This window comes from Onychomys torridus, chromosome 18, assembly GCF_903995425.1.
Source record: "Onychomys torridus chromosome 18, mOncTor1.1, whole genome shotgun sequence".
NCBI lineage: Eukaryota > Metazoa > Chordata > Mammalia > Rodentia > Cricetidae > Onychomys > Onychomys torridus.
The window spans coordinates 1,893,789-1,965,877 of NC_050460.1; positions in this window are offsets into that span (position 1 = coordinate 1,893,789).

Here is a 72,089-nt window from a genome sequence, read left to right on the forward strand (position 1 = left end):
ATACTATTCTACAATGCTACCATTCCACAATAAACTAAATAAAATTTAATAAAAATAAACAAAATAAATAAAATAAGTTATCTTGGCTCTCATCTTGGAGCAGAAAATATGTGGATAATCCAAGTGATACTTGTTATGTGGCTCAACTTAGCTAATATCTTTAGATCAGTCAGTTGTATTATACTGTAATTTCTCTGAAAGTTTTGATTAATATAAAAAGTAAGATAGAGAGAAAAGAAAAAAGAAACAAACATTAAGGCACTTTCCATTACATCAATAGTAGGGAAGGGTATAAGGGGATTTATTTGGTATTCTAGAGTCATGTGTTTAAAATTAAAAAAAAAAAAGAATTCCTATAAATAAGTTAATAACAATAACATTAACTAGAAAAAATATTAGCTTTTTTTTCAAAAGGGAGATGTAAGGATAAGATAAATGCAACAATTAGAAAAGTAGGGAAATAGGGACCAAAATATAGATTGTGAATCAATGAAAACATCTCTGAATAAAATAAACACAGTTTTGAAATGTTTGATTCAAAAGAAAGTGATTGTACAGGCCACAAGTGAGGGTCATTACTATGGATACAGGCACACAATAGCAACATGTTTGAACATTCATCTGAAGTTGATGATGTAATAAGAAAATATAAGTTCACACAAGAAAATGAAGAAAATCTGAATGCTATAAGCACACACATCCTCTAATATACCTAAACACTGTGATAGCACATAGTGGGGAAGAAAAACATCAGGATATTGGGAAGAATCAACATAGAAAAATGTCAGTTATCCCCAACAGAATAATAAATTTAATCTCCTCTTAATCAAAATTCCATTATAGTCTTTCACATGTATTACAAATATAATTCTAAGTTTAAATGAAAGAGAATGTTGACAAATATAACAAAGATCTCTTGGAAAATAGGAAATAATAAGGTACCATGTCTATCTGACTACTGTATATAAAGTGACAATTCAGCAAAGAATATGAATGCGTCATAACATTCATCTGTGAAGAGTGATGGAGATTTCAGACATGAATCAATGGATACAAAATGCTGTGTGTTTCATGCATACTGTGAAAGATGGTGTTATGACAGTTTATTTATTTTCTAATTTTTAAATCATACTCAGGTGTATGAGTCTGCATGTGGATGTTCATGTGAGTACAGATGCCATGGAGGCCAGAAGAGGGCACCAGCTCCCCTGGGGTTAATTGTGAGCTTCCAGAAGGGGGACCTCTGCAAGAGCAGTGTGTGTTCTGAACTTCTGAGCCACCTTTCCATCCCCATTGGCTTTCTCTTAGGAAAGAAAAATTTAAACATCTACCTCTTAATATTAACAAAAATACAACAAAATCCCAGATATAATTAAGCTCTAAAATTTCTTTGAAAAGTGTATGTTTATTCAGGGTACTTGGGGAAAGTATTTCTGGAATCCTAGAGTAGATCTACTCACATATGACACAAATTGAAAATACTACATGAAAAAGACTTTCTGATGAAAGAAAATGTTAGCAAAACAAAGATATAAAAAAAAAATCACCCAACTACAATCAAATCACACAGAAAGTTGTAACTGGGGTACATCTTTATACTTATATCTGAGAGGAATTAAAAATAAAATTCATGCAAAAGAATCTCTCAATCCCACTGAAGAATGGACAGACACACCATCCACAGTACAGGTACTAAGGTATGGAATAAACACGAGTCTGACAGAAAAGTCAACATTAAGAGGTGAGAGTTGGGGAAAGAGCTCTCTTTTAGAATAATTGGTGAAAAATTGGTTCCCTTCCAGGCAGTGATGGCACACACCTTTAATCCCAACCCTCAGGAGGCAAGCTGATCTCTGCCAGTTAGAGGACAGCCTGGTCTACAGAGTGAGTTTCAAGACAGCCAGGGCTGTTACACAGAGAAACCTTGTTTCAAGAAAAGAAAGAAAGGAAGAAAAAGAAAGGAAGGAAGGAAGGAAACGGAAAGAAAGGAAAAGGAAAATGGGTTCTCATAGCTGCTTTGACAAAGAAGGCATTTTAGTCTTGCTAACCTAAAGCAAAAAGTTCTTTTTGGCTTAAAAAGTACAGCTCCTTTCACTTAATATGGGATATGACACAGATATGTGAGCAGAGATATGTGCTTGTTGTGACCTAGGAAGAATATTTAGTGTGAAGACATTCATCAGAATGCACAGAAAAACAGTACATATGATAGACTCAGATGAGATCCATTTGTGTAATTGGTCTGAAAGAACTGTCAGAATACAATGTTGGATGGCAAAAGTCAGCTCACAGGGAATATATGTAGTATTTATGCTGGTCAGTTTTTGTCAACTTAACTCTTAAGATCACAAGGTGAAGAGGGACCTGAATTTAAGAACTGCTTCCATCAGATTGTCCCATGGGCACACTATGGAGTATTTTCTTACTTAGTAGTTGATGTCAGAGGGTCCATCCCACTGTGGTAGTGCCATCCCAAGGCAAGTGGGCCAGAGCTGAATAAGAGAAGCGGCTGACTCAGTAAGCAGTGTTTCTCCACAGTCTGCTTTAGTTCCCGATTGCAGGTGCCTGCCTTGAGTTTCTGCCCTGACTTCCCCACTAATGGAGGGTGCTGGGAGTTTAAACAGAAAATAAGCCATTTCCTCCCCAAGTTGTTTCTGGCCCTGGTGCTTATCTTAGCAACAGAAAATCTAACTAGAACAGAATTGTACTATTAAAATAAATGGGCCAGTTAGATGGCTCAACAGGTAAAGGTGCTTGCCGTCAAATCGGAGAACTTGAATTTTATCCATGGAACCCAAATATTAGAATAAGAGACTCTGGCAAGTGTCATGTTCATGCCTCACACCCGCATAAATGCATTTTTATTTAAAAATAAACTAAACTTTCACAAGAACTTGGTAGATCACTCCATGATTAAAGGGTTCTTCCCCAGAGCCCCCTTAAATGCCAGATGGGCATTGCAGACCACCTGTAATTCCAGTGCTTGGAAGGCAGAAACAAGAGCTCCCTGTGGCAGGGTGGCTGGTCATGCTAGCCTTATTGGTGGTGCTGGGTTCAACTGAAAGAGCCTGCCTCAGGGAATAAAGGGAAGAGTGATAGGAGACTTCCCAAGTTAACTTTGAGTCTCCTCACAAACATGTACAATACGTGCTTGCACACGCATTCCCACACTCCTGTGAGCACGCACACAGACATATATGCACACCACACACATGTACATCTGGAAGAAAGATAAAGAACTTGCACAAAACATTGGACTACTTGCTATACTCAACCAATGTAAGCAAAAGATGGACTATCTATACCTAACCAATTCAATGAACAACAACAAAAAGGTCATTTCGTCCTTAGAGGATGAAGAAGATCAAAGATTATCATTAAGGGTGACAGATAACTCTATTTTTACCATTCAATTTTTTTACATCAACTCAAGTGACACTGTTGTACATGAAAACATTTTTAACTTTTTACAAAGAAAAATAGCAGTTATTTGTTCTACAGAAATAAGTAATATATATTACATTCATATAAATTAAAGATTTCAAAGACTATTTTATCAATGAATAATAACATAAATATTGTCATTTCCACTTTTCTGTACATATGTATATCCTTATGTAGCTAGTTCTAAGAAAAATCACCATTTAATTATATATATTTAATTTTATGTAATATTGTATTCCTAAAGAGTTGAATTTAATTATTACCCTGAATTAAATAACATTATAAATGTACTCACAGAGTACAGTTATTTCATAAAATATCTTATAGTGAGTAATTTTTAAAGTAATATGGACTCCATAAAACTTGAGTTGTGGGTGAATTTTATGCAGTCATCATCACAGGATTGAAGACAGCTCAGCATGACAGTTTGTGTCCCTTCTCTCTGTTAGATGAGAAAAACAGTTAATATAGAGAGTATTTATTTATGTTCTTAGACCAATTCACTTTTTATAGGAAGTACTGTTAGGATGAAGTCCTTTCACTTAAATATCAAAATGTTCTTCTCAAATCATCAAAATCTACTTGGGAAACTGGGGCCGGGGAGAGCTATATTAGGTTTTATGTTTTAATTTTATTGCCAAACAATTGATTCTTTTTGATAAGTGCTGATACAAGATGAGGGTCTTAGGCTTGTGGTCAAGTTGATTAAACTAGCAGCCTCAGAGAAACTTCAAGACACTAAAGGACTACTTAGGCTGAATGACTTCTTAGAAGGCTTATGCAGATTCTGTGGAGGCCTTTCCTTAGCTGACCCACATGTCGCAGTTCATCTCCAGGTACATTATGCCATGGTTCAGCTGCAGCACCTAGTTAAGAATGATAGGTTTCAACTCTATATTCTATTGATTTTCTTTAGAAGAGGTACCTGAAGTAAAAGGTCCCAAGACGCATTCTCTGTTTTGGGCCTTTGTCAATCTTAGCTCAACCTCACTAGCTATGATCTATGTCAATTATATGTTTTGCCACCTTGTGGCAGTTGGAAGTAAGTCAGACATCATGAATTAGAGGGTTTTGGGATACAGGGGTGGGTATGCACTAAGTTCCTCATGCATTTGTATGAAAATATCCTTCTGAAACCTGCTACCATGTACAAAATTACATGCAATTAAAATATTATTAAATTTTAATGAATTAAAGATAGTATACATTGGCATAAAAGGCCATTGTATTCCAGCATGATGCCCAGATCCAGTTTTAGAAGCCAGCATGTCCTCTGTAGTTCATTGTTTCCTAACATTTTTATTAGTGTATATTAACTGTACAGTGGGGTTCACTGTGATGCTTCCACACATCTTCATGATGTACTTTGATCATATTTACACTTTGTCATTCTCTCTTATCTAATCTCCTATCTTTCCCTTTCCTTCCCTGTACCTGTTTTGTTCCCTGTTCAGTTTTACATCCATTTCCTCCATGGCTTCCATAGACAAAGTAAAATACAGAATAGTTGATCACTTTACTTAATCAACTCCAGTTCCCAGTATTTCCTGCAAAAAAATGACATAATTGTGTTGTTCATGAATAAATAAACTATGTCATGTACATACACCATACTCTAGGCACTCATCTGTGATGGACACGGACATGGATTCTCTACTTTGGATTCTTTAGCTGTAGAATCATACAACTGGGTTCATAGATATCTCTGCTGAAATCTAATTTTCATTCTGTTGGATACACACTATCATTCTTTTCAATCTCTAAGATCTGTCAACTGATCACAAGTGGGGAGCTAAGGTACAAGCTCCAATTTTGACAGGAGGAGGAGAAACAACCAAAACCAAATAGGATAAAAGTCCATAACCACAAAATCATATTCAGAATACACTAGCAAAGTTTGTGTTACTATTTGAAAGATGGAAGTATTGAACATAGAATAATATAGTGAAAAAGTTACAAAACTAATCATGTGACAAATAAAAAAGTATATTAGTATACTTTCAAAGCACAAGATAACTAGAACAAATAGTAGGTGTAGGCTGGAGGAGGCACTATCAAGATTAACAACCAGCCTCATAAGTAAATATTCTAAGGGCTGTGAATTTTGGTTAGGGCCTCAAGAGAAGTAGGAGTTGGTTGCTACAGGGTAAAATTTGGGAGGTTCTCTAATCTTTAATATTTTTCGAGAATTTCCTGGAGTACACTGTATTTACATCATTTCCACATTTCTCTCTCCCCTGTTCAACTTCTCCTGTGTCCCTTCCATGTTCCCTTAAATCCATACCCTCTTTTTTTCTAATTATTGATGTTGTATACGTACATATATACATGTTTATGTAAGCTCATAACCTATTGCATTCAATAGTATATTTAACCCATAACCATATGTAAATACACCACCTATTTCAGCCAATAGCGTTGCTCATATATGCATTATTTGTTCAGGGCAGTCCACTTAGGACTGAGAGCTAATCCTTGAAAAGAACTGGTTCCCCTTTCCTCATTGCCTGAAGTTCCTTGTTTAAGGGCAGGACATTTTGTGACTTTCCTCCATCCATGTTGGTATGACAATTGCAGGTCTTATTTAGTTAACCACATTGTTAGCAGCATACTTGTCATTTCTAAAAGACACCATTTCAGAGCACACATCCTGGTCCTCAGACTCTGACAATCTCTCTACTCTCTGTGGGGCTGGAAATCCCACAGTCACTCAGTATCTGCATTTTCACCACTTCTGGATCCTGTAATAGCCTCAGTCTACTTGATCAATAGTGTTGAATGCTCACTGGAAATTGATAAAAATATTTTCATATTTCATTTTACTCATTGAATAGAGTTATAATAGTAAAAAATTAAACCTTCTCACATATTGTTTTCCTTCACAATATGTGGGCAGCCAATTATAATTCCCCCCAACCATACAGTAAAAAGATTTGCACAGCGTTACAAAGTACAGAAAGGAGACAAGAAGTTTTCCATAAGCCAGGAAAAAAACAAAAACAGAAAATGGAGGTCACCAAATTACTCTGCCAGCTTTCTTTCTACAAAAAGACATACAGCTAAGGAAGGCTGTCACATAGTTTGTATATTTTCTCCAGTGTATCTGTTGCTTTTCAAGGCTCACTGTAGAAGCATATAAACAAACAAGCAGATTATATTTTTCAAAAGCTAAAAAGACACAGATTAGGTCAGGAGTCAGTTTTGAGCTTTCTTAGAATTATCCATTTTGCTAATATAGAAATTATTTATAAAGTTAGCCAGTGATACTATTACTTAGAATATCTTGAGCTCTGATAAAACTATGGAAATATAACCTCCCAATTGGCTATTTTTATCAATAGGGTGTCTTGAGGGGTTTTTTTTTGTGTGTGTGTGTGTGTTCAAACTCCTAATTAACTATTTTTTAAAAGGTTAATTTGTTTTCTTGTACATGTGCAAGCCTATGTAAGGCTTTTGTGTGCCACATGTGTGTTTCCGATATGTTCTGAAACAAGGAAACACACATTGAGCTAATATTGAGTGCTCAAGGGAGATAAGATAAAATACCAAGGTGTACAGGAGTGAACAGTAGAGCTAGAGATGAGCAAAGTTTTGAACAAGGTGATTTGCCTTCAACCCTTTTAGCCTATGGTAAAACTGGAATGCCACTACTTTGAAAATTATCAACCACTGGATGTGGTTTTAAAAATACAGAAAAAGTGGAACTGATTATTAATTTGCCATACTCATACTTCATCATCATGGTGGTTCTCATGTTCTTTGTCTGTATGTTGAGGATAATTGCCTTCCATAAAAAAATATGATATCCAAATTCTATCAAAATGAGCCAATCTGCATTCAAAAATTGAAGAAATGAACCATGAGCAACATCATGAACTGGAGTATGTCTTCCTTGGATTAAGATTTTTAACAACAAAAAGAATCAGTTTGGAGCTAATCACCTTAGTTCTCAAACAGAACCATGAATGGGCTTTTTATCATAAAAATGAAAGAAATTATGTTTAAGGCCAGAGTTTCCATTTCATGAGGAACAGTTTTTCAATGGTGGCAAACTCCCCTCCTCATGGATGGGGATGAACTGAGCATGTATTCTTCCTGTGCCATCGGGAGAGATAAAGCCAGTCAGAAAGCACAGGAATGTCCAAATACACATATGTAAACAAAGTATATACATGTGGAGCTTCAGGCAAATCCAGCAACTGCTGTGGTGGGCCAGCCACTCCAGGAACAAAGGAGAGCAGAGGGCTCCTCATCCCAGAAATCAGGAGCGCTGTCTGCTAGTGACTCATAAGTGAGTTCTCTCAGAAAAATCCCATCTGTCAAATGGAACAGCTTTACTCCAGATTAAGACTCATCTTCAAAGGCAGCTCAGAGCCAGGCCGGGTCAGAACAGGTGTTCAAATGCACAGTGCCCTTGTTTAATTAAGGACAACTGCCAAGGACCATTCTAGGTTCAGAGTTAAGGCTCTGCCCCATCTGCTTGTCTGGCACCCATATTGTGTACAATACTCCTGAGAACACATCCCAGCACAGAGCTCTTTCTAGGAATCTTTTCCAGGGAGCCCAGCCTAAAACAGGATACCAGAGACTGATATTAGGAACATTTTCTTTCTGTAGCTTGTGTACAGTAGAAAGTCAAGAGATATCTAAATTTAGCAAATCAGAGCACCAGCAGCAGAAAAGGATGATTTCACATTAGGAAAGAAATCTATAAATAAATATGGGAACTGATTTCAGAAACGATAGTGATTAGACTTCAGCCTGAAAGAACATACATTTCCCTATAGCACCTTTTGTGATTGTCAGTTAAATGTGTTCACAGCTTTGAATGGTTTAAGGAGAAGGATCTGCTTGAGTGTTCACATTTATCTCTTCAAATATAATACAATGTTCTATGACATGTAAAGAGCCAGCATTGAACCATTTAAAGTTGAAAATAAACAAGAGGTGAACAAATGCATCAAAGAAAAGAGGGACAAAACCATGGCTTTGAATATCAATCAGACAAGATGGGGTGGCAAAGCTCAGTGGTCAGCACATGCTTGTCATATATGAGAGCCTGGGCTCAATCCTCAGCAACTCCAATATGCAAATAAAGTATTAGTCAAGGACAGGGATACTGTAGATTGATATAGTTTAATGAGCTCTCCTAATCTGCTTCCTAACCCTTATGCTCACAAGTCCCATAAACATAAGAGAAGGAAGTAGATCTTTAAGAAATTCTGAACATTTCCTCTAAAGTTTCCCATCCGAATACAACTTCACCCAGTTTTTAAAAAGTAGCTCAAATGAGTCCATGAGGCTATGAAGAGACAACTCTTTCAAACAGAAGTTCTAACTGCCATGCTAATATCAAAAGAAGTCTGTGTTCACCACTTGTAAAGCCTTCCAGCTGACCTGAGAGAAAAGTCAAACAAAATCTCCATTTGCAAATAGGAAACTGAACTCTCAAAACAGCAGATGTGCACTCTGGGGAAGACCTGCCCAACTGGGCCCCAGGTTCTGGCCATAGGGCAGGACCCCCCATATCCACCGGGAAGGTTCCCCCTCTCCAAGACCCTCTGGTGAACCCTACAACCTCCACGTCCTGGCCGCACACCCATCTCCCGGAGAACCCAGCCACTTCCTGAGACTTAGAAAACAGCCCCCAGCTTCCATCCTGCCCCAGAACTCCCATCTGGACCAGAGGTGAATGCCTGGGGTTGTAGTCAGAGAGGCAACCACCTCTGGGTCCCACCCCTGGGCACCAGCCATCCAGGGAGGACCTGCTCAACTTGGCCCCAGTTTCCGGCCATTTCTCAGGCCCTTCGCGAAGGCTCCCCTTTTCCAAGACTGCAGGCAGACCCTGTCCTGGAACTCACATCTGGACAAGAGGAGCACCCATCTGGAAAAAGATAAGGAGACCCAAGGGACTTCCTGAGACTCAGAGTCCAGCCCCCCAGCTCCTATCCGGTCAGCACTCTCATCTGGACTAGAGCTCCCATACGGCCCAGAGCTTCCATCTGGACCAGAGAGAAGCTCCCTAAATCTGTCAGCTCTTTCTGGACCAAGTACACTGATAAGACCAAGAACAAACCCACGAGGAGATGGGCAGACATCAAGGCAGAAGTACACACAACAAAATAAAGAGCAATACAGAATCACCAGAACCTAGCCCTTCTCCAAAGCTAGACCTGAATATCACAGAATGGAAGAAGCAGAAGAAAACAACCTTATAAGTACCATCATGAAGAGGCTAGAGCCTTATATAGAAGAAATCAAAAATAAAGTAGAGGAACAGACAAACAAAAAATGGGAAGAACGCTATAAAAAACTAGAGGAAAGGACAATTAAAGCAGAATTAAACAATGAGTCCCTGAAAGAAAATCATGAAAAAGCAAGGGAAACAGTCCAAGACCTGAAGAGGGAAATAGAAAAAATGAAGAAGACACTCAGAAGGAATGCTGGAAATAGAAAATCTGAGTAAACAAACAGGAACTTCAGAGGCAAGTATAACGAACAGAATGCAAGAGATGGAAGAGAGGATCTCTGGTGTTGAAGATACGGCAGAAGAAATAGAATCATCAGACAAAAAAAAAAAAAAAAAACACTAAAACCAACAAAGTCATGACCCAAAATGCCCAAGAAATTTGGAACACCATGAAAAGACCAAACCTATGAATAATAGGGACAGAGGAAAGAGAAGAATACCAACTCGAGGCACAGAAAATATATTTAACAAGATCATAGAAGAAAACTTTCCCAACTTAAAGAAGGAAATGCCTATAAAGGTACAAGAAGCCTATAGAACACCAAACAGACTAGACCACCCCAAAAAAGCCCCCTTGCCACATAATAATTAAACAACTAAACGTACAGAATAAAGAAAGAATATTAAGGGCAGCAAAGGAAAAAGGCCAAGTGACTTATAAAGGCAAACCCATCAGAATAACACCCAATTTTTCAATGGAGACTCTGAAAGCCAGAAGGACCTGGACAGATATAATGGAGACACTAAGAGACCGAGGATGCCAGCCTAGACTAATATACCCAGCAAAACTTTCAATCATCATAGATGGAGCAAACAAGACCTTCCAAGACAAAACTAGATTTAAACATTACTTATCCACAAACCCAGCCCTACAGAAAGCACTAGAAGGAAAATTCCAACCTAAGGAAGGCAGATACACCCATGAAAACACAGGCAATTGATAACACTACAGCAGTAAACTCCAAAGAAGAGAATTACACACACACTACCACCAAAAAAATAAATATAATAACAGGAATGAACAATCACTGGTCATTAATATCCCTTAATATCAATGGAATTAATTTACCTATAAAAAGACACAGACTAACAGAATGGATACGAAAACAGGACCCATCTTTCTGCTGCATACAAAAAACATGCCTCAAATTCAAAGACAGACACCTCCTTAGAATAAAAGGCTGGGAAAAGACTTTCCAATCCAATGGTCTTAGGAAGCAAGCTGATGTAGCCATCCTACTATCCAGCAAAATAGACTTCAAACTAAAATCAATCAAAAAAGATGATGAAGGACATTACATTCATATCGCAGGAAAGATCCACCAAGTTGAAGTCTCAATTCTGAGCATTTATGCCCCAAACACAAGGGCACCCACATATGTAAAAGAAACATTACTAAAGCTTAAATCACATATAAAACCCCACACATTAATAGTGGGAGACTACAACACCCCACTTTCACCTCTAGACAGATCGGCCAAATTGAAACTTAACAGAGACATAATGGACTTAACTGATGTTATGGCTCAAATGGACTTAATCCATATCTACAGAACATTCCACCCAAACAAAAAAGAATATACCTTCTTCTCAGCACCCCATGGAACTTTCTCTAAAATCGACCACATACTTGGCCACAAAGCAAATTTCAACAGATACAAAACAATTGGAATAACCTCCTGTGTTGTGTCAGACCACCATGGTTTAAAATTAGATTTCAACAACAGAAAAAAACTACAGAAATCCTACAATCTCATGGAAACTGAATAATGCTCAACTGAATCACCAATGGGTTAAGGAAGAAATAAAGAAAGAAATTAAAGACTTCCTAGAGATCAATGAAAATGAATACACCACATACCCAAACTTAGGGGACACTATGAAAGCAGTGCTAACAGGGAAATTCATAGCATTAAATGCCCACATAAAGAAGCCGGAGAAATCTCATGCTAGTGACTTGACAGCACACCTGAAAGCCCTTGAACAGGAAGAAGCAAAGTCTCCCAGGAGTAACAGACGCCAGGAACTTATCAAATTGAGAGCTGAAATCAATAAAATAGAAATAAAGAGAACAATACAAAGGATTAATGAAACAAAGAGTTGGTTCTTTGAAAAGATCAACAAGATAGACAAGCCCTTATCCAAACTAACCAAAAGACAGAGAGAGAGCATCCAAATTAACAAAATCAGAAATGAAAAGGGGGACATAACAACAGGCAATGAGGAAATCCAGAGAATCATCAGGTCATACTTCAAAAACCTCTACTCCAAAAAAACTGGAAAATCTAAAAGAAATGGATAATTTTCTGGATAGGTACCACATACCAAAGTTAAATCAAGACCAGATAAACCATTCAAATAGTCCAATAACCCCTGAGGAATAGAATCAGTCATTAAAAGTCTCCCAACGAAAAACAGCCAAGGACCAGATGGTTTCAGTGCAGAATTCTACCAGATCGTCAAAGAAGACTTAATACCAATACTCTTTAAATTGTTGCACACAATAGAAGCAGGAGGAATATTATCAAACTCCTTCTATGATGCTACAATTACCCTGATTCCTAAACCAAACAAAGATGCAACAAAGAAAGAGAACTACCGACTGATCTTCCTCATGAACATTGATGCAAAAATACTCAATAAAATACTGGCAAACAGACTCCAAGAACACATCAAAACAATTATCCACCATGATCAAGTAGGCTTCATCCCAGGGATGCAAGGGTGGTTCAATGTATGAAAGTCAGTCAATGTAATACACCATATAAACAAACTCAAAGAAAAAAAACCACATGATCATCTCACTAGATGCAGAAAAGGCATTTGCCAAAATCCAACACCCCTTCATGATAAAGGTCTTGGAGCGATCAGGAATACAGGGAACATACCTAAACTAAACAAAATAAAGACAATCTAAAGCAAGCCAACAGCCAACATCAAATTAAATGGAGAGAAACTCAAAGCAATACCACTAAAATCAGGAACAAGGCAAGGCTGTGCCCTCTCCCCATACTTATTCAATATAGTACTTGAAGTTCTAGCCAGAGTTATAAGACTACATAAGGAGATTAAGGAGATAAAAATTGGAAAGGAAGAAGTTAAGCTCTCCCTATTTGCAGAGGACATGAGAGTATACATGTGTGACCCCAAAAATTCAACCAAAGTACTGATAAAGCTAATAAAAACCTTCAGCAACATAGCAGGATATAAGATTAACTAAAAAAAATCAGTAGCCCTCCTATATACAATAGACAAACAGGCTGAGAAGGAAATCAGAGATATATCACCCTTTACAATAGCCACAAATGATATAAAATACCTTGGGGTTACTCTAACTAAGCATGTGAAGGACCTATATGACAAGAACTTTAAGTCCCTGAAAAAAGAAATTGAAGAAGATGTCAGAAAATGGAAAGATCTCCCATCCTCATGGATAGGCAGGATTAACATAGTAAAAATGGTGATCTTACCAAAAGCAATCTACAGATTCAATGCAATCCCCATCAAATTACCAACACAATTCTTCACACATCTGGAAAGAATAATACTCAATTTCATATGGAAAAACAAAAAACCCAGGATAGCCAAAAGAATCCTGTACAATAAAACAACCTCAGGATGCATCACAATGCCCAACCTCAAGCTCTACTATAGGGATACTGTAATAAAAACAGCTTGGTACTGGCATAAAAACTGACATGTGGACCAATGGAATTGAATTGAAGACCCTGACATTAACCCGGACACCTATTAACATATAATTTTTGACAAAGAAGCCAAAAATGTACAATGGAAAAAAGAAAGCATCTTCAACAAATGGTGCTGGCATAAGTGGATGTCAATGTGTAGAAGGCTGCAAATAGATCCATATCTGTCACCGTGCACAAAACTTAAGTCCAAGTGGATCAAAGACCTCAACATAAATCCAGTTACTCTGAACCTGATAGAAGAGAAAGCAGGAAGTACTCTTGAACGCATTGGCACCAGAGATCACTTTCTAAATATAACACCAGTAGCACAGACACTGAGAGAAACAATCAATCAATGGGACCTGTTGAAACTGAGAAGCTTTTATAGCACAAAGGACATGGTCAACAAGACAAAGCGACAGCCTACAGAATGGGAAAAGGTCTTCACCAACCCCACATCTGACAGAGGGCTGATATCCAGAACATATAAAGAACTCAAGAAATTAGACATCAAAATGCCCAACAGTCCTATTAAGAAATGGGCTATAGAACTAAACAGAGAATTCTCAACAGAGGAAGTTCAAATGGCTGAAAGACATTTAAGGAATTGCTCAACATCCCTAATTATCTGGGAAATGCAAATCAAAATGACTCTGAGATACCACCTTACACCTGTCAGAATGGCTAAGATCAAAAACACAGAAGACAGCTTATGCTGGAGAGGATGTGGAGCAAGGTGAGCTCTCCTCCACTGCTGGTGGGAATGCAAGCTTGTACAGCCACTTTGGAAATCAGTATGGTGCTTCCTTAGAAAATTGGGAATCCATCTCCCCCAAGACCCAGCTGTAGCACTCTTGGGCATATACCCAAAGAATGCTCAAGCATACCACAAGGGCATTTGCTCAGCCATGTTCATATCAGCATTGTTTGTAATAGCCAGAACCTGGAAACAACCTAGATGCCCTTGAACTGAAGAATGGGTAAAGAAAATATGGTACATGTACACAATGGAATACTCCTCAGCAGAGAAAAACAATGACATCATGAGGTTTGCAGGCAAATGGATGGATCTAGAAAAAAATCATCCTGAGTGAGGTGACCCAGACTCAGAAGGACAAACACGGTATGTACTCACTCATAGGAGGATACTAGATGTATAACAAAGATGACTAGACTGCTACACAACTCCAGGGAGGCTACCTAGAAAACGGAACCCTAGGAAAGACCCAGGGATCACCCAATGACAGAGAAATGGATGAGATCTACATGAACAACCTGTCGGAGTAATGAAGAGCAAGGTTTGAGGGAAAGAAAGCTAAGGGGAGCAGGAGATGCCAGCTGGATCAAGAACAGAAAGGGAGAACAAGGAATAGCAGACCATGATAAATGAAGACCACATGACCAGATTGCTGGAGAGGTCCCCAGAAATCCACAATGATATATCCTCTGTAGACTGCTGGCAATGGTAGAGAGAAAGCTTCATCTGTCCTAGTCTGGTGATCAGATGCCCAAACACCCTAACAGTCGTCTTGGAACTCTCATCCAATAACTGATGGAACTAGATGCAGAGCTCCTCAGCCAGTGCCCAGGTGGAGCTCCAGGTGTCCAATTATCGAGAAAGAGGAGGGACTGTAAGAGCGTGAATTGTTGAGACCAAGATTGGAAAAAGCACAGGGACAAATAGCCAAATGAACAGAAGCACATGAATTATGAACCAAAGGCTGTGGAGCCCCCAGCTGGATCAAGCCCTCTGGATAAGTGAGACAATTGCATAGCTTGAACTGTTTGGGAGGCATCCAGGCTGTGGGACCGGGACCTGTCCTTAGTGCATGAGCTGGCTGTTTGGAACCTTGGGCTTACACAGGGACACTTTGCTCAGCCTGGAAGGAGGGGACTGGACCTGCCTGTACTGAATCCACCAGGTTTAAATGAATCCCCAGGGGAGTCTTGGCCCTGGAGGAGATGGGTATGGAGGGGATGGGGGAAGGTGGGGGTGGGGGCGGGAGGGGGGAGGATAGGGCAATCCATGGCTGATGTGTGAAATTACAAAACAAATATAATAATAATAATAAATTACATATATATATATATATATATATATATATATATATATATATATATATATACCAGTAGATGTGTATAACATGAAGGAGAGAGAGCATTGTTGGTATAGACACAACCCAGTTGAACCATCCCTGCCCCCAATCATAGTGTATACACATACATGCACACCCATTTAAGCACACGCACATATGCATGTGTATACATGTATGTACACACATTTTTTTTTTTTATTTTTTACTACAGTGACACAAAGATAGGGAAACCACTCAATGCTCAATCTTTGGACACAGAGGGTAAGAGAGCCAGATTTCTGAGGTAGGGATGGTAGCACATGGCTGGAATACTAGCATTCCAGAGGCTGAGGCAAGAGTTTTACAAGTTAAAGACAGAAGGGAGAAAGGAAAGAAGGAAGGAGATGGGGGAAAATAAAAGGAAGGAGGAAAAGAAAAAAGATGAGAAGGAGGGAGGGAAACATATCTCAGAAAATATGATATTGCGAAGAAAGCTCATCCAAATGTCTGAAAGAAAAAGAAAATATTCCAGAGAGATGCCACCCATGTAAGCAAGAAGCTGTATAGCAGGAGGAAGGGTGTGAGCAAACACAGGAGGAAGAAAAAAAGAAGGGATGAAGGAAGAAAAGAGGGAAAGGAAGGAGGTGAGATGAAAATAATGAGCAAGAGAGCTGTGGAGAACTCACTTTTTACTGATGGGTCAACATTCAAAATCAGTCAGTTTAAGTCATCACATTAATAAAACAAAAACTGAAAACGATTTGATCAGATTGTCCCAACAGAAGTAGGAATTCCACTCAAAATAACCCAACACTCACTCAAGACACACGCAATTTCTAAGGTGGTATTAGTAAAATGGGAAGATCTGGGGCACACAACCAAAGAAGAGACACAGGAGGAAGGAAGCTACCAAACCTGTGCACATCATCCTTCAACAGTACAAATAGACAGAGCAAGGCCTTGTGACAAAACACATCCTCATCTACCACCAAAGCCCAGTGGATTCATTTAGATGTGAAAGGCTTGGTCTGATGGGCACAAACAGTATGTTAAAAAAAAAAAAAATCACTCAACATCACAATGAATAGCTTACTTCATTCTTACAAAATTTTCTATAACCCCAGAACTCTGTCCATCTTCTTCTTCTAGTCCCTAACATTTTCTTTAATATTTGTTTTTCATTATGTGTGGTGCATGTGTTGTGTGAGGGAGTGTGCACTTCTGAGTGTAGGTACCACAGAGGCCAAAAGAGGGCATCAGATCCCTTGGAGCTGGGTTACAGACAGTCCAACATGGCTGCCGGGCACTTCTGGGCCATCTCTGCAGCCTCACCATTCATTTTTTTAAATCTCTTTCTGTTGTTATTTTCTGCCTTTTATACATATTGTTATTTGCTTTCTTTGGCTATAAACACCTGGAAACATCATCTTGGTCTTCCCCTGCAGAGATTCCCATGGCTGCTCCTCAGTAACAACTCACTAAATAAAATGGACCAAAAAGCCATTCTAAAGGGCAGAGTATGAGCCAGACTAGAGGTTTGTATTCTTAGCGGGCCTCAGTCTTTAATTTCATGTCTGCAAAAGTCTCCACTTCCTTCATTTTTGGTGTCCTTTCCTCTTAAATGAAGGAATTGGAATTCATTATAGGGTCTTAAGCTTCCTCCCAGCTGTGAAGTTGTATTTTGTTATGAACTTTCAAAGATTAACCTGATACAGACATGAACAATGCCATGGCTGTCACAGCCAGACATTGTTTTCGCCATCATGCTGCAGATGAAGAAGAAGCTACCCCCAGGTCCCCAGTAGAAACTGTGACAATGGCAGAAACAGGTGTGGAAAGTAGGGCATCTTACAGGACTTCCCACATCTGTGGTAATGCCAAAGAGCAGAGGAACAAAGAAATTTGGGTAAGATAAGAGTTTCGCAGGTGTGCCTGCAGTTAAAGGGTGCGGTGCTGTGGAACTCACACAGTTGGGAAGGGAGAAAACCGAGCTACGCCCCCCCTCCGCGCGCCCCCCCCCTCCGCGCGCGTGTGTACACACACACACACACACACACACACACACACACACACACACACACACATTCTTTTTAGAGACTGGATTTACATAGGAACTGTTTCCATTGTGGGACCAGCCTAATGATTTTATCTCATTCTCTAGCTGACTTCCCTCCAGTGAATCTTGTAAAGGAACCAGCTACCTGATCCTTTAATCCAGCTAACATTTTATAAAAGAAGATTCAAATTAGTTTTGCTTATTCCAGATGCTTTATATGCAAATGAGCCTCAGAGTTGGTGGCTGAGTCTAAGCAGACGCCATGATGTGTTGGAGGAAATACTCCCATCTGACAGCATTCCCCAAAACAATGGTAGCATTCTTCTTCTCCATGATGCTGGTGCCCCCCCTCCTCCCAAGGGAAGGTTTTGAGAATGCTCAGGTATCCACTGTGCAACTCTTTGATTCCCTAGGATGAACTCCAGATTCCTTGTCTGTGTAATTGTCTTCCACTTTCCCCAAACAACATGTGGATCACTACCCCCGCCTTCTATAAAAAGCATTACCTATGCAGTATTAATCAGAGTTTGCAAGTCAAATATTAAGATCATTCCTTGGGGTAATTCGATGGTACAACACTGCCATTTGATTTTCCCCTTTGCAACTCTAACTAGACAAGAGAGACTGAAAACGTTGAGCTAGAAATTATTTATTTAAAGCCACAAGCCAACACACGTAGACTCTAGCTAAAGATTGCTTAATCTCCTTCTAACAAAAGTGGCATCTTAATGCAGAATGGTGTGACACTCCAACCTTGCCTGTGGGCCAGCTCTTCCATTCTCCCATGTAGCCTGGCATTTGCCCTCCAGCATTCCCATGGTGCTCCATTCCAAATGGAAGTGCTCTTAATTTCAAATGATTTATTGGGGACAAGTGGGAGGCCCATCCAACCTATGTCTGTTTGTGTTTGGCTTCCCATGTATCTGGGGGTGATGACAAGAAGGTATCTTACATTGTGAAGTAGAAATGGGGGAAAGAGGACAGTTAAGTCCAAGGACAGCAACTAAATTGCCAACTGTCAGGGGAACAGTTACACAACACCCTTGGGATGATTTGTTGAGGTTGGCACAGTTGGTTTATTCAGAGTAGAGGACTATCCCTGGTGAGACAAGATAGTGACAACATGGTGGCACTGACTAGTGTTTCTGTGCAGTCCTCTCTCACAGCCATTGCTTGTGTTAACTACAGTTTCCACATGCCGTGGAGGTTACATCTTTCTGTGTCTCTAGCATTTGTCTATGAGCTACTCATAAGAAAGGTCTTAAGTTTAATATTCCGATGATTCTGCAGAATGTCAAACAAATAATAGATACTCAAGAAAAAGTTAAACATGTGGAAATTAGTTCCAACCATATTTCAGCTAAAGCAGGTGCAGCTTAATGAACAGGGTGCTATATTTAAATAGTGGAATCTGACTCAAGCACACTACCATCCTTGCACAGAATATCAGCTAGAAGTTGAAGCCTTCCACATTCCAACAGAACTTTCTACAGCAATGAAAACGTTCTATATCTGGGTTGTCTAATACAGTAACCACTCAGCAGTGTAGCCACTTGTCACTTGAATTTCAATACTACTTAATTTTGATAAATTAGTTTACACATTAGACTTAAAGTTACTTATGCAACAGCATAGGTTTGTAGATGTCCACAGGAACAACTCTTTGATGCTTCGCAGAGGAAAAAGTAGAGGTGCCCATGTGTGAGTGTGCACTTGCTGTGTTCTAAGGGGTCACCGCCCAGCTCATGGTCAGCATAGCAGGGATATTAGGAGTGTGTCTTCTGAGAAAGGCAGACCTCAGTTGGCGTCTTTGGCTTTTCACTCACTAGCTATGTGACCTTGAACAGCTTGATGTTATTCTTGGCATGCAGAGTTGCCCATCCTGCCAAGCATGTCAGGATGAAAACCTCAAATTTTTGGAGAAGATAGAATAAAATGTCAACATCATTCTAAAAATGAGTTGTTGATGGGTGGCATCCCCCTAGGAGAAAAAAATCTATATGATTTTAATCAATACACACTCACATACGCATGCAGACACACAAATACAATACATACTCAAGTATTCACACATGCAAGTACATAAACACATACATACTTGCACACAAGTGAACACACATATAAACTATGTACTGCAGGTATGATGCGAACTACACACTGCAGTTACAATTTTCCTTCCATTGTTAAAAAGTGCTTTGTTTGTGTACATGCCTCTGACCTAGTTCCTCTGACAAAATGGCCACTTCATCTTTTGATGAGAGGAGCTATCCTCTTTTTCCAGGCCTTTAAGACTTATAAAAGAGCCTGATGAAACTGAGCTGGTCAGAGAGTGGGATATTTTAGACTGTGATCAGTCCACTGGGCACTCAGACTGTTGCCCCAGCCAGCCTCACCATCCCAGACCTTTCTGTTATGGAGAAGGAACAGGAACATGTTCCCGTTTTTGCATGTACCTTCAGGTATACTGTTAGGAAAAAAAAAAAAACCCCTCTTGTGAGCTGCTTCTCTCCTGAACCAAAACAAAAGTTCCCACACCGCAACACCTGTGTATTTTAAGTATATCAACCAAAAGGGTTTGGTCCATTAATCAACTGACATTGACAAAAGTGTTAGCATTCTTCACATGCTAGCTGAAGAACACCAGAGATCACTATCTGCCTCTGACTTTCATCGCTGGAGGCACCAACAGAAACCAGCTCCTTTCACTGGTACCTCTGCAGCACAGCTTGGCTCCTCAGCACTAATAATCCATGATTCTGCTTCTTGGGCAGCACAGTTAAAAACAAAACATTTGGACAAGTTTGGGTCTGCTGTTTTAAATACTACCAGACAGTCAAAGTAAGTGACTGAGAACTTTTATTCAACAGATATATTCTTACATCTAGGGAAAGGTTGAAATTATCAAGAAATAAACAATACAAATTTCAGCACCTGCCTATGTTAAGATTTAGAGCTCAACCTTCAAAGGCTGGAACCAGTTATGGTTTGAATCTGAAATGTTCATTTTGAATGCTCATCCCCCGCCTTTTTTTTTAAAATTTATTTACCCTCCAGACTGTTACTACAGGTCAGGTTAGTTTTTGAGACTAAGAAATCCTAACTAATGATTCCTCTGGTAGGGCTCAACAATGAGTGGAGAGACAAGTGTAATATAAGGTTGGCATAGAAGTTTTTGGTGTTCAGTGAGGCTCAAAGAATGAAATAAAACAAGGAAACATCAGAGAAGTCTGAGAAACAATGGCAGAGATGGATATAATAGTGGCTTTTGTGGCCCAACATGGTAGTAGTAATCACAACAGTCAGGAGATAGCATCAGGAAGATCATGAGTTTGAAGACAACCTGGGCTTCATGGCAAGACAGTTTCCAGTAAATTAAAAAACATTAATAATAAATAATGATTCATGTGGAGATTGAAATATAGAATCTTTGTCAATAATCCTCATGGAACACATTCCAAGATTCAGTACTATACATGACAGGTACTATCCTCTCCCTAAATATACAAGTACATAAAATTGTTTTTCCTATACATATAAACTTATGACAGAGTCTAATTTATAAATTAGGTACAATATATATTAACAACTGCTATAATTAACAAAATAGGGTGTTTATAGCAATCTAGAAGAGCAAAAATTCTGTAAGTGTGATCTCTTTCTCTTTTTCTCTGTCTCTACAAATCACATTACATTTTTACACTCTCACTTTTGCATATTTGAATTTCCAGGACCTCCATTTTTGGATGTTGGGGTCTTACTGTACATATTAACTACAGGAAAGAAGTTCAACAGGGCACAGTGGAACCTTCACAAAGAATTTAATAACAGAGAACATCAATGGTTGGCGGTCAGATAACAAACAACAGCAGCAATTTGTATCTTGAGTTTGATGGCATGATAGATATTTCACCATAATACTCAGAATAATACACAATTTAAAAGTGCTTACTTTTTCTTCAATGTTCTTTTCAGATGGCAGGTTAAGAAAGCTTGAAAATAAATGGATGAGTGGGTGTCAAATGAAGTATACAGCATCAGGTCTTCTAAGGAAAATAAAAATCCAAGGGGAATGAGGTGAATTGCACTGGATCCCATGCTGAGGGAAAGGACTACAGGCCACTCTCACCTGCTTCTCTCTAGACACTTGCTTTTCAAGTCTGGCACTTTTGCATTAATTCTCACGTTTTATACATTTCTAGGGCCATGGATGTTCAAAAGGTGACTCAACATTTTAGGTTGTAAACTTTGGGCTCTCCAGTTAAGACCTTTACCGTGGATCAAATTCTGTCACAGCCTTACAAGAACTAAACATTGGCATCAGAACATCCCATAGCATTTTGCATCTCATTTTGGCTTGGTTTGAGTAGCCTCCTTTATGGTTAAAAAATTGTTGGGTAAAGTAATCTGTCTCTGTCCATATCTATTATGCCCTATTTATGTAACTGTAATACTTAATTTGATGTGTAGATGCTGGGCATGGGGAAGCATAGGCACAGCTTCCAGCGATAGACTTGGTGCCTCTGTGTCTGAGCACCTGGATCATCTGGGGACTGTTACAGAGCTAATTGTCAGGTGTAAGTGCACTGTAATTCAAGGCCCTCCCAAGCTTTGAGAATAACCACCTCTGCCCTTACAACAGGCTTAAACAGAAATGGTCATGGGCATTTCTCAGTGTGATTACTAGGTTGCTAAGGTGGCCTAAATTGGAGGATGCAGAGACAGATAGTGGATATGGACAAAATGCCTGGCCTACATCTACATCAAGAAAAGCTTACAGCTTTTGAGGTTGACTTGGGATGTTATATTCCTTAAACATGTATATTTGTGTGTATGTGTATCTGTATATATTATATTTAAATTTTCATGTGGCAGACTCATCTTTCTCCTCCCTGGAATAAAGTAACGCCCAGGTCTCCTAAGAGACAGACTAAGTTTGTGCATGTGACCGTGGGTATACTGAGGATGAAGGAAGAAGTTTGTGCATGTGACCGTGGGTGTACTGAGGATGAGGGAAGAAGTTAGGACCTGATTGCAGATTAGTAGGCAAAAGACCACAAGGAGACTCAGAAATCTCAAGTTTGAGGACAGCCTGGATTACACAGTGAGACTTTGACAGAACAATAGGGGTGGGGGCTGGAGAAGTACTCTACAGTGGCAGAGGGAGACAGAAGAAGGCCTCCCCAAGCACATGCATAATAACAACTAGAAACCAGATTCCTCCCTTGGGTTTTAAACTGGGAAGCTGTGTGATCAGACTGGTGCTGCACAGTCACTCACTTGGAGTTTGAAACATAGATTTGTCAGAGATATCAGCAGCAGGACCACTTGCTCCCCATTTCTACCAGCAGTGACAGCCTGAGTGTTACAAGTTAAGGGATGGGACAAGGTTTTGAATTAAGGTAACAGAAGCTTTTTGAATGGAAATGACAAAAAATAATTTCAGGGCACCCTGAAAACTAAATAAAAACTTAAGCATAAATTAGGACAATTAATTTTCAAAGTTCTCTTCTGGCTTTAGATATATAGCAAGCCTAGTTAAATAAGAAACAAGAAGGTTTGCGGGTAAGGCAGAGTAAAGTGGCTGTGCAGTGGTCTTTTGCTTTAACACTGGTTAATGTTAAACAGCCACTTGTTCTCAATGGTCCTGCTAACTCTGACATCTTTCATTTCTTCAGCCAGCTCTATGTCCTAAAACTTTACTTAGATGCTGATATTTACAAGTGAGAAAGCTAGCGCCATCAAGATGACTTAGCAAGTCAGAGGCTTGCCACCAAGCCTGATGACCTGAATTCGATCCCTGGGATCTGCACGTTGTAAGGAGAAAACTACTTCTGCAATTTGTCTTCTGACCTCCATATGGCTGTCCCCAGCACACATCCACCTCACCCTCACCCCAACACTTATGCACACAAAATAAATGAATAAATAAAATGTGTAATGTGTGAGAAGTGTTTCATAGAACATTCTGGATTTTAGACCAGTTCTGAAACACTGGAGCATCGGCTGGTACCCTCTGCTAAATTCAGCATTCCCTTAGGTTAGACACACACTCTTGAGTTTGACACACTCCAACCACTCTTATATTTCCTTTTATAGGTTTCTTATATGAATTATAAAATATTGGGTTTCATTATGACATGTTAGTGTATGTGAATAAAGTATTTTGATCATAATCTTTCCTAGTACTATTTCTGGTAACTCTTGCCTCCCGACTAGTCCCTCCCTCTTACCAATCACTCTCCTACTTTCACATTTATGACATAGACTTTCATATGAGAGAAAATATTCTGGGTCTAGATTATTTTACTAAGTAACTTGAAGAACTCCAGTTCCACCCACTTTCTTTAAAACATCACATTTTCATTTTTCTTTATGGATAAATAATACTCCATTATATATCACATTTGTCTTTATCCATTAATCTATCAGTGGGTACCTGGGATGTATCTGGAAACTGGCTATAGTCAGAATGCCATGGAGTGTGCATATGATGACTTTGATCCTATCTGGTATAAGCCTGAGCATAGTAAAGCCAGGCCTATGGTGGTTCTAGGTTTAGTTATAAGGTACAGCCATTCTGATTTCCCTTGTGGCTAAAGATTTACACCAGCAGTGTTTATTGTTTCTATTTCCCCGCATCCTCACCAGAAGTGTGTGTGTGTGTGTGTGTGTGTGTGTGTGTGTGTGTGTGTGTTTTAAACCTCTTGATGAGAGCCATTCCAACTGCAGTAAGATTTCATCTCAATGTGGTTTGGGTTTGCATTTCCATGGTGGCTGAGAAGGTTGACCTTGACTGTGTCCCATTATTGGACAGCTGTATTTCTTCTTTTTAGAAATGTTTCATCGGTTCCTTTGCTCATTCACTGCTGGATTCTTTATGGTTCTTTGACAGGCCTGTTTCTCTGGTTCTTGTTTCTAGTGCAGATCAGTTGCTGTAGACAGTTCCAGTGGCTTCTGGAAGCTTTCTCTCTGAGGCTGTTATTTTCCCAATGCACTTCAAATGGCACCTGAGTGGACCAGACTGGAGTAAAGAGCAGCTCCACCACTTTCTCCGCCAACCAATGAGATAGAAGAGCTGCTAAATGGGTGAACTGGTTCTGTGCCACCTTAGGGAGTTGTTGGTGTTTCCACTCAGCTTCTAGCAGGACTGACTCCAGTGCCTGCCTAGCCATCACTTTCTCAAGCTTTGTCAGCTGCCTGCACTCCACTGGCTCACTTCCCCTGTCCTTGGGTCTGTTTAGAGGAAACTCAAATGAAGACAAATTCCAATGAAATCTTTCCGTTCTAGGTTTCAACTGACTTCTGAATTGTAACTAGTCTTAGAGAGACACAGCCTCCATCTGTGAGAACTAGACATCCCACTCCAGGCAAAGGAAGCTTAGGGACCACACATGAATTGTCTGAGGTCACCTGACGTGATTGCTTCAAAGATGACTGAATTCTTCTCTTCTGAGCATAAGTCATTCATGCACAACCTCAATAGCAGGTAATCTGCAGCAACTCCTGTCAATCCAGCACATCTGCCTTAGAAATAGCATCTGACGGGAGTGCTGATGGGCCGGCCCTTGTCTCCTTTGCCTTCTCCCTCTTTGCCCAGCAGAGCAGAAGAATTGTGATAGGGACCATCCCACCCCTCACAGCCTGAAATCTTTACTCTCAGAAAGAGCCTGAGTCAACCTGCACACCTTTCTAGAGGTATAAGGCAGCCCACTCACCTGGGCTCACAGATAAAACAGAGAGCCATCTCTCACTCTCATCTGTACTCAGTGGAGTAAGCACAGCAGCTACCTCCCTTTCACGAAAGACGTTTGCGGCAGAGCCCAAGAACCAAGGCTGCAACTCTGACTTCTGGTAAATTAATATTATTTAAGCACATCTGCCTGTTTATTTAAAGAGGTGTAGTGGCCTCCGCTTGAGCACTTGTGTAAAACTAAACATCACACTGAGTTCTCAAGTGTAGCAGCAATTAGTCAAATGGGGAAAGACGCTGCTCCAGGATGTTCAGGGACACTGTACTTGATAATATTTAATTTACTCAATATTACAATTAGGTAACTTCAAGTGTGTTATAACCTTAATAATGTCAACATGTTTCCATTATCTTCAGTGTGTATATTATTTTTAACCTACTTCACACATAAGAAGATATTAATGCATTTTTTTTTTGGCTGCTGGTAAAGTAGCCCTCTAGCAAGCTTGTGAAGGACTTAATAACCTTGTGGAAATGTTTTACTGATGAATATCTTGAAATGATTGGAAAATCACTTAGTGAGGACTAAAGAAAGGTACTACATTATTACTACATGGAAGAGGGAGACTCAAGAAGACAGCCATGACTAACAGGAAGACTGACAACCCAAGATACCAGAATGACACAGGAGACAGCTGGGGGAAGCGCCTAAGTTCCAAGTCAGAAGACCTGGGTTAGCCCAAGCTGCATAGCCTGTTAGCAGTGTGAACACAGAAAAGTTACTGAACTTGTCAGAAAATTGATTTCCTTTCCAGTTATAAAGTCTTGGTCACTGTAGTAATAGTCACATGAAATGTAATTCATAAGTGGTTGGCCAACGAGGCAGATGAACGGTAAGGAACCATGTAGATACATGATTATTGTACAAAGCTGGAGCAAAAGGGGAGGATGAGTGTTGCTACTTCTTGTTGTCAATCATCACTGTGTCTCCATGGCATTTTATGGCAACTAAATAGAAAGAAGGAGAAATGCTGACAAGAAGGACAATTCGTTTCTTCCACCTAGAGCTGTGTAACCAGAAATGACAGCTGACCCTTGCTTGCCCTGTGTCCCAGACTCTGTTCATTGTGACAGTGGGCTCCATACTGGAGAGAAGTCACCACCAGGAAACAATTTATGTAAAAATCACAAGACATCATTCTGTGAGTGGCCAGTGAGCAGTAGCCAGATCCTATTTGCTTATTTGGGGAACAACTACTCCAGCCTTGGGCAGTCCCTTGTGCCCCCTCCTCTTTCACTGATCGCTCAGAGACAGGCATAACCCTGTGACTGGATTGGTAAACATTTATATAACTCCACCACTTGGCACTGGTGTGAAATTACTGATATGTTGGGATCCTCTGTTTTCCCTAATTAGACCAGTGAGTGAGGGATTTGCAGAAACCCTTCCAGAGACTCTCACTTTAATATTAACTAATGTGCACTTGGCCTACTTTTTGATTTTCCCACTGAACATATAGGGTCAGTTTCTCATCTTGCTCTGCACCCCTGTGGAGTAAGCTCAAAGCTCAGGACTGTAATGTTTCCAGAGGCAATGTCCTCTCTTTCTTTCTCCCTCTCTGTTCCCCAACCTTGTCCTTTGCCTCCTGCGGGGCTCTGTTCTCTGACCATGTGCGGACAGACAGAATTGTGCTTTCATGGGGGTGTGGAACCGTGTACAGGCTTGAATAGTGAATTCAGTTCAGGAACTAACCCTGTTCAGAGTTCTAGATATATGTCCACCTGTGTGGCTACTATGTGGTAGATGGCTATGTGTCTTTAAATATGTACTGATTTTCAGAACCTTACCATACTATTTATTCAGAATTATCAAAAATAAGCCAGTATCACACACACAAAAAAATTCTCCATGAAGACCTAAAGGAATTGGAGTGGAGACACTGACTTAAGAGTCAGATGGTGTTCAAATCCTGGGCCCTAAACTGACTTCTTCTGCAATCACCACCTCATCAATTAATGTGAGCTCTAGATTCCCCACCAATTAATGGGAATAAAATCTGTTATTCATTTGGTTGTGAGTTTATAATGAATGTAGAGCAAATTTCTCCCAAGATCCTAGCACCTAAAAGACACTGAACAAATTGCTATTTCCACAGAATTAGTAACATCCACCTAACCTGTCATTTTGCAGGGTCTCACAAGATCCCTATATGCATAGAAAATCAACCTTGTAAAATATAAAGAAACATACTGGCTTGGAGGTGAAGAGAGCATTGACACCTAAAGATGGAGGTGGAAAGGTGAGCATCAGTGACTAAAGATGGTGCTTAGAAGGGTATCAATGACTAAAGATGGTGGTTGGAAGGAGGGCATCAATGACTAAAGATGGAGGTGGAAAGGTGAGCATCAGTGACTAAAGATGGTGCTTAGAAGGGTATCAATGACTAAAGATGGTGGTTGGAAGGAGGGCATCAATGACTAAAGATGGTGGTGGGAAGGAGGGCATCAATGACTAAAGATGGTGGTGGGAAGGAGGGCATCAGTGACTAAAGATGGAGGTGGGAAGGAGGGCATCTGCACCTTCAGTTGCTGCTGAGATAAGAGTGCCTTCTGTCCTCCCTGCTTTTTGTTGACTCCTTTGTCTTTTGAGCATTAAGTTGCCTTATAATCTTTCTGGATGTTTCTTTAAAATTGTTGACTTCCAGCACCATGTGTGCCTTTAGGTCAAAGAAAGCCAAGAAGAGAAAAACAGAAGAGCGGGAGTACACTCTGAAGGCCTGGTTCCCAACAATATTTGGTTCCCTAGAAAGGCTTCATCTTCTAGAAAATATGGTATACCACTGTAGGAGGTCCCAGCTCCTTTCAACACTCACATTCTGCAGGGACAGAGTCACTTTTTTCAAACTTGTGGTCTGGCAGACTGTGAGGCTGCTTATGCCCCAGAAGCACATCAAAAGGGTTATTAAACAAAATTAAATGAGTAACTTTTTAAAAACTGTGAGTTCTACATTTAATTCTGGGTTTCCATTTACTCTGTAGAGATAGCCCTGCTTGTCTGTGGCTTTCTTTTTCCAATAGTCAACTCACTTCAGAGCTTTGCCCAGCTCTCTACTCTGGGCTCCATTATGGTCTGAATTGAAATGGCTCCCATAGGTTCTTATTTTGAATACATTTTCCCCAACTAGGGGTATCATTCAGGAAATTGTGAGAATATCAGGAGGTAGTGCTTAGCTATGGGAAGAAGGCCACTTGGACGCTGGACTTTAAAGGTTATTCCTGGTCCTGCTTCCTGTGGTCGTGTTTCCTGCTCTACTAGGAAGTGAATAGCCCTACCACATGCTCCTGCCACCATGACCTGAGCTGTTTTCCACTGTCTTCCTGACCACAGTGAAATGAAACCTTCTGAAATTACGAACTAAAACCTAATTGCCCCCTCATTTTGTCAGGCACTGTGGTCACAGTAATGAAAAGTAATTAATATAGCTTCCTGCTTGCTACAGTCCATTCTTCTGGTTAAGACAGAAAAGCCAATCCTTTTCCCTGGTGATGTCCATTCCAATAGCATGTGGCTCATGAGAAAAACCAAAGTATTTCATGCTGCTAATCTTTATTGCCCAGAGCCAGAATTATTTGGGAGAAATATTTGCCTTCAAGGTTGTCTCTCTTGGCTTAAATTCCAGCAACCACACCAGCTCCTGGTTTGCATAAAGCCAGCTGTGTTGTCTCTGCCATACTCATCAAAGATTAACTTTTTTCACATAGACTCAGACTTTTGTCCTGACTGCATAACTCCTTGACTTCTCTGTCTTACCCCATATACTAACTTCTCTACTGTGTGATGATTATCTTGATGTTGTAAAGATATGATGGTTTGGGGAATAAATAGCAGCTGAAACCAATTACATCTCTTAATAGCTATTATCACACCATGACCACCACCATCAACTTGTCATTCAACTCAGTACAAACCTCAAGACTCTATGTACTATCATACTTCTTTATTTGACTTAAATAAATTTACATTCTATTTTAGCTATAATTATTGCTCCAAAACATACACATACCAAAATCATATCATATACATACTCTCACACACCACACACTCACACATATCACACACACACACACACACACACACATACACATATATATATGTACACATACACACATCAAACACATCCATACATATACTCACATCAAACACACACACACATCCACAGTTTCCATAAAGGTCTCTGGATCTTTCCTGTACTAAGGCATTGGGGGAATATCTTCTGATATCTTCTGTTGTTGCTGGTTAATGATTACTGTTTGTATCAGTTTCCTTGGCAATTTGTGGGTTTTTTTTTTCTGAGAGTTCTTGTACATCTAGAAGATATAGAACTTATACGTATGTGTGTGTGTGTGTGTTATAAATATAGCTATATATGTCATATACAGGTTATAAGATATTTTTGTAGAAATGGGAGACCCTGTACCTGGAACCTATCTATTCTGGCACTGCTGTATACTCTGAGCCACAATGTCCACTCTGAGGGAAAACAATCATATTTCTCTTGGTCTTGTTAGTCCCTGACTTCTTACTCAGCTGGGGGAGAGTTTCACCTGGTCTTCCCCCACTCCACCTCTCCTTTCTCTTCCCTACTCTCACTTTCTTTCTCTTGTTTGCTTTTCCCGTCCCTTACCTTTTGCTCCTCTTTCTCCTTTCACTTCCCTTTCACACACACATACCTGCCCCAGCCTCTTTCTTCCTCTGCCCTCAAGTTTATGGCCAGCCTATTGTCCAATCTTGGAATACCAAGGACTTTGTAAGATGCTAGAGGAGTATATATAGCCCTTTATAGAAAGGAGAACAAGTGGATGAAATGTGTATGCACATTATGTTAATAATCCTCTACCATTAATTAACGTCACCGGCAGCAGTGGCATCATTGTCACCATCATTGTCTCCCTTGTCACCAATATCAGGAATCCATCCACAGTGACAATACTCTAATTCATACAAGGACGTGCAGATTAGTCAGATTTGCAGTAGCTTTGAAGCTTTTGTTATCACTGTGAAGACAAAGAAGCCTACAAGACAGCCACAATGCAAACCTCCAAAAGGCAGTATACAACTAAGCTAACAACAACAAGGCTCCAAAAGCATTCATTTCCACCCAGACCAAGAAGTCTCTTCTCTTTATGCAATTCTTTAGTAAGTCTAATGGTCTCCCAGTGCAGAACCATAAGCTGCATTGATACGTGGAGTCAAAAAGGATGTTCTGCCTTGAGATATGGAGAAGAAAGGATGCTCTGCCTTGATATACAGAGGCAGAAAGGATGCTCTGAATACTAGCGACACATCGGCTCTTTGCTGACTTTCACAAAGTTAGAATTGGTGGCAGCAAACACATTAAAGAGGTATCTCACTGATAGCTCTTTCTCTTATTTTCATGTAGTTGCTAACTTTATATAAGTCCCATTTAACTAATGAGAAGGAAAACACACTCAAAGGTAAAGGAAGTGCAGGTGTAAGGTGGCCCATTTAATAGGTAGAGGAATCCTCCCAAGAAATGGGCTTGCTGTCATTACTCCTACAGCTGCAGGATTCCAAATCTTCCATGCCTGGAGGCAGAACCCAAAATACATCTGATTGCATGGGAGCAGCTCCCCTGTACTGAGAGATAACTATGTGCTCACCCACAATAAGATGTTCACAAACAGCACACCTGATATTTCCCACATGAGCTTGTAGATGTATTTTCCTTCAACATGACTGCACTGCTTCTCAACATCAAATAACCATGAGGTCCTCAGTCACAATTCAACACCAGTCAAAGCCAGTGTTCATAGCCACTGCATCACACAGCCTCCCACTTCATGTCTGCTCTTACATAGTAGTGGTGTAGTGTTTGTAGAACAGTCTCTTGTTGCCCCAGTGTTGTTCAGAGTTCCTACTCCCATGACTTCTCACGGGATGTGGTCCAGTCAGTGGTGGAATACATTGCCTTCTCAAGTGCAGTACCATTCTTCAGTCCTACACATCACGTTCTCACACCCTACCAGTTGTCTAGTGCCCTCCTCCATATTAGGTTAGGGACTTAGCATTTGCTATATAGGGCTGCACTTGTTTATACTGACTTTTCTGTATCCAATTTTTCCTATCACTTCATCTGTGAAACACTGTGAAAGGGTTTAAAAATACCCACATACAAATAAGTCATGCTGGAAGCCTGTTTAGTAGTCTCCAAGGTTGTTTCTGTCTCTCACAATCTTTGGCCAATTGGCAACTACATAAATTATAGGTCACTAGTGGCAATACAAGTGGATCCACTCCACACAATCTGCATGGGAAAGGAATAATTTATCTCCTCTTTCTCCAAGCATGTATGGGGGAGCCAGTTTTATATCAGTTGTAAATTTATTTTGGTATTCATGACAGTTGTTTTTGTGTATTGCTTTGAATTCTTCTTTGAACCACTTACAGACTAGCTCATTAATTAATAAATTAAATAAAATCTTTGACATGTGTTCACAAAAGTGTGTTTGTATCTCTATGAGAGTCATGATTCTATCTTAAAAATCTTCAATATGTCTATTCATGACATTGTGATTGATCTTAATTTGGATTTCCCAGAAAGCAAAGACTAAAGTGCAAATTTGGTTGTGAATATTCATTGAATGAATGTAAGAGAACTTTCCATTACTATGACAAACATCTGAAATAATGAATTTATAAAAAGGAAAGGGAATATTCTCTTCAGAATTTCACAGGGTTTGGCCCATATGGGTTAACCCCATTGCTTGGGGTCCTTCATGACCTGGGTCATCTTGGCAAGTTCATGTGGTAGAAGCTACTCAGCCCATGGTGGACAGGAAGGAAGAGAAAGGAAGAAACGGGGACCCAATGAGCTAAAACCTCCCACTAAATCCCACTTCTTAAAGTTCCATCACCCTCAACAACATTGCACTGCTGGCCACATATTTAACATATGGGCTTTTGAGGGATATTACAACTCTGAATACAGCAGGAGGAGGCCCTAGAGGTGTGTATTAATGATGTAAGATGAAAGGTAAACCACCAGTGCTTACAGAAGTGATTATCCTGAGCACTGAAGCTCAGTTCCTATTAGGCCTCTGCAAAGAGCTATTCTAGAATGCACACTTCAGGATTGCTCGCACAGAAGATATAAGGATAGGCTGTTCCTCTGCCAAGTTCAATCTTCTTACCGGTTGAGGGTTACCTAGGTATGGCAATTCCTTGTAAATCCTAGTTGTATCTCCCATAGCTTTATTAACAGACGAGATTATGGGACAGGAAAGTGAAGAAATACTGTTCTGTGTAGCCGAGGTCTCACACTGACAGGCATGCTCAGAATCATTGTACTAAGCCCAAGCAGGCAGAGGCAGTGTGGAGTAGGGCCCCAAAAAACTGGATGACCAGCATGATCTGCTTAAGCTGACATCATTTTATCCCTCTTCAACTGAGAATCTTTTTTGCAATTTTCCTGGCTTTATGGTAAGATCTAAACACATGGCTCTGCATTGCTTTGGCTTGAGTCTTCATCTGTTATCTCTCTCCTTTTCACCTCCTCTTCCTCCATCTTTCCTCAAACATACATTATCTTCCATGATATTATTTTAACTCTTTGTGGCATTTCTTCATCCCATATAGCTAATTCACCTTTAACTAGCACCAGAAGTATTAAATGGCTACCCATCATTTCTTTTCCATTTGTTTCCAGTATATTACAGCTCCTGACTTATGTCGCTCTTCTACAATTTGTTTTTCTTTATCACAGCATAAACTATGCTGGGTTCCACTTGTGCATTTATCTTTTCTATTCCTCTCCTCTTGCATGATTTCTTGGGGGACAGAATACCTACTCATCTTCATAGCACCAGTGCTGAATAGCTTCTTAACCAAAGCAAGCACTCAAAATAAAAGTTTGTTGACTTAATTAAGTACCTGTTCTGCAGTGTAATGTGATGAATTTGCATTGGTCAGGATAAGCTAATCTGTTCTGAAGGAACACTCCAGACATTTTTAAATATTTGCCATTCACCCTATGTATTGCTCACATGTGAGCAGAGGGCTTCTGCTTATGACAGCTACTCAGGATCGCAGTTGATCTCCTATTCAATGTATTTCAGCAAGTGGTACATCTGGAGAGTGATTTCAGGAAGCAGTGTGAAGGAGCAGGAAAGTGACATAGGGGAATTAGAACAGAAGGAAGGATGCAAGCATGGAGGGAGGGAATAAAGAATGAAGGAAGAGTTCCCGTTAAAAGCAACCAAGGTTCAGTCACCAGGACTCCGTGAAGAAAAAGTTCAGCCCATGCTGTTCTAAGAAGGCAGGTATTACTCTAATGGGCTTGTATATACATGTGACATGAGTTTTCTCGTGTGTGTGTGTGTGTGTGTGTGTGTGTGTGTGTGTGTGTGTGTGTGCTATTCCTTTTTTAATTAAGGAAAATTTTTCATTCATCTTACACACCAATCAAAAATCCCTCTCTTCCCTCCTCCCGCCCCCCCTCAGCCTTCCCCCAACCCACCTACAAGAAGGCAAGGCCTCCCATGGGGAGGCACATCCAATAGAGGCAAGTCCAAGCCCTTCTTCCTGCCTCACAGCTGCATAAGGTGTCCCATTATTTGTAGTGGGCTCCAAAAAGCCCCCTCATGCACCAGGGATGGATTCTTATTCTACTGCCAGGGGATCTCCCAAGCAGATCAAGCTACACAATTGTCTAATCATGAAGAGGGCCTATTCCAGTCCCATGCAGGCTTCACAGCCATTGATCCATTTTTCATGAGTTCCCATTAGTTTGGTTTGGTCATCTCTGCAGATTTCTCCATCTTTATCCTGATGCACTTGCTCATAGAATCCCTCCTCTCTCTCTCTCCCATTGGACTCCTCGGAGCTCTGCCTGTGGACTCCACGGCTCTGTTTGGCTATGGATCTCTGCATCTGTTTCCATCAGTCATTGGAGAAAAGCTCTGTGATGACAGTTAGGGTATTCACCAATGTGATCACTGGGCAAGCCAGTTCAGTTCAGGAACCCACTCCAAAATTTCTAGTAGTCCAAGCTAGGGAAATCCTTGAGTATTCTTGGCAATTTCCCTAGCACTGGGTTTCTCTCCATCCCCATGATATCTCTTGCCATCATGGTATCTCTTTCATTGCTTTCCCACTCCATCTCTATTCCAGCTCAACCATCTCATTCCCTTATGCTTTCATCCCCCACCCCCTACCCTCCATTGCCCACCCCTCACCACAATTTATTCATGGAGAGCTCATCTATTTCCCATTCCCAGGGTAATTCAGGCATCCTTCTTTGGGTCTTCCTTGTTAGCTAGCTTCGCTGGAGTTGTTGGTTGTTGTATGGTTATCCTTTGCTTTACATCTAGTATCTACTTATGAGTGGCTACATACCATGTTTATCCTTCTGAGTCTGGGTTACTTAACTCAGGATGATATTTTCTAGTTTTATCCATTTGCTTGCAAATTCCATGATGTCATTGTTTTTCTCTGCTGAGTAGTACTCCATTGTGTATATGTACCACATTCTCTTAATCCATTCTTCAGTTGAGGGGAATCTAGGTTGTTTCCAGGTTCTGGCTATTACAAACAATGCTGATGTGAACATAGCTGAGCATGTGTCCCTGTGGTATGATTGAGCATTCCTTGAGTATATGCCCAAGAGTGGTATAGCTGGGACTTTAGGAAGATTGATTCCCAATTTTCTGAGAAACTGCCACATTGATTTCCAAAGTGGCTGTACAAGCGTGCACTCCCACCAACAGTGGAGGAGAGTTCCCTTTGCTCCATACCCTCTCCAGCATAAGCTGTTTGCAGTGCTTTTGTTCTTAGCCATTCTGACAAGTGTCAGATAGTATCTCGGAGTTGTTTTGATTTGTATCTCCCTGATGACTAAGGATGAGGAGCAATTCCTTAATTGTCTTTTGGCCATTTGAGAATTCTTTGTTCAGTTCTACAACCCATTTTTAATTGGATTGTTTGTTATTTTGATGTCTAGTTTCTTGAGTTCTTTATATATTTTGGAGATCATCCCTCTGTCAGATGTGGGGTTGGTGAAAATCTTTTCCCATTCTATAGGCTGTCTTTTTGTCCTATTTACTGTGTCCTTTGCCTTACAGAAGCTTCTCAGTTTCAGGAGGTCCCATTTATTAATTGTTGATCTCAGTGTCTGTGCTACTTGTGTTATATTTAGAAAGTGATTTCCTGTGCCAATGTGTTCAAGAGTACTTCCTACTTTCTCTTCTATCAGGTTCAGTGTAACGGGTTTTATATTGAGATCTTTGATCCACTTGGACTTGAGTTTTATGCATGGTGATAGATATGGCTCTATTTGTAGTCTTCTACATGTTGACACTCAGTTATGCCAGCATTGTTTGTTGAAGATGCTTTCTTTTTTCCATTGTACAGTTTTTGGCTTCTTTGTCAAATCAGGTGTTCATGAGCATGGGAGATCTTTCCCTTTTCTGATTTCTTCAATTTCTTTCTTCAGGGACTTAAAGTTCTTGACATACAGGTCTTTCATTTGCTTAGTTAGAGTTACCCCAAGGTATTTTATATTATTTATGACTATTATAAAGGGTGATGTTTCTCTGATTTCTTTCTCAGCCCGTTTATCATTTGTATATAGGAGGGCTACTGATTTTTTTTAGTTAATCTTGTATCCTGCCACATTACTGAAGGTGTTTATCAGCTGTAAGAGTTCCCTGGTAGAATTTTTGGGGTCACTTATGTATACTATCATATCATCTGCATACAGTGAAAATTTGACATCTTCCTTTCCAATTTGCATCTCTTTGATCTCCTTTTGTTGTCTTATTGCTCTAGCTAGAACTTCAAGTACTATATTGAATAAATATGGGGAGAGTGAACAGCCTTGACTTGTTCCCAATTTTAGTGGAATTGCTTTGAGTTTCTCTCCATTTAATTTGATGTTGGCTGTTGGCTTGCTGTAAATTGCTTTTGTTGTGTTTAGCTGTATTGCTTATATTCCTGATCTCTCCAAGACCTTTATCATGAAGGAGTGTTGGATTTTGTCAAAGGCCTTTTCAGCATCTAATGAAATTATCATGTGGGTTTTTTTTTCTTTCGGTTTGTTTATATGGTGTATTACATTGAAAAATTTTCATATGTTTAACCATCCTTGCATCTTTGGGACAAAGCCTACTTGATCATGGTGGATAATGTTTTGATATGTTCTTGACAATATTTTATTGAGTATTTTTGCACCAATGTTCATAAGGGAGATTGGTCTGTAACTCTCTTTTTTTGTTGCATCTTTGTGTGTCTTGGGAGTCAGAGCAACTGTAGCCTCATAAAAGGAGTTTGGTAATATTCCTTCTGTTTCTATTGTGTGGAACAATTTGAAGAGTATTGGTATTAACTCTTCTTTGAATATTTGGTAAAATTCTGCATTGAAACCATTTGGTCCTGGGTGTTATTGGTTGGGAGACATTTACTGACTGTTTCTATTTCCTTAGGAATTATTGGTCTATTTAACTTGTTTATCTGGTCTTGATTTAACTTAGGTCTATGATACCTATCCAGAAAATTGTCTATTTCTTTTAGATTTCCCAATTTTGTGGAGTACAGGCTTTTGAAGTATGACCTGATGGTTCTCTGGATTTCCTCTTTGTCTGTTGTTATGTCTCCCTTTTCATTTCTGATTTTGTTAATTTGGATGCTCTCTCTCTGACTTTTAGTTAGTTTGGATAAGGGCTTGTCTATCATGTCGATTTTCTCAAAGAACCAACTCTTTGTTTCATTGATTCTTTGTATTGTTCTCTTTGTTTCTATTCTATTGATTTCAGCTCTCAATTTGATTATTTCCTGGCATCAATTCCTCCTGGGTGGGTTTGCTTCTTTTTGTTCTAGAGCTTTTAGGTGTGCTGTTAAGTCATTAGTGTGAGATTTCTCCAGCTTCTTTATGTGGGCATTTAGTCCTATGAATTTTCCTCTTAGCATTGCTTTCATAGTGTCCCATAAGTTTGGGTATGTTGTACATTCATTTTCATTGAATTCTAAGAAATCTTTAATTTCTTTCTTTATTTCTTTCTTGATCCATTGGTGATTCAGTTGAGCATTATTCAGTTTCTGTGAGATTGTAGGCTTCCTTTAATTTTGTTGTTGTTGAAATCTAACTTTAAGTCACAGTGGTCCAATAGAATATAGGAGGTTATTCTAATTTTTTTGAATCTGTTGAGATTTTCTTTGTGACCAAGTATGGGGGTTGATTTTAGAGAACGTTTCATGGGGTGCTGAGAAGAAGGTATATTCTTTTTTGTTAGGGTGAAATTTTCTGTAGATTAAGTCCATTTGAGTTATAACATCTGTTATAGGTCCCTAATTTCTCTGTTAAGTTTCAAGCTGGCAGATGTTTCCAGTGGTGAGAATGGGATGTTGAAGTCTCCCACTATTAATGTGTGGGGTTTAAATGTGTGATTTAACCTTCAGTAACATTTCTTTTACATATATGGGTGCCCTTGTATTTGGGGTATAAATGTTCAGAATTGAAACTTCATCTTGTTGGAGCTTTCCTGTGATGAGTATGTAATGTCCTTCTTGATCTCTTTTGAGTGATTTTTGTTTGAAGTCTATTTTGTTATATATTAGGATGGCTATACCAGCTTGCTTCTTAAGTCCATTTGATTGGAAATTCTTTTCCCAGCTGTTTACTCTGAGGTAGTATCCGTTTTTGAAGTTCAGGTGTATTTCTTGTATGCAGCAGAAGGAAGGGTCCTGATTTTGTATCCATTCTGATAGCCTGTGTCTTTTTATAGGTGAATTAAGTCTATTGATATTAAGCAATATTAATGACCAGTGGTTGTTAATTCCTGTTATCTTTTGGTGGTAATGTGTGTGTATTTCCCTTTTTGGGGATTTACTGCTGTGAGGTTATCTTTGCCTGTGTTTTTGTGGGTGTATTTGACTTCCTTAGATTGGAATTTTACTTCTAGTGCTTTCTGTAGGGCTGGATTTGTGGATAGGTATTGTTTAAATCTGGTTTTGTCTTGGAATGTCTTGTTCACTCTGTCTATGGTGATTGAAAGTTTTGCTGGGTATATTGCTGTAGATGTCTTTCTGTATGCTGTGAATATGTGTTGCTCTGATTGATTGATAAATAAAGCCATTTGGCCTATGGTAAGGCAGCTTAGAGGCAGGTAGGAAATCCAAACAGACAGGAAGAGACAGGAGAGGTAAGGCAGATGCTGTCAGCCACTGCCAAGAGTAGCAAGATGTTAAGGTATTGGTAAGCCACAAGTCATGTGGCAAAGTAAAAATTTATATAGAAATGGGTTAATTTAAGATATAAGAGCTAGCTAGCAAGAGGCCTGCCATAGACCATACAGTTTGTAAGTAATATAAGCTTCTGTGTGTTTAATTGGGTTCAAGCAACTGAAGGACCTGGTGGGACACAGGAAAACTTCCAGCTATGGTAAATTAGTCTAGGCTACCATCCATGGTCTCTTAGTGTCTGCATTACATCTATCTGTCCAGGACTTTCTGGCTTTCAAAATCTCCATTGAGAAGTCAGGTGTTATTCTGATGGGTCTGCCTTTGTAAATCACTTGGCCTTTTTCCTTTACTTCTCTTAATATTGTTTCTTTATTCTGTATGTTTAAGGAGGTTTAGTTATTATATGGCAAGGGGACTTTTTTGAGGGGTCTCATCTATTTGGTGTTCTATAAACTTCTTGTATCTTCATAGGTATTTCCTTCTTTAAGTTGGGGAAGTTTTATTCTATGGTTTTGTGGAATATTTTTCTGTGCCTTTGAGTTGGCATGCTTCTTGTTAGTAAATTGCAAAAACTCTAGGTATGGTGTCCCGAGTTTTGGCACCAAAATGTTAGTAAATTGATGGCTGAAACTGCAAGGAGACAGTTCAGCCCTAGAGGGTGAGGTAGCCCGGACACCTCAACCTGCTCTGAACAAGATCTCTGCCCTGAAAGTGTCCCAGACACCTGGAGCTGTGTAGCACAGCTCTGACAGCTGGGACTGCAAAGAAACAGCCCAACCCTGGAAGGAAATTTTTCTGACTTCTCAGGAGAGTCAAGCCTGGAACTGCTTCAGCAGGGAAGGGTATCCTGACTCTTCAGGAAAGTCAAGGGATACCTGGTGTGATGGGGGATGGTCTCCCTGCAGAATACAGCAATCCTGCTCCTCTCCTGGGGAGCCTCTACAGCTGAGCTTTGCTCAGCCCCTCTTCAGGAGGCTTCCTAGCAGAGCTCTGCTTCTCCAGCCTAAGATGTTCCTTCTTTTGCTTCACTCTGTGAAAGGGGAAACCCCTGAAGAAATGTAGCAATCTCCTCCCATTCCTGAGAAAAGTGTTACTTACAGTTCTCTCTGTCCACTGAGGGACATCCCTGCAAAGATCTTCTGTTCAGCTCCTCCTTGCCATGCTCTTCTCTCTCTCTCTCTCTCTCTCTCTCTCTCTCTCTCTCTCTCTCTCTCTCTCTCTCTCTCGTTTTGTACACTGGGGGACATCTCAGCAAGGATCTTCTCTATGCCAGTGAATGAAGATCTTCATACCCAAAAATCTCTTTTGAGGAAGAGGTTTATTTGGGAAGGAGGAGTGCAGGAAAGTAGCTGCCTCTACCAGGGTGGAGAGAACAGCCTTCCTTTCTGACTAGTCAGGGTGGTTTACACAGGAAGTCTAGGGGGTGGAGTCAATCCTGGGCCCAGGGTTCTACTATCCTGCTCTGTGATTGGTTGGTTTCACAAGTCAGTTGGACAAGGGCAGAGATGGCTCTGATATGAGCTAAACCATGTTTCTTTCACTGGCCTTATCTGAGCCATCCTTCCCTAATTCTGGGCTCCAGGGTCAGGGTGAGTTTCTTTAGCCTGCCCCTTTTCCCTATACTTCTCCTTCTTCTATCCTTATTATTCTTAGGTTTGGCCTTTTCATGGTGTCCCAGATTTCCTGGACATTTGTGTTATGACTTTTTTGGCTTTGGTGTTTGACTGATCAAACTATTTCCTCTGTTGTATCCTCCACACCAGAGATTCTCTCTTCCATCTCTTGTATTCTGTTGGTTATGCTTATGTCTGTGTTTCCTGTTCATTTATTTAGATTTTCTATTTCCAGCATTCACTCTGGTTGTGTTTTTTCATTGTTTCTATATCAATTTTTTCCAAGTTTTTGTTTGTCTTTTCCTCAATTTCTTTAAGGGAATTTTTCATTTCCTCTTTAAAGACCTCTAGCATCTTCATGAAGCTATTTTTAAGGTCGCTTTCTTCTGTTTCTTCTACATTGTGATGTGCAGGTCTTGCTGTTGTAGAAGGGCTAGGTTCTGGTAATGCCATGTTGTTATGTGTATTTTTGCACTGTGTCTACCCATCTCTTCCTCCAATGGGTGCAAGAGATGCCCATGTATGAGTGATCTTCTATTGGTCCAATCTGTGCTTGCTGTGTCTATGTCTCAGGGAGCCCCTAAGAAGGACACATGGACACCTTGGGAAGGGGAAATAGATATTTCCATGAGTGAACTGGGGATGATGGGGGGGGGCAATAGAGGGGAAGGGATGAGGGATAAGAACATAAGGGAACAGGATGGTTGAGCTGGGGGAGGCACAGAGTGGGAGAGCAATGAAAGAAATACCATGATAAAGGGAGACAACACAGGGGTAGAGAGAAACCTGGTGCTAGGGAAGTTTCCAGGAATCTACAAGGATGATCCCAGATTAGACTACTAGCAATAGTGGTAAGGGTACCTGAACAGGCCTACCGTGGTAATCAGATTGGTGAATATCCTAATGCAATCTGTAAATAAAATAAAAATTTGTTTTAAAGTTAAGAACAAGATAGGGCTGTCTACTATCCCTATTCCTTTTCCATATAGTCCTTGAACCATAGTCTAAATCAGTAAGACAAAAGAAGGAAATTAAAGGCATAGAAATAGAAAAAGTCAGATTATCTTTATTTAATAGATGGTATGATATTATACAAAAATTATCCCTTTATTTTTCAATATCAAATGGTCAGCCCTAAACCCCTAAACACACATATACAAATAAGCAACAATAAATGGACTCAGTAGGATTCCATTAAAGACTCAATTAAAGAAACAGTCATGATATTCAATGACAATGAGGGGCATGGGAGGAGTTGGCGGTGAGAGAAGTGATACACATTCCACTGTGAAATACAGTACTCACGTAAAAATCTCAAAAAAAATCAAATTTAACACCAAAAAGGAAAACACTAGAACACGGTACCCATGAGCACTGCATCCCTATATTCAGACCTGTTCTGTGATGGTGCTTCTCATCCTATGAGGACCTGTGTACGAGTTTCCAGGTCAAAACTCCTGGTGCACTTGCTTCCTGATCCCTTTTTTTGAGATTAAGCAACTACAATGTCTGAAAAGATCCACATAGAATTACACTTGTTAGGGGGTTTGCTGACTTACTGAATAATTTAATTTCTTTATTGAAAAAACTCCTTATATTTAGCAGCATTAATTCTGCCTAGATGCAATCTTGAACCCCTTCCCCCTACAAAACAATTAGATGTGAAGTTTTGGCCCATATACACCCATACCTTAAGGTTGTCTTGCCGTTTTAGGGCCATGTAGTTTTCAAAGGTGGTGCTTATCTAAGTGGAAGATACTGTTGCTGGCAGATCATCCTGTTCTGTGCATTTCTGGTCTGCTCCTAAGGCTCTTTCTTGTCTTTCTCCAAGCTTTGCTTCATACTCACCATCCTATTTATCCCTCTTATCCAAGATTCATCATTTCTCTCTTCCCATCTCATTCTAGCTACACATAATTAATTTTACACAAAAGGAATCACATTCTATATATCCTGGGAGAAATATATGAAAAAATTCCATGATACATTGTACTATGTTTAAGTGGGGATATGTCAAACCTCAAAGCCAAGCAGGACTTTCAGGGATGTCAGTGATATGCACTGAATGCTTCCATTGATCAGTTTTAACCAGATACTCTTCATGATGTCTAGCTGAGATACAGACCATGTATTTTTCAAAAGGACTTCCTGCTTCTCAGATTGGAAACACCAACTCTTGGTCATGGTGGGACAATAGTGTCAACAATGAGTCATGCTTGTTCAGCATCACAAAGCTACAGAGAGTGGACACTTCACAAGCACTGGAGTCCGCTAGAGTTTGCCAGCTTCTTAGTAGATGCTATTGGTTTTTGGTTTTTGACATTTTTTCCAACTTTTTATTTTATATACTATTATGTTCCCCAAAATATACAAAATCCTTTCTGAGAGAGAGATTATTTTTATTTAAGATTTTTTCTTCATTTTACATAGATCCCCCTCTCATCCCTCCCCCTGCTTCCTCCAGCCTTCCCCTCTACCCACCCACCTCCCCATCCCCTCTGAAAGGGTAAGGCCTCCCATGGTGAGTCAGCAAAGCCTGGTACATTCAGTTGAGGCAGGACCAAGCCCCTCCCTGCTGCATCAAGGCTGAGCAAAGGAACCATCCATAGGTAATAGGCTCTCAAAAAATTAGACCCTGATCCCACTGCCAGGGGCTCATCAAATAGACCAAGCGACACACCCATCTCCCATATACAGAGGGCCTAGTCTGGTCCCATGCGGGCTCCACAGCTGTTGGTCAGTAGTTTGTGAGTTCCCACAAGCTTGATTCAGTTGTCTCTGTAGATTTGCCCATCATGATCTTGAACTCCTTTGCTCATATAATCCCTCTTCTCTCCCTTCGACTGGACTCCTGGAGCTCGGTCTGGTGCTTGGCTATGGATCTCTGAGATGCTATTCTATGTACATTTGAGGAATGGAAATTCTGAAGTCTAAATAGGCTTCTTTCTCTACTCTGGCATTTTCAATGAACCTAGTACTTCAGGACCTCAAAATAAGTTCATCCATATATTCATCAATTTGCCATTTTTATGTAATTTTTAACCTTATGAAATAGAAAGCAGGAGGAAACACTCAATAATAAAACAGGATGTTCATAAAGTAGAAGAAAAATGATTTTATAAGAAAATATTTCCATTTTATATTTTCTGGGGTCAATGTAAACAATAGTGAATTAACACCTTTAAAATTATTCACAGGCCACTTGCCAGTGCTGTGTTAATTATGCAAATGTAGAGCCTGCTCTCCTTCTTGCCACAGATCTATCAGTGTGCATCTGTACAGTAAATATGTCAGTAAGTACCCTTTGCCACCATCAGAAGGATCTTCTACAACTGCTAAATCCCTGAAATCAATGCTAGCATTGCAGACATGCATTCCTATATTCAGGAAAAAAACAAAAGAATGCAGAGTAGCTTACATGAGTGTGATGGGTCTTGATGTTGGTCACATGGGTCTGTGGTTTGGAAATAGAGGGAAAATAGTAGGAAATGAAACATTTATTGAGTAGCTACTAAAGAAATAATTGTCATTAATTATCCAATTTAATTTTCATGAATTAGGTATCTTTGAAGTGTCTGCTAAGATACTTTCATTTTTCAAAATAGCAAAGAATGGAGCTGGAGCAATGGCAAGTAAGAGTACATACTGCTCTTGTAGAAGATGGGGTTTGGTACTCAGATCCACACTGAGTAGCTCACATTGCCTGTACCTACAGCTGCAGAGGGTCTAATGCCCTTTTCCAGAGTCTGAACACCCATATTCACACCTACATTCACACACACACACACACACACACACACACACACACATACATACACACACTTAAAAATAAAAAATAATCTTGAAAATATCAGATGACAGTTAAGTAAAAAAAAATAAAAACAAGGATCATGAATTTGGGTGATATCACATGTGGAGACATCAGCCTCTTCTTCCATGATTAGCATATTTAATACTCCAGAAGGTTTCAAGAATTGGCCATCTTTTTTTTAGAATGAATAAAAAACAAAAGAGATTTTCTGTGTATTGAAAAATACCTCTCTCCATACACCATCAAAGATAAAGCTATGTCAACAACCTTGGCTTCCAAGCCTTAGTTTAGAACCATAAAAAGATTTGAGAGTCACTGGCAGTCCTGGGGGTGATTAAAATTGGGGGAAAAGAAGAGAGTTAGAGACAGGAGGAAGGAAGTCAGATGGAGAGAGGGGAATAAGAGAAACTCATTGTAGATGTGGATCTGGTAGAAATGGATCCAGTGGGCTTGTAGAAACTGGAGGAAGACAGATAATGGAAGTGATTTACAAAGCAGAAAGGGCGGTCAGGACACAAGCACTTGGAAATATGATGATAAACATTATAAACAGATTTCATTGCATTATAAGTTTATAGCCATATATCTCAGGTCTGAACTGAACTGGGGATTTATTCAGGTTGACTGGTTTCCTTTATCAATACCAATTACTTCCATACTTCTGTAGGGACAATGATACTGTACCTCTATCTCTGAATATTGCCTATCTTTCTCACTGGTCAATCTCAATTTTGTCCTTGAATATTTCATATCTTTGACTCTAATTACATATAGGTAAAACAAATAAGGAACAATTAAGTTTGCATTAAGAATTAGAAGACATGCAAAAACCTATTCTAAATCAGAATTTAGAGTGAGCTGACTGAATCCTTTGCTGAATTGGAATAGCTACAGTTAGCCTCAATGAAAGAGTCATCAGGGATGAACATTATTTTATCTTGTTTTGCTGTTATTTTCTTTTTTATTGTTATATAATACTAGAGATGGAACTATTAACAGGTAGTCTACCACTGAACCACATACCCAACCCTTGAAAGTCATTTTAAGAAGAAAAAAGAAAATATTGCCTCTCAACATTTTTCTAAAAGCATGCAAGAAATAGGAAAATTTTTTATTACAGAAATGTTATTGAACTACATCAAGTCTTCACTCCCTTTCTACATTAACCATAATGATTATGGTAGGAAAGAAATAAAACCACAGGGATCTGTGTCCCTAGCTCTCATTGTGAGTCTTTGTTCTCTTATCCTTAAGCTTCGGCTGAAAGAAGTTTATTCATGTCAGTCATGGCCCAGAGGTATAGAGAATGCCTTCTTCTACTCAGTCCTCACTGTTAGGGTGCAGGTTTTAGCCATCACACAGCAGCTCAGGGAGTAACACTAGACACCAACTGTTCCTTTTGTATCTTACTCACAGAGATCTGTCCTGAGCGCAATACCCACAAGCAGAGCAGAAGTAACCACTCTACAAGAAACTGGACACTCTCCAGGCCTGACCACTCTCCACGCCTGCTTTCATGAGCAATGGTATGCTTCTCTGTGCAGGGAAAGAATCAGCCATCTGAAGCCAAGACCTCCACAGCTCTCCACAAGGTGACTGGGCTTATTTTGTACACAAGGAAGTTCCAGTCTAAGTATGGTCTCAAAAATACTGGAGATTTTATAATAGGACAATACACACAGGCTAGTAGCTTCATGTTAACAGCAAATAAACTAGTAAACTACAGAGAAGTAAACAGACAGTACCATGGTGGGAGTTCCAAGAGGATCTGAACAACCCTCAAAGATAGGCCACAGAAAATAATCTTTCTAAGGAGTCCTAACTTAATCAACAAGACAAAGAGATAAGATACGCCCAAGGGCCTTATTGAAAACAATATTGCCCAAAGCTAGCAATCAGTAAGCACTAGCGGGTAATTGTAGTACAGATACAAGTAGACAAACCAGAAGCTTAACAGAGAAATCAGGAAGAGATGTGGTCAAGAGAGCCTAGCTGAGACCACTGTCATCTTTGCAGGTGACAGAGTGAAGAGAGAATCCAGGTGACCTTTTGAGAAACAATTCTTACTTAGGCTACATTCTGTACTAGGATGGACTTCATAAATTTAGTTCCTCTCTTACTAATAAGGGAACTAAAGATCAGACACAATATAATGTCTAGATCAGGGCAATTAGGAGCCAGAATATCTACAATGTTATCTACAATGTCTACTTTACATTAAAAAAGAGGCATAAAAAATAAAACTAGAAGTCAAATGTACATACATTCATATATACATATACATATATATGTATATATGTCAATAAAAACAGCTTTTGTGTTATATTTAAGAGACAAAAACATCAAAGTAGCCAGATAGTTATATTCAAAGAACTAAAGGAAATCACACTAAAAGAACAAAAGACAGATATATCTGATTATTCCTTAATGAAATGTCAACCAATAAAGAGAAAGAAATAATTTCCCATATATGGTAGAATGGAATTTTAATAGTTAAAATAATAGTAAAAATAGTCAAAATGGCTCAATTGTAGATTGGAGCTGGCCTAAGAAGGCATTAGAAATCCTCAAACCAAATGAACAGTATTACTCAACCTGAGGAACACAGAGGATGAAGAGCCTAAAAATGGCTATCTCCTAAGGGAAGTATGATCACTACTAAATGTGCTAGTATAGCAGGTATTAGTAGGACAGAACAGGAATGAAGCTGAGACATAAAGACTGAAATCTTCCCAAATTCCATTTTTAAAAAGTTAATCTGCACATCTACTAAGTTAAAGAAACCCCAAGTAGATACACACACACACACACACACACACACACACACACACACACACACCTCCACAACTATACACATCATATTTAAAACTGTAAAGCCAAAAATGAAAAGACTCTCTTGAGCAGAATTGGAGAAAAATGACATGTGAAATTGAAACCCAAAGACAGATGGCTGAGCTCCTATCTATCTGAATCAATGGATATCAAAAGGCAAATGAAACTTCTGACAATAAAAACCAACACAGCAAAATGGCCTTTCAAGAGCAACAATGAGAACACACATCATAGAAACAATTTCTATCAAGCCCATTTTACATTAAATACTAAAGAGTGTGTGCCTGTAGGGTCCTACCACTTGGAAAGCTGAGGTGGGAAGATCATGAGGGTGAAGTGAGTCTGGCCTATATAGCAAGTTCCAGGTTAGCTTGAGCTGTGTAGTAAGACCTTCTCTCAAGGAAACATGGGTGGAGAGATGGCTTGGAAGGTAAAGGCAGCTGCCATCAAACCTGATAACTGAGTTCAAACCCCAGTACTCACATGGTAGGAACTCCCACAAGTTTTTCTCTGACCTCCTCATGCATCCATGGCATACAGGCCAACACACACACACACACACACACACACACACACACACACACACACACACACACACACACACACACACACACGCACACACACACACACACACACACACACACACACACACACACACACACACACACACACACACACACACACACACACACACACACACACTTCTACAGGATGAAGACAAATGACCTCAAGTATTAATTCATACACGTTTCAAAAACAAGAGTGGCAGTATGGAGGAGTGCATGCCTTCACTCAGTGTGTATATAATTGTACTAGAAGGTAGGTCTGTTGGAGGAAGAAAATGGTACCAGATGATACCTACTGTTGCAGGAAAAATGAACAGACAAGGAGAGCTAAATAAGAAGCTTTATGTAACATTCTTCAGATATAGACTTGTTCTCCTTTCTCTTCTAAGCTTTTTAAAAAATGTAATTATAAATGCATTGGCTTGCAGTATATGATGATACAGTATGCACCATGAACACAAAAAAGAGAAAGAGAATGAAGCTGTACAGGGGTAAAGTTTCTGGATTTCACTGAAACCACATAATCTAAATAGATCCAAATAATGAAACAGAACTAAAATCCAGAAACGAATCCTCCTAAGCAACCTTCCTAAGTAACCCTCTCATGCAACCCTCCTACATAACCTCCTATGCAACCCTCCTACATAACCTCCTATGCAACCCTCTACATAACCCTCCTATGCAACCCTCCTACATAACCCTCCTATGCAACCCTCCTATATAACCCTCCTATGCAACCCTCCTACATAACCCTCCTATGCAACCCTCCTATATAACCTCCTATGCAACCCTCTACATAACCCTCCTATGCAACCCTCCTATATAACCCTCCTACCCTCCTATATAACCATCCTAAACAACACATCTACAAAACCCTCCTATCTAGCCCTCCTATGAAGCCCTCCTATGTACCTGTCCCAGGCAACCCTACTGTGTAACTCTTATAGGCAAGCCTTCTATGAAGCCCTCCCAGGCAATCCTTCTATGTAATCCATGTAGGCAAGCTTCCTCTGCAGCCCTCCTGGGCACCCCTCCTTTATAACCTTTGTAGGCAAGCTTTCCATGTAGCACTCATAGGCAACCCTCCTTTGTAATCTTCCCTCCTGTCTTAACCCGCACACAGCTCATGAAGCCCTCTTATAAAATGTTGTAGTAGGACAGGACCATAGGGTTAAGGAAATTGGCTCAGACCAGTAGCCAAGGCATGCACATGACACACTTTTTAAGAGCCAACCTGGAGTCTGCCCGAAGGCCTAGCAAGTCAGTGTCAGAGGTCCTAGTCTCTGTCAGAGTTCCTGATCATGCTGAGTCTGCCTGAGGACCTAGTAACAATCACTGTCAGAGTTCCTGATCATGACCAGCCAATGGGGGACAACCACACAGACTGGGCTCTGGGAGAAGGGTATATAAAGCCTTCCTTTTTATTGAATAAATGAGTTTGTTATTTACTTTCAATGGATTCCTGGTGTCTGAGTCCCTGATGCTGCACCTTCTCACCCCCTCCCCAGAGGGAGCCATTAGAATCCAAGCGACAATCTTCCTGTGGAATCTTACTTGGCAGCCCTCTGTGAAGTAGTTTCCTCCAAGACTAACATATTGGATCTCAGAGGAAAGGTCACTGAAATAAGATATTTCATAATAGGATGGTTTCAGGGATGAGAAACCTGATGGGAAGGTGAAACATTCCAACCATCAGAGAAGTTCTTTAAATTCAGGAAGTAAACAACTCTAAATAGCTTTAAGAAGTCCTTGAAACTGACAATATTCACCAGGTCTTTCCCTCTCCAAGAGTATATAAACATGTTAAGAATGCTGGGAGACACCCCAGTCAAGATGAACTATCTAGAAAAGGCTCAAACTAGCAGGGCAGCATGGAAGACGCAGGGAAAAAAAAAAAAAAAAAAAAGAACTGCCTAGAATAAACAAAGACCAGATGATCTACTTGGAAGACTCAGACCAACTACATCACCTGCCAAGGACACATTCCAACCTGCTCAGCTGTCTTCAGGTTGCGCAATGCACGACAGCTGTCCAGCTTGTATGAGTTGTCACTCATGTTGGGGTGACTCTCAGCAAGACAGCTGCCTGTGAACCTTCTGCTTCTTTGTGTAACCATCCACCCATATTTCTGTTGTAACAGATCCCTAGACCTTAGCACAACTGACGCCATGATGGAAGTGCTGTTCATGCCTTGGAACCCAGATTATAGGCAGCAACACCTGCCAAAAGGAGAACAAAGACATGATCCATCAAAATCCACAGTTCTGGGAAAGTGTGTAATGCACTAACCTTGCTTTTTGGCTTCTGTAGTTCCACTTCTGGCTAATTTTTCTTACTCATTGAGGTATTTCAACCCAAGATGTGGTTCTGTGCTTAAAAGGTCCCCTGAGAAAGGTCCAGGGCTGTACTGAAGTAGGTGCCAGCTGGCTAATAAAAACTTTCTATTGGCTTGAACCTGTGTCCAAGTTGTCTTGGCTGGTGGATACCTCATAACCCTCTAAGTAACACCACTAAAAACAAAAACAAAAACAGAAACAAAAAGCCTCATTGGTTCTCCAAGTTGGACTTTGGTCTGTTGTCAGTTGCCTGTCTGGATTGAGTAGGTATTTATTTGTTCTTGTCTCCCGGGAAGCACAGCACACAACTTGTGTGTGATCCCCATATGTATGCCCACCAGTTTCTGATGGAAGGCTGACAGTTCAATGGGGAAGAAAGTCTATCAATAAATCCTCTGTGTAACCCTCCTAAGTAAGGCCATGGGTTCCTCCTGGGATGCTGACATCTCAATAGGGAAAGTAAAATACTTACAACAAAGAGTGCTGAGACTCCTGGATGCTTACACGCAAAACTTTTAAGTTAAATCGGCCCGTTGTAAGAGCTAAAGCCTTACAACTCAAGAAAATAAAAGAAAAGGGAAAAGGAAACACTGTTGTTGTTTACATACTTGCTTTGTGAGCATGAAGATCTGAGTTTGAAAGAGAACCCCTGTGTGTGTGTGTGTGTGTGTGTGTGTGTGTGTGTGTGTGTGTAAGTCAGGCATGGTGATTAAATGCTAGTAATATCAACATTGGAGAGGCAGAAACAGGCAGCTCTTTGGAGCTCCTCTGCCGGAAGATTAGTCCACATGGTGATCTTCAGGCCAGTGAGAGACCGAGTCTCAAAAGACAAAAGAATAGACAGCAACTGAGGAAAGATGCCTGAGCTTGACCTCTGGCCTCCATATGCATACACAGTCATGTACACACACCCCAATAAACATGTGCACTTATGAACACATGTAAACACATACATACAAATAAATAAAATGAATGAAGGAATAAGTTTTAGTGATATTCATATTAGGTAAAGACTTTATGACATAATATTAAAAATAAAGGTGGCTAAGCACAACAGGTAAATTGGATTTAATCAAAATTGAAATCTTTCATAGCCAGGTATGGTCACACACACCTGTATTTGAAGCATTCAGAAGGCCAAAGCAGGAGTGTTGTTTGAATCTTAGATGGTCTTTGATATGGATATCGCTTTGTATAAATAAAATGCTGATTGGCCAGTAGCCAGGCAGGAAGTATAGGTGGGACAAGAGAGAAGAGAATTCTGGGAGGTGGAAGGCTGGGTGGGAGAGACACTGCTAGCCGCCACCATGACAAGGAAGATGTAAGTACCAGTAAGCCATGAGCCACATGGCAAAGTATAGGTTAACAGAAATTAGTTAAATGTAAGAGTAAGAGCTAGACTATGGTAGGCCTGAGCTAACAGCCAAACAGTTTAAATAATATAAGTGTCTATGTGTTTATTTTATAAGTGGGCTGTTTAATAGGGCTTGGGGGGGGGGAGCTGGAGAGAAGGTCTCCAGCTACAAATGGCACCCAACGGCTCGAGTTTCCACCTTAAACCTGAGAATATTTAATAATCAATTCAAAATGGAGCTAAAAACAGCTTCCTAGTTGTCTCTCTTAAGTTGGCAGGTTCCTGGCATGTGTGTTTGACCAGTCACGTGGCAGAAATGAGGCATCTGCAAGCTGCAGGTTACGCTGGTGGTAGATTTAGTCTTTGCTATTACAAAAAAAAAAAAAAAAAAAAAAAAAAAAGGTTTTTGTGATACACACTGCTTTGATAGAACTGCTTCTGATAGTTGATGGTACACATGGCTCCAGACCCAAAGCTGGAGGTAAACTGTACCACTACCATGTTGAAAAGCTGAGGTGGGTGGAGCCAGCAGCCACAGCGCAGTTTCAGTCTTAGAATGCTGCAGTTTAATACAATAGATTCACAATAAGACAGATTCAGATGGAACAAGACTTTAAATGCTTTACAATGTAAGTAAAAATGTATTTAGGCTTAAAAGAGAAAAAAAAAGAAATATATACAGTTATAAAAATAGTTTTTAAAGATAAAGTCTTTAAAGAGCACAATAAAGGTAGTATAAAAATAAGCCACGTCAAGATGGATATTACACAGAGAATCTGGATTATGTTGTCTTTGGGATTTTTAACTAGAGAGATATTTGATTATAAACCAATATGTATATTTTAAAGATACCTTAACTTCAAAATTTGGATCTAAAGATATGTTGTTTGGGAAAGGAGGCTCTGCTTTTGTTTCCACAGAAAGCACGAGGCTATGGATTTGTTCCAGATTAGGATACATCAGGTTTGACCAGCCAAGACCCCCTGAAAGGTCTCCAATGACACCATGGCCCAGATGATCCAACATCCAAAATGGTTTCAAGGCAACTGGCTCAGAAGATATACCCTCACAGACTACTCCATAATCCTAAAATTTTATGTCCCCATAAGCTACAGTGCCTCCCTCCAGCAGGAAGTAGTAAGAGAAACTACGCCCAAATTCCCAAATATATCAAGCTGGCTTTGGAGATGGAATTGGCTCACTCCTCTAAACCCAGACATATTGATTTTTAAAAAAAGGTTAAGAGATTCTTGTGTCCCAAATCAGAAGAGCCCTCTGATATGGGACAGAGAAAAACCAATATTTTTATTTAAATCAGGTTGATTATAAATGTGTTCTCTTTCTAAAGAAAGAAAAGGGGATATGATATAGATATTATAGGATAAAAGGGTAAATTGCTGAACTTACTTTTAAAGAGCAACAACTTGTTTAAAATGTTTTACATTGGTATAGCTTTTAGTTTATTGATACAAACTTAAAGTTAATTTTGTTATACTGTGTGTATATTTCTACTCTTGTTTAAGGTATTATGTTTGTACAGCTCATTTAAAATTGTAATTATTAATTACATTAATAATTAAAAATTAATTTAAAAATAGATTAATAAAAATTAGATTAGTTAATTAAAAATAGATTAATAATTAGTCATCTATGATAATCATACTCGTAGCCATGTTAGCTAAGTCTTCTAGGTATACATAGATATATTTCAGATTGATAGGTAATCTTCAAATACTTCAAAGACCTACTGTAGTTAGAGTTTTCCTGCCTGGCCCACAGTCAGGACAAATCTCTCTTATCTGCCAGTCCCACAGTCGCTCAGACCCAACCAAGTAAGCATATAGAAATTTACATTGTTTAGAAACTGTATGGCCGTGGCAGGCTTTTTGTTATCTACTTCTTCTATCTTAAATTAACCCATTTTTGTTAGTCTATACTTTGTCGCATGTCTTGTGGCTTACCAGTGTCTTTACATGTTGCTTTTTATGGCGGCGGCTGGCAGTGTCTCTCTCCAGCCTTCTATTTCCCAGAATTCTCTTTTCTCTTGTCCTGCCTATATTCTTGCCTGGCCACTGGCCAATCAGAACTTTATTTACACAGAGCAATATCCACAACCTACAGAATATGACATTTAAAATATTTTTAAAAATTTAGACTTTCTGGACAGTGAGACATGTTTGCTCCTGGCAGCACCGATTTACTTCAGAGAGAAGGATGGACATCAAAGACACTTTATATGGAGTTTATCTTCACCTTGGCAAAAATATCCATTTGGGAAAAAAACTGTTCTTGCCTGGACTGCTTGATCGAATGAACATGCAGGACCCATAAAAAGGTGACCACTGAAATTTGCTTGGCAAAATGGTCCTTCAGGTTCCTGCTTTGCAGAAGAAATGCCAGACATTCTACAGGACACTGAAAAAAGTGACCAAGAGACTCTAGACCTGTAGGCTGAAGGCAGATGCCCCAACTTTACAAAAGAACATTAGGTGACTGTCCAGACTGCCAGTTGTCTCTGTCTACCCTGCAATATTCCCGAAAGTTGTTTGCATCCTTTTCCCATTTCTCAGGTAATATTATATCCTTCTGAGGTCTTTGATGTAGTTGGAGACTAGATAGGTACATTTCCTTAGTTATGATAAAAGATAAGTTAGATATGAAACCCTAGACTCATAAATATAGGATAGATAGGATATTTTGTTTAATTTTGCCAAAACAAATAGACTAGATATTGTAACTGTAATTCTTGCTTGATAATTGTTTTGTTATATGTAATTTTACTATGTAAAAGTTAAAATCTTCCTTTTAAAAAAAAAAAAAAAAGAAAGAAAAGGGGAAGTGATATAGATATCGCTTTGTATAAATAAAATGCTGATTGGCCAGTAGCCAGGCAGGAAGTATAGGTGGGACAAGAGAGAAGAGAATTCTGGGAGATGGAAGCCTGGGTGGGAGAGACACTGCTAGCCGCCACCATGACAAGGAAGATGTAAGTACCAGTAAGCCTTGAGCCACATGGCAAAGTATAGATTAATAGAAATGAGCTAAATGTAATAGTAAGAGCTAGACTATGGTAGGCCTGAGCTAATGGCCAAACAGTTTAAATAATATAAGCATCTGTGTGTTAATTTTATAAGTGGGCTGTTTAATAGGGCTTGGCAGGGGTGCTGGAGAGTAGGTCTCCAGCTACAGGTCTTTCAATAAAAACCCAGATATTGAGGTAAAAGCTGAAAGGTCAGAGAAGCAGAGCAAGCCATGGCCACCACCTATTACCTCACCAACTCCATGAATCCTCTGACTGAAATCCTCTCAGTCTTCATCCAAAAGGGGCTCAGCTGAACTGCCATAGTTCCTGTTTCATCACACTTTATATAGCTTTCTCTGCCTTGCCATCAATTCCTGGGATTAAAGGTATATGTACTTCCCAGTACTGGGATTAAGGGTGTATGCCACCACTATCTGGCCTTTATGTCTAATCTAGTGGCTAGTTCTCTCCTCTGATTCTCAGGTAAGTTTATAAGGGTACACAATATATCACCACACAGGAGGATTGACATAAGTGTGAAGCCAGTCTGGTATACAAAGTGAGTAAAAAAAAAACAAAAACAAACCAATAACAGTTTACACTTCCAGGAGCACAATCAAAAACACACAAAGAAGCCAGGCACAGTGATAAGCAGCATAAATCCAGCACTCAGGATCCCAAGACAGGAGAATTATAAACTCTAGGCTAGCCTGAGCTATAGCCTGATACTAGTTTTTTGTTTTTGTTTTTTAAAGAACAGCCATAATTAGAAGAAATATTGAAAATCAAGCATCTGGTAAGAGAGAACACATTATAAATGACACTCACAACTCAATAGGAAAGGAACAAATAACCCTTCATTTTGAACATATAGTCCTCCTGCCTCAGCCTCCTGAGTCCTAGGATTACAGGTGTGAGACACCATATAAATGCAGTTTTTAAAAAGGAATAATGGTTATGAGCATAAATTTCTCAAAGAAAATCTAGGAAATACAAATCAAAACCCAATGGCATGCTCCTTCACAGCCACTGGGATGGATAACACAAATGTTGATGGTGATATGAAGAAATTGGGACATCCATGCATCTCATTTGAACACCTAGGTACACACATTGAGAGAAATGAAAACATGTCCACACCTGAATGTGATTGTTTATAGGATTATTGATAACAAAGAAATACAGAATCCATCCAAATGTAAATTAATGAATAAACAGAGAACAAAACATGGTACAGATGTAAATTGAATATTTTGCAGCAGTAGAAAGAAATAGAATTGGGAGAATACTACCATAGATGAGAACATTTGCTGCCTATCATACATAAAATCTTGGATTTGATCTTTGACACTACAAAAAATAACACAAGATAATACAACATGATTAGATACCTGTACATCTGCTTCAAGATTGTTTCTTCTTAAAATTAAATGAAGGGGGTAGAGATGATAAGGGTGCATTGTATGAAGTTCTCTAAGAATTACTACAACTATTTTATTATTATTTGTTTCAGGGTCCTGTGCTATTGTTTCCTTTGGGGGAGGGGGCCCAGTAGGCACAGAGTCAATGACACAGACTCTGGGAGGATGTGTAAACAACAAGCTCAGTTTATTCAGGAATAGGCAAGCCTTATATATCTTCCATTCCAACCTGGGGGAAGGTCTGATGAATATGCATCTGCTTGTATGACATGACTGCCTCTCATTGGTCCAGATCATCTCAGATCATGTCTCAGTTGCTGTTGCTAAGGCCCTTGGGCAGACCCAGGTTGGCTCCTGGGAACCTTATTACTGGTTTGGGCCAGCTACCCCTCAAGCCTGTTAAGGCTGAGTCATTCCACAATTACTTATTATTGTTTTTTGAGGTTATATTTTCTCCTTCCCTTTTCTCCCTCCAAATCACACATTTCTGATAGGTTTGTGGGTTAACTGGACAGTTCTCATAATTCTGTATACTTATAACAGAATTTTGATGGTCCTGTGGGTTGACCATATAGTTCTAGTGGTTCTGTGCATCTGTTAGACATCAAGCATTGTTTTAATTCACCTGTTATCTATGTTCATGTAGCAGGTAGACTGAACTGGATGATTCCCATAGACCACTCCACATGTCTGTAGCCATGGTTCCATTGTGATACTACACCTGTCCTACACATGGCCTTACTCCATGAAGTATTTTCCAACCTCTCTCTCTCTCTCTCTCTCTCTCTCTCTCTCTCTCTCTCTCTCTCCTTCCCACCCCCCTCTGGCTGAATGGCAGTCTAAACTTAAATCCAGCATGACAACTAGATTCCAAGAAAGAGAAAATGGAATCTTCTAGGCCTTTCAAGAGCCAGACCTGTGACTTGTATAATATCATCACCATTGCCCTTAACTGGTATAAACAAATGAGAGTGCAGATGTGAATCTAAGAGTAGGAAAATTAATTCCACCTATGATGGAAGACAAGGAAAGTAGATAAGAGAAAAGAAAGAATTGTGGCAGCCCAGTTGGGGAGAAGGTCCAAAACAGTCCTATATACCCAGTCACAGGTAAAGCTGAAAATATGAATCTTCCTGGCCCAGACAATGACTGCATGGTAAAGCATGAACAGAGCAGTTGTTGTCTATAGAAAATTAGATTAATGAGGAGGAGTAATTCCTGATTCTTTCTTCTTAACTTCCTGTCCTGGGAATCTATCCAGCCCTGGTATGAATGAGTAAAGTAGTACAGGAGGCTCTAAGCCAGTGTTTCTCATGGCCATATTATTAAAGAGTAGGTGGCTACATAGGACCAGGAAGAAGCCATATTCACCAAACAAAGCATCAGGAGGAATACTCATGACACACTTCCTGTTCCTCACTGGGGCTTGGGAAGAATGCAAGGATGTCACTAGTCAAGACAAAGAAGGAAAACATAAATACGTGGGATCTCATTTTCTATGATGGTACCAACTGTCTCCAACTCCATACAGAGTTATTTGTAATCTCTGCTATTCTTTATAGGCGTGATTTAAGTTTAAATACATACTTGTAAAACCTAAAGATGATGTACTATAATGAAAAGTGAGAGGAGGATCCATACTGGGAAGAAGCATAGGAATTTCAGATGCAGAAAGTCCCCAGAGCCACTGCCAGGTCAGGTTAGAATGCCAAGGCATGTCCCCTTCTGCATCGGAGGATGGGGGATGTCCATGATTCTGTTACCTAATTGAGGAGACAAATTCTGGATCACTGTTGATGTTTGCACCTAATGAATGCAGACAATAAGACAGGTTGCTTCCATTTAGATATACTAATGAATATGGTTTTAATTTTAATCCTTCTTCTCTCCAAAGCAATTGCATTTTACAACCTGGAAAAATGGTGGGAGTCTAGGAGCATCACAAATGGACTTTCTCTCTGAGGTAATTCACCTGAAGCAGAAATCTGCAGGTAAAGAATATGTGAATAAACAGAAATTAAAACCACCACTTGGTGCCTACTAGAAAAGTCTTCTTGTCCTCATTTTGGAATCCCACTGGGCCTAGAACATTCTGTATTCTGAGTTGTTCTTTTTGTTTGTTAGTCCTGGCTTTGAGGTTTTGTTTTTTTCTAAGTGAGTGTTGCTGTAAGAACCATGAATTTGAAAGCATGTCAGGAAGAAATGGGATATAGAACTGTGTTGAATTGCTGTCTTACATTGGAGATTACAAGAAAAGATAGGTTAAAGTGTAGGCACAGGCTTTGTGGAGTGCAAATCCTGGATAAACTGGATGGGATATTCTCATTTAGACAAACATCAATTTACAAATATAAAACCAGGTACTGGGTCTTATCAGTAGCCAATAAAATTTATGGATCTCAGAAAAAGCTTTTTTGGTTTCATGAAAAATCGGTCCCTGTTGAAGATGTAATCTTATTGAATACAGTATATAACTTGATCATTTCTTTATATTTCATGTAAAGATCAGTAAGACTTGTCTCATTATTGACATAAGTGCTTTGTATTGGAGAAAATGATTTGTGGCAGATAAGAGAATATGCTGTTGTTCTCTCAGTGATGTCCTGCTGTTCTACCCAGGGGTAATGAAGACCAACCTCAAGTCACACTCTGCTGCTTGCTCCCGCTCCACCACTGTTGCTGAACCAACTGAATCCCCACAACAGTTGAGGGCTCCGGTGGGAACTGAAGAAAGGTGGATGCATATGATCAATATACATTGTATACATATATAGAACTCTAAAAGAATATTATTTTAAGAAGAAAAGTGAATTCAAATTAATTTTTTCTGCTGTATGCCTGGCAAACACCCATAGAGCCTTCACAGTGCTTAGGCATTGCGTTCTCTATACTGGGTCTCTAGTCCACTGATCACACCTGTCTCTACAGGGCCTTCCTGATTGCTTCCTCTCATGAACTCCTGAGAGGACTAGTTTAATGGACTCTATCACCTGGGCTCCTGGCTCCAAGTTAGGCTCAGCCTGTGAGGACTTCTGGGAATAGGATGTACAGTAAAATGATGGGTAATATGACAGATATAAGACCTCCATCTTTCCTCTAACCTCATCTCTAGCTGTGTGTCTCAATTGAAGATCCCTTTCCCTCCCCTGGGATCTTCCTTTTTCTTTAGGAGTTAGAAAATTAAACAGTGACAGCACAAATTATTCCACACCCTGGATCAGGACTATTTCCTGTATTTCTTCTGTCCACACATATGAAAAACAAAGTTCCTTCCTGAACCATTCTATTTTAACTATCCCATCTGTTTGTATGGGACCCTGACTCATAGATTCCCCCAATTCCAAATTTAATCAGTCCTTCTTCTATCCTCCAGTGCATTGAACTTAATATCAAACCCCACAGACTTATTGCATTATGCCTATGTAATGGTATTTACCAGTCTGACTCTCCTACTAGGCCAACAGGAGCAGCCATCAAGTTGGGCTCTGAGATCTCCAGTCCTTCCAAATTTGGATCTGATTAAATTTGCCTCTTTTTTCTCTTTTCCTTTGTTTCTGGCAATTGGACTCCAAAAGCATCCAATCAAGCAATGTTTAAGCTAATTTAAGTATAATGAGTCTTCCTTATACTGTACAATATTTATCAAAATTAAGTGACTGAGAAATATTATTTTAGTAAGGAAACAGTACAATCTAGGAAGTGTTAATTTCAGTCCATACAGTTAGACCCACAAGAGATTCTACTCCTTTCTTTAAGTCATTTGTTAAGTTTAAAGAAAAGAGCACCTGAGTGCTCTCTTTCCCCCATCTCTCTCTCTCTCTCTCTCTCTCTCTCTCTCTCTCTCTCTCTCTCTCTCTCTCTCTCTTTCTCTCCCTCCCTTCCTCCCTCCCTCCCTCTCCCTCTCCCTCTTTCTCTCTGTGTATGTATATATGTATGTGTGCATGTGTTGTATGTGTTGGGATTGAATCTAAGGCACTGTGGATGCTATAAACACTCTACCATTGAGCTACAGCCCAGCACTTGGCTGGATTTTATTCTCTGTTTCTATAGTTCTAAAAAATAGCATGGCTTTTCAGTCAAGTATTGTGCTATTGTCCTTTGTCCTCTGATTTCCTTCCAAGGCCTCTCCTATCACAGAAGCATCTGCTCCTTCTACAACAGATGGGTAGGGTTCTTCTATGAGGCTCCATTTACTCCCATAAGTCTCAATACACATAAACCTTTTCCCTCTGAAGTCCTTCTTCACCAAGGATAGATGAAAATGTTACCCTAGTGCTCCCTTTTTAATCACTATCCACCTCCGTGTGTGTGTGTGTGTGTGTGTGTGTGTGTGTGTGTGTGTGTGTGCTTACCAGACGTCAATAGCTCTATCCTCCTTCAGCTGTTTGCACTATCTGCTATGATCCACTAGTGTCTTAAGATGATGGACTGAAAGAAGACATAGAGAAATAGAACTTCAGTTTTGAGTCTGTAGATAGAGGAATAAACTTGAAACAAACTTTGTTGGATGACTATTAATGCAAAAGATTATCTGACTGCGATGTCAAACATGGAGTTGTAAAGACAAGTATGTGTCTGGGGAGAAGACTCCGAGCAAGGTTCAGGAACTCGTGAGAGTGGGGCTGGATTAAGAAGTAGCTGTGGGCAGATGGAAGGAAGACATCCAAGAGTGTTGGCTCTAACAATAAAGCAGTTCTTTCTCAATCTTCTCACGATCCTACGGGGAAAACCGGACTCTCCTTTTACTAGTGAGGATCATGACTCATCTAAAGCTGTCACTTCACACAGTCAGCGACCCATCTTACTGTGAGCATGTGTGCTTCTGGGTACCAATGAGGAAAACATCTGCAACGCTGCTTGGTGACTCTTACAATGCATCTGCTTCTAAGAGGACTGGTCCCTGCTCCCTAATATGCCTCTAGTTCCTCCTGTGCCAACTATCCTGAAGTGGCCAAAGTCACTGTGCAGTTCCTTATATTAGTTTTACTAGCCAAACACACAGAATTGCCAATTGGTTATCTAAATCACCTCCTCTTCATTTCCATGTTCAAGACTCCAGCAACTTAATAAGTGATTCTTTAACTCCGGTGTCTGTCGGAGTCACCTAGAGGGGTTATTCAAATACACAGATCTGAACCCCACCTCAAGGACCTCTGATGCAGCAGAGCTCAAGGATGTCTCTTCTCGATCCTCAAGTGATTGTGGAGCTTCTATGTCCAGGTGTACAGGTCAACTGATACCAGAGGAGGAAGGGGTGTGCTTACTCTCTCCTAAAGCCAAAGCCTTTCAATAATGAATTTGCCCTATTTATCTATTCTCAGAAGATTACCCACTATCTTCTTGTGTACATTGATATAAGGTAGTCATTTGTGAGAATTTAAGAATTATATTAGATACAGTCACTTCCAGATCAAAAGATCAAGAATATCCAATAATGTGAATGATTTATTCAGTAAATATTTAGTAGACACTTGCTTTCTGTGATAAATATTGTACAATCTACAAACATGAGACAAGACTTCCATGAAAGAGGTAATTTTGTGTTGTTAAAAGCACACTTCTCCAGTTCTAAAGTCCAGCTGTGTGCCAGAGATACCACATATTCAAGGCCACACTGTATGAACCATTGCCATTGTGTCTTTTCACCTAAACTTGAGTCATGTTGTCAGGATTTCCATTCCTGTGTCATTCTGGATAGAGCTGGGCACTCATCTGGAAGCAGCATCCATTACATACAACATGGGCTGTAGCAGCTTTTGCACATTTACTGATCTTGCGGTTCAGCTTTCAGACAGGCAAGCAGATAGCTTCAGCCACTCAAGTCCCCACTGAATCTTCCAGGTGCTCTCATATGTAGTAAAAAGCAGCAGCACACACTGCTCATTTTATTTGGATCGAAGGCAGTTATATGTAGACCTTGGTTCTAATTTGTCCTTGTAAAGTCTGTTTTATTATTGGGTTTCTGGTCTGCTTTGCTTTTTTTTTTTTTTTTTTTTTTGCAATTTAGATGATCTTTTCTTAGTAGTTTTGTATCATATATAGTAACAACCATCCAACCTCAAATAGGTATTTCACTGAACCCTCAGTGAACTTTGTAATTATTTAAGACAAATCTCTATTCTATGTTGCTTATTCAAATTACTTTTAGTAGTTTTGCTGTTTATAAAAACAGAGACAGACATACTCACACAGCAATACATGTACTGCTGCTGGGATTCTTTCAACGCATGTTGTGAACTCATGTACACTGGTCAGTCTAGCCCTTATAGGCAACATAACCTTGATATAACCATAGAACTTCACTTTGTTTCTTGTGGAACTTGAAACCATCAGTTTGCTAGCAGACAAAATGCCAAGGTCACTCCAACATTGTGTAACCACTTTTGTTGGTCTCTGTATTCACTCTTTTCTATTTTCTCCACATTATTAATCATTCTATAAACTTTATTTATTCCTTTGTTGATGCATTTATTTTGTTTTCCTCCACTTGGTTGTAAATCCTATGAAAAGATATGTTTTGTTTATCATATACTGATGTGTCACCAATTATTAACCCTAGAACATGCTTTGATGCTCACTAGATATAATGAATGACTGAATTTCAGTCATCAAGTTTAAACAGTCAAAGATATCCCAACATGGATAAATACCTGAGTTGATACATGAAGAAAATTTCTAGAATAATGAGCTAATTAATAGTAAGACTCCACATCCAATAACAAATTTCTAAAAATGTATAAACTGGGAGTGTAATTCAGTGATAAAGTATGTACAAAGCCCTGGACTGAATTCCCAATGGTCCCTAATTCTTCAGTAAACTAGTCAAGAAAATGTAGGCACTATTAGTTACAATTTTGAACAGATTATAATACATGCCTAGCAATGCTGTAGAAATTAAGAATCCAAGGATATTGTATATATTAAATAGTAAGTCAAGGTTTCATGGATAAGAACACATTCCTTGTGGATTTTAAATCATGGGTAACAGTTTACCTGGGCCTATTAACATTTCATCATGGGTTTGGGAGGGGTCCTTGAGGCTCTGTCCCTCCTTAAGTGACTATTGGCAGTTAATGGTTACAGGGAAGGGGTGCCATTTTCTTCAGTAGTGTAGCCACTGATAAGTTGTCCATACTTTAATAAAAATCCTCCTACCCACATTGATGAAAATAACCCTAATTAAACTCCTTGAGTTTATTTACAAAAAGTAAATATAAAAAGACAAGGTGGACTTTTTGGCAAGAAAGGGGTTTAGCAGAGAGGGAAGGAGAATAAGAGAAGAGAATGGAGGGTGAAACTGAAAATTTGTTAATATGTGTGTGTGTGTGTGTGTGTGTGTGTGTGTGTATACAAAACTGTCAAGACTTAAAAAAATAAAAATAAAATAAAATAACAACAATCATTTGTTATATGGCATGTTCTTCCATATTGTGACATTTCCTCCAAACTGAAGCATTTGCCCCAGGAAGGAGAGAGAGCCTGGCAAGCCTTGGGTGGTAAGCAGGAGAGAGACAGAGGTCACTTATCTATGAAGAAAAGAAGCTTAGAAGGTTCTTTAGGACCCCTATTGTCAATATTAAAGGACCAAGCAGTTTCTGAAGGGAATAGGGGAGAGAGATACTGGAGGGGACAACTTTGACAAGCCAAACTACAGAAAGGGATAAAGGTTCAGACTGCAAGCTGCCTGCAAGCTTCATAGAGAGCTCCAGGCTTTCAGCTTTCAGGGGACATCACCTATGTTGGGTGGGCTTTTGAATTATGCAGCTGCTTTTGTAAGTAACTCATCATCCAAACTCCCATGATTAATCCCAGTAAAAAACATTCATTCAACATCAGTTGTTACTTTGGTCTATGATGGGCTCTTTCTCTGTGGTGAGTAGATGTGTATTATGTCTCCCCAGAAAAAGTCTGTCACATCATCCATTTAACACTTAAAATGCTAAGGGCAGCATTTTGAGAAACTTGGGAGTGGGAGGGTGATGGCAGATATTTAGCAAGGCCTAGATTAGGATGAAATAAGAAATGTCCATTTTTTTCCCAGAATGTGAAATTGGCTACTAGAAATTATGAGAAGCCACATCAGCTAAACTAGGAAGGGATATAAGGGCCAAGTCATGGAAGTTTGTGCTTACCATCTATGTTCTCAGTATATCATTTTGTTAAGTAGCATTTCACTAAATATATGCCCCCAGGTTAGCAACAGCAGTTTCTCAAAAGTCTCTCTAGAGGAACAAAATGATTTTCATGGTCAAGTATCACAGCCTCATTCTTCCTAAAATAGGTCAAGCACACACATAAAGTGAAGGCCGGGGAAAGCCAAGACATAGAGCGAACTATTCTTTCTTATTCAGCTGGTGACTCCCAAATGCTGATGGAAGGTTCTCCATGCATGATTCACACCCACATAAAGCAACATTAGCATCAATCAGATAGATTTTAACAAGCCTTCTCTATCTTGGTAGCCTGTGGTGGCTGTCCAGAAAAGCATAAGAAGGAGTATTACATATTGTTCATCACAAGGAGGGTGGTCCTGTGCCCTGAAACAGTTTATTGTATGATACAGAACTGGAAAAATAACACAATCAAAGCAAGTCTGAGGTTATGTTCTTCCTGAAGGGGCACACAATATTGAGTGCAGAGGGACAGAAAATGCAAAAAGAACAGTTATGAGCCTTCTGATCTTGCCCAAAATGCAGGCAATGAAACTTTACATTAGAGATTCACAATTGAATCTGAATCTCTTCCACAATTGTTACGGCAGAGTCATTTGAGAGAGCTTTTGAGACCTGGAGGCAGAAGGAAGACACTCTTGAGACCTAAGCTTGTTGGTGGTTCAAACTGAGAGAGTGAGAGTAAAGTTGTGCATGCCAGAGGGCTGAAAGATAAGTCTCAAGTGCAAGAGGGAGAAAGCTTTGGGAGCTCAGAAGGCAGCAGGTGACATGGGGACTACAGTCTAGTACAATGACCAAGGTTGGGTTCACTTGACGATGTAAATAGCAAGGAACTTCAGTTAAAAGATATTGAAGATGAAGTACTCTTACCATCTGGAGGCTGATTAAGATGGAAACAGACAGAAATTTAAAGAGAAATATGAACTTTTCTCAAGTGTCCTGGTAAATAATTGCTTACTTTCCACTTCACAGAAGGACAAAAATTATGCTCAGTGCATGTGGAAATGGACATGAATGTGGAATATTGGCTGGGTGTTCTGTGGCAAGGTAAACTTCAAGTCCCTAGGTACAGAACACCCCATTATACTATTTCTTGATGTTCAGGTAAGTCATTATCGACTATATATGTATGACAAATACCTGCAAACAGCTTTGGCTTTCAGTCAGGGGCCATTTCCTTGAGGGCTATGCATATGTTCTGTACCTATATTCAGTCTCAGTGTTACTGCACGTGATGTCATCTTGACAAAACCTAGAATCACTTGGAAAATAGTCTTGATGAGGGATTGTCCAGGTCAGATGGCCTGTGGGTGTGTCTGCAGGAGGTTGTACTAATTGCCTTAATTGACTGGAGAAGACCCAACTTGAAAGTGAACAGCATTACTCCCTGGTTTGGGGCTCTCAACTCTATAAAAATGGAGAAAGCTGGCTGGATACCAGGTATGCATACATCATCCTCTCTCTGTTCTTAATTATAGATATAATGTGACCAGCCCCTGCCACGATCTCAAGTCTTTTTACTGAGATTTCTTCAAAGTGATAGACTGTGATAGTATTATGAGCAAAAATAATAAGATTTTTCTCCCCTAAGTCACTTTGTGTCAAAGAGTTTTATCACAGCAACATAACAAAAACAAATGAGGACAGCATGTAGTAAGAGTTCAATAAATATTTGATGAGTGACTAAAAGAAAGAAGATGGGAATGTTGGCCCTGCCCACTTCCAGAAAACATACAAAGATTATTTAACAGCAAGGGGTCTTAGATAAAACCCTAAATGCATTATATGAAAGTCTCCACACAATCTGACAAATCCTCCCTGACATACTGAAACACTAAATCAAAAGCAAGGTATCCTTCTGACATCTTTTAGCTCTCAGTCTTAAATGTATAGTATAGATAAAAGAAAATTGGAATTTACATGACTGAGTCAACTTTACTGCATTTGCTATGAATGAAGACTTGTGTGAACATGCACACACAAGCATATCTATTTGGAAGCAGAAATAATCAAAATATGAAGCAAACTAGAGAAAGGCGTGGTCATCTGAGGAGCTGTAAGTATCGACAAGAAGATAGGAATTTGGGGTCTAAAATGAATTCAAGGCATTTTTATAGCTCACGCTTTTGTCTTTGAAAATGCAATGAAGCATCCATCCCACAATCAGATCTTTTAAAAGCAATCCTCCCTGCCATTAACATTTGCCTAATGCAGTGTCAGTTGACATTAAGAAAAGTTGATCAGGTAGATTTGGGTAGACTGAATTCTTTGGGGGAGGAAAAGCAAAACCAGATTATTCCGGTACTGAGGTAATTTAAAAATCCATAATAAATAAAGTAATGTGATTTTCAGAGAATCACTTAAGTAGAAAAAAATGGCATAAAGTTACTACATCTACAGAAAAATAGGAGTTCCTTAAAAGTTGTAGCTCTTAATTTATTGGACAAGCATTTCACGTTGACTTAGCGATTAAGAAATGAAATATTTATTTTTCTGGTTTTGTGGAAGAAAGTGTATTGTCTTATATTTGTATAAATTTATGGCTGAAATGTTAGTGTTCAGAATCTGCAGGGTCATTGCACATTAAATGGATATTGATCTAACATTAGAAATAAAAAACAATACCCATTAAATTAATCAATAAAGACTTAATTCCTGATGAACTCAGCAACCTAAGGTGGGGTACTTTTTGTGGTTTTCTTTCCTTTCCAAGCAAACTATTTCAGGTTATAGTAAATAATCCAACATTTAAAAGATTATGCTGGGGAAACAGCACTTGTGAAAGCTGCAGTTTGTAATTGCAAAGTTAATTATCTTTCCTAAACCATCAGTTGTCACTTAGAGAGACCAGATTCTTGCAGACTCTCCAGAGACTGCCTTTATTTCATTCCTAATGGCTTGGGACCCACCATTTTGCTGTCTCTGAACATTTGGTCACTGAATGCACCATTTATGGAGTATTGTTTAATTAAGGACAAATTAAGAGAACTGTGCACAGAATTTAATTTCATGGGCTCTGTAAATTCTTTTAAAGAGGATACTAACTATAGGCATGATAAGTTTTCATTATCCATTTCTTCTATAAGGTATTGACAATTTATTGTCTGCAACAGTTCCGAGTTTTGTTTACTCTTGGGGGATTTGTGTTGGCACTGTACTTTTGTGCTTTGCGGAAATCCTATTGGCGGCATCTGACTCCATTAACCCCTTCCACTCAGAAGAATCCAGAAGTAGAAGCTGGTGTTTTAGGATTGCATTTGGCTTTTGTAAAGACTAGGGATTTCTTCAAAGCATCAAATGAAAGCTGACATTAAAATGTATGCTCAACGCTTTTGAAGATAGAATAAAAATATTCTATATTATAGCTTTTATTGGTCCTTCCATGTGGCAAATATTTAGTGAGTGCTTGCTGTATACCAGGAAGCATCCTAATGGAGAATACATCATTTACTAAGTACAGGAGTCCTGAAATATTTTGGTTTTAAAATAATTTTACAATAAATGTTCTCTGGTAAGTTCAATAGTAAACTGCAAGTTTTAGTATCGCTATCTTGATAGGATAATTCTGTGCTACATACAGAGCAAACCTTGGAGATATTTTTGTTCAAGATTCTATGTGTTACTGGAAAGGAGAAGTTGATTTATTCATTTAAATTTTCAAGAACTTAGTATCATTTATCCAACACTTAAATCCCCAGTGTAAAATTGCTATGCTGTACAGTCTAAATGGCACAGTCAGAACTAGGTGATTTACAGAAAGTTTGTATTTGGACCCAGCAGATGCTGTTATGTGACACTATTCTTGAGGAGACATGAACAAATGTCTATTTATCCCAGGTAGGGAACGATGAACAATCTAAATAAGGACTCTACCAAAGTCCACTTTGGTGGACAGGTACATTTATTGGGGTTATTTAAAGGAATATGGGTGAGGTGTTACTCACAGGAGGAGAAATGACTCAAAGACAGGTGCATCACCAAAGCTCACCCCAGCACGGGTGTCCGCTCAGGGAAGTGGGGACCTGAAACACACTGCACAGCCTGAAGACTGATGAAGAAGTTGGAGAGTATCTTTTTCAGGTGGTCCATATTGTCTGATAATGACTTTGAGCTGGCTACACTGTATATACATGCTTCAGGAAGAAAGGGCCAGGGAATCTGTTCAGTTTCAGAGACTTCCTGAAACCATTGAGTTGTTTACCTTCTGAGCTTAATGATCTTCCCTATAGGTTGGAAGATTTTTTATCAAGGAAGAAAGTTCTACACAACAGATGCTGCATTTAAGTTCTCCTAAGCTAAAGGAAAATTTGTTATCAGAATTCATAAGCTTTGGAACAAACTAACACCAGGGTTTAAGCAATAAGAATATGCTTTTGTCTTACAAAGATGCACCTCCAGTATCTGCTGCATTCTTTTTCTTCTGTGTTTGTGTTTCACTTTTCTCCAGCACCTTCATAAAATGGCTGCCAATGGTGCCTCCATTCAGATGTTTTCTTCCAGGAGGCCAAGGACTTATATTTTATCCCAATTTAAAATTCTCATGAAGCATTCATTGGAGAAATTTGACATAAGAGATTCTTTAGCCAATCCTTTATAACCAAATAGAAAATATCTTTAGAACAGGCTGTGATTAACTCTTTTTTCAGGGTTTAATATGGATTTGGCAGGAATACAGAGTGGGAGGGGCGTGTCACTTATGAATCTGACTGCCATTATAAAAGGAATCTCAGTGTTCACGCTAAAACTAAGAACAAATTCCTTTCAACAATAATGTGACTAAACAAATTATTGTGCTTTTCATATAATGGGCTGTTTTAAAGTAATAGAAATTACATAATTGCATCTACATGTAGTATGTATAAATCACACACACACACACACACACACACACACACACACACACACATACACACAAACATACATATATAATTTTGAATTAAAAAAATTACAAATGCCAGGCATGGTAGCACAGACCTTTAATCCCAGCACTCAGGGAGAATTTCATACTTACAAGGGCTACCTACATAGGGAGACTATGTGATATCTTTATCACTAGCAACAAATTGCATGTTTTTTATATGAAATTTGAAAATTGGTGGTTGGGATTTTATGCTTAAGTGGTAAAACTACAAATAAAAGCAGGAAAAGGGTTACTAAGATGTCTGAGCTATCTTTGAGAGCCTTTCATGGGACGGCAATATTTTCTTAAACCAAGGAAAGGTATTAGAAGAAGTATTTATTTTGTGAGAATTCAGTTTGTAGTCTTTTCATATAAGGGTTGTGGTTTATAAAATAAAATGTGCTAATACTTACAACCAAAGAAAGCACTTCTTGGCCCATGAAGAGCTCCTTCCCAGAGTTACTTTTCCTCTACCATGTGGGACCCATAACTTTGTATAATAGTCCCAGGCCTCTTCCAATGCACTGAATTTGTCAATGAGTGTTAGCTTTAATTTACCATTCCTGGAGTATATTTACCAAGTTCCTGTGTTTTGAGGCACTTCTGGAAGAAGGAACAGAGAACATGGTTTAAAGTATCCAACACATGCATGGTGGTGCACACCTATGACCCCAGTGACTGGGAGGAAGATGCAAGAGGATCATGTGTCCAAGATCAGCCTACGGTGCACAGTGCCTGTCGAAAAAAGTCACCTCAAGTTCATCCCAGCTATATTTGCTGGCTATTTTCACCTTTTCAACAGTCACACCTCATTTCTAGACCCCAGAGTCGGATGTTTGTGCATAATTACACTACACAAGTCTTGTTCTGTTGTAGCAACCAATTAATTAATTTTTTGCCAAAACTGCAACAGTCTCTCTTTTGTATGGATGTCACTGTTCTTTGCAAAGTCAACTTCTATCTGGCAGACCTTCACCCACCAGAAAAACTGAGATAAACAGAACTATGAAAGCACAAGTTAATAATAGCAGTGTGCATGCATGGGTGTGTGTGCATGCTTGTGAATGCATGAATCGATGCCAAGAGAGATTTTATTTTTTATGATTGAATCAGTGAACATAGTGTAGGTCTAAATAAGACTAAATTCTTGCAATTTGCATTTCTTCCATCCTGGCAGAAATGAGTGTAAACATTTAGGTGTGGGGAAGAAATGCATAATAAAGGAACAGATAGGCAAAGGTAAAGCTTATGTGTGTCCTCAGACTCTCAAATGTGTGTGCTAAGATGTGCAGCCAGACAAAATGATTTTCTTATAATCATATTGCACAAAGAATTCCCTAGCTATGACCTAACTGCTAAAATATTTAGATAAGATGGAATGTATATAGACAGAGAAATAGAAAGGAAAAAAAGAGGGTGTGACAAAGAAGTGAAGGAGAGCTTGTAGGGGAGAGACCAAGAGCCTTAGAAATAATATGCCATCTGACTCATGGCAGATGCATTGCTCACCCAACACAAAAATACTATAGAGAAATTATGCCAAATCCAAAACCTGTCAAGCAAGATTTAGCAATGTGGTTCAGATGTTATCCCCCATTGGGTAACTGTCTATAATCTTGCAACAAACCCCATAAGTGTTCGTGGTAGTTATTCCATATGCTAAGGGCAGCAATCATTTTGGAGCTGTCAGTTTTAATTTCAGTTTTATTAATTTTACCATAAGCCCACAGACGTATGGTTCAGTAGGCGTATATCACACAGATCGTAAACTTCCACAAAGAAGCTGGTGGTGGCTACAGGTTATGTCACAGGTCTGATGGGAATTAGATGTATCCCAAGAATAGGAGAGAAGCTCTCATGTCCATGTCAAAACACACATGAAGAAACTAGCCTGTGCACATTTGGCAGCAAAGATGTGTCCAAGTGATGAAAGAACCTTTGGGGAGATCTTTTTAATTAACAAGTGTTATGTTGTAAAAATATAAGTTTAAGAAGAATCTTGTGCTCTTATGACAATGAGCTTATTTTTAAGAAATAGAAAACAACTTCTCTTTCCAAAAGCTCTGCTTCTTACCTCAATATTTTTCAGAATCTTGCCAATGTTTTGAGAAGTGGAATCAAATTGTCCATAGTGTGCAATGCATATATTTCTATGGCCAGCTTGCTAATGTGTGTGCTTTTTAAAACATGTAGAAAATGAAACAGATATTGCCATGAATTAAACATGACTTCAGATTCTTAGACACTCATCCCACCAAGAGACAGATCCTTTTCTTCTAGGCCAACTTCCTGGTTTGATGTATCCTCTGGAATGGGGTAGAAGTGACTCCAGTTTCCATCTGTAAGCTTGAAGATGGTAGCCCTAAGCAGCCCTGAATTAAGCTGATACAAAATTTTGGAAAAGCAGGAAATCTCAAATATGGTTTGTGGGTGACTGCTGAACCCCTCTGATTACTGTGGAGTAAGAGTTTACAGTCTGCTGGGGAATACTATTTTAAGGTGTATTACTTTTGTTTTTATTGCATTTGTTTAACTCTGTGAAGCTGTGTTACTCCGCCTGTCTAAAACACATGATGGTCTAATAAAGAACTGAACAGCCAATGGCAAGGCAAGAGAAAGGGTAGGCAAGGTTGGCAGGCAGAGAGAATATATAGAAGGAAAAATTTGAGAGGGAAAAGAAGTAGCCAGAGAAGGAGGAGGACTCCAGGTGCCAGCCACCAGGTACACATCAAGCCACAGGGTAAGAGTAAGATTTACAGAAGTAAGAGAACAGAAAAAGCCCAGAGGCAAAAAGTAGACAAAATAATTTGAGTAAAGCTGGCAAGAAACAAGCCAAGCTAAGGCCGGGCATTCATAATTAAGAATAAGCCTCTCCATGAGTGATTTATTTGGGAGCTGGGTTGTGGGTCCCCCAAAAAGCAGAAACAAACAACATTTTGATATTCCAAAGTAGGCTTGAATTTTCATAGTGCCTGAGGGGGATACAAAGGTTTAAAAAAAAAAAAAAAAAAGAGGATATGGCTCCTTTAAGAGTTTCTGCCTGCTCTGTGAGTCCTTGAGCAGCTAGTACATTAAGTAGGAACAAAAAACTAAGTAAAAATGCCTGCCCCAGTACAAGCATGAACATTCTGGGGCTCTAGAAAGGTCAAATGCAGTTCCTGGTCAGACAAACCTCCAACCTGCCTCGAGTTTCATGCTTGGTTTTCAGGATCCAAGAAGCTGGTGGAGCAAGCTGCCAGCTGAGAGCTGCTTGCAGAGCATCCAGGTGTAGGTTATCAATTTAAAGGTTTGCTCATGCCATCAAAAAGGGCTGAAGATATGCAATAAAAGAGGTCCAGACATAAAAACCTCTAAACAGGTTACAGAGTGTTTTACAATGTGAATAGGCATAAGAAAGAAGAAATATGGGTATAGGCAGTCATAGAAAGAAAGTAGTTTAAAAATAAAAGTCTTTAAAGAGAGAGTAAAAGTGGTATAAGAGAAAAAAGCCAAGTAAAGATGGAAAGCACACAGAGAGTCTGCATCCTGCATAGTATTGTGTTGGTTTTGAATTTTTTGGTGGCTAGTGAGCAAAAGACAGCTGCTAGGACTCATGGGATTGTGA